Raw genomic sequence first — 72,089 nt, 5'->3', positions numbered from 1 at the left:
CGTGGATTTAACATCCATTTATCTCATTTGACTCTCTAATCATTAGTTTCCTTTCAGATCACAGACTAGACCAGAAGTAGCCTTGTGGAGGGGAAGAGTATATTGCTGTTCTTGATTCTTGGGTCAGGTGCAAAATCCCAACTTATTTTATTGGAGGATTTTAGAGAAGAGTGGTGACATGTTAACAGAGAATGACACTCCTTCCTAGTCTCAAAGTTCTATTTGTTAGTGCATCCATTCCACTGTCCTAGTACATTGTTCTGGACCTGAATCAGGACAATGAAAGACTTGGTTAAACAAATCCATCTGACAAAGATGTCAGTGTAGCAGCAACTGCAATTTCCAACTCTTAGGGGGAAATCAGGCCTTGATGAACTGGCAAAAACAATAAGGAGGCAGACAAGCTTGGGTTGCCTAGGGAAATAGCATGTGACTAATGCATCACACTGGGGGAGGGGTGGATACCAATGATACATTTTCTTATGATCAGTTCTCCATTGCAGGGCAAGCAGTTTGAAAACAAATGAAATAGTTGAATGTGAACCACTTTGGCTCTTTATGCATAAACACTTCTCAAAATGGCCCTTGCTCTCCTTAAAGGAGTTAGAAGGAAGGATTTTCATATTTTCACACCTTAATTAAATATCTGGCTGACCTCTAGCAAAGGTATCAAGCCAGGGAATATTATCTTCAGGACTCTTCCATTTTGTATGCAATCCATACCGTAATTCCAGGTTAAGGCTTATCCATAGGCGGATGCCAAAGTGGTAAACTTCAAAGGGGCAGAAAGATTCCTCTCTCTAAAGAGGAATCATCGATAACTTTTATAAATGAAGAAAATGCATTCTAACTTAGCTAGGAATAAGAAACTTCATGCAGAGGCATTAGAGGAATATCGTACAAAACATTCCCAGAAGGAATCTCACCCCAGATAAGGGCCTCTGTCCAAGTAAACTGGTTTATGTTGTTGTAGCCCACAGGGAGGTTCCATCTCTCCCACTTTTGTTTTTTCCTGTACTCTACTCCCTTCTGGTGGTGCTTCTTTTGCTCAGCTTTGGCCTCTACATCAGAATCAGGCAATCTGGAGACTGAAATTCCTTTCTACTTTTACTGCTACTTCTATTCAGATTTTCCAGAGAATTCCAGTTTCATATATTCTAATTCATTTTGAGATAGTGCCAAAGGCCCATTTGATTATTAAAAAAAAAGAACCTTTATGAGGATGACTTGTTAATTAAGGCATGGTGGTACTCCTGTGAAGAGCAATACACTAAGCCATGTACAACTTAGGGATAGTTGGTTTGCTAAATGCAGAGACGTGAAGTGTTATTAAAAGAAGCAGGAATTGGCTGAGGAAGGGGTATGTGGGTCACTCAAGACAAAACGCAGTTTTTTCTAGGGCTGGATTTGCTCTCTACCCCTCCATTTCTCTTAATTATCATCCTTTGTTTTACTAGCTCCTCACTATCCCACCCCTCCTCCTCCCCATGTAGGTGCCCAATACCTCTCCTTCTGGATTTCTACCTGAGTTTCCCTCCCTACTTTTTCAAACCTTTTAGGTTTCTGCCACCCAGATCAAAACCTCCATATTTGGACAATGAAGCCCTTGATAAATACTGGGAGCTAATTTGATTATTCTGACTAAAGAAATAATGACTTAAAAGATCCCCCTCCCAGAAAGCAGATTTGTATACTAATAGGTGCCTTCAAAGACTTTACTGAAACCTGGTATTCTACAAATGCTGAGAAGACCAGGCCACACTGCATGCCAGTGGGGGAAAATAGATATTATCAGGACCCCACCATTGTTAGTCTACTTTATAACCATAAACAAGCAATAAACTAGGTGATGAGCAGATGGAGGGTATGATGATATTTGTAAGAGCTACCATGAATATTACATTGCTATGTGTCAGATACTTTTATATACACCCTATAAGGTAAATACTACTGTAAAAGATGAAGAAAGTGAAGCATGGAGAGGTTAAGTGATGTAGCCATAAATCAAAACAAGACAAGCTGGCTCTAGAATACATCCTCTTAACCACTATGCTATACTGCTACTTGTAATGTGAATTAGAGATTATTTATCATCCTAGTAAGAATTCACAGGGTAGGCATTATAACCTCCATTTTACAGATGAGAAGACTGAGGCTTTGAAAGGTTTAGTAACTAATTCGAGGTCATGTAGCTAAGAAGTGGTAGTTTTGGTGTTCAAACCCAAGTCTGCACTTCTAAAGCCCACACTTTTACCACAATGGCACACTACCTCTATGGACAGCTGAGAGACCTGCTTTGCATTTAAGTTTTGCTTCTAAGTGACTGTGGTAATCTTGCCAAGTCAACTTACCACATTTAAAATAAGAGGGTTAGGCTGTATGACCTCTGGAGTCCTTCTAGTTTTGACAGCCTATGAGACTCTGTAGCTAATAGATCTTTGCCCTCCATATTGGAACACAGGATTGAAGATTATTAAGCTTCTACTTATTTCTCATGAACTCAGTGAAGAACATTCTGTTTAGGTACTGTTCCAGTTTGATAATTCTGCCACAATGCAAAATATCAGAAAATGGATTGGCTTTTATAAAAGGGATTTATTTGATTACAAAGCTACAGTCTTAAAGCCATAAAGTTTCCAAGGTAAGGCATCAGCAAATATAGTTTCATTGAAGGAAGGCAAATGGCATCTGGAAAACCTCTGTTAGCTGGGAACACAAATGGCTGGCTTCTGCTGATCCCAGGTTGTGTTTCAAAATGACGTTCTCCAAAATGCTGCTCTTGGGGCGTTTTGTCCTCTCTTAGCTGCAGCTCCTCTCCGAAATGTTACTCTCAGTTAGTCTCCAAAATGTCACTCACAGCTGCTCTCACAATATTGTATCAAAAAACGTGGTGTTTTAGGGGACATAATACATCCAAACCAGCACAGGTACCAATAAATGTTAAAATCACATCCTTTTTCAGATAGTTAACTAAAAGAACTAGAAGGGTTTTACTGCATATTGCAAGGCATGTATATGTATATGTATATGTACATGTACATGTATATGTATATGCATATGTGTATGTAGTTTTTGAGAGTGAGGTTATCTACCCCAGGATATTTCTTTTGTATAAGGTCCAAGGCATTTCTTCTGGTTTTAATGGCTCTTGGTGACACATCAATAGATAGAAAATTTGTAAACCTTTTTCTTTCCTTCACTACCTGACGATTCTTTGAAAGAAAGTTGAAACTGCATAAGCCATTTATACGTTCTCTGTAGTTGTTCAACCCTGTACAAAGGCATTTAGACTCTGTTAGAATGCAGTGCCTTCATTAATTCAAAATCAGTGTGTGATTTATTGGACTTTATCAGCAGACAGACTGGCAAACAAGTTACCTAAGTCTTTTCCTTGTTCCATGTTCCCAACCAGAGTCCTTGTTAACAGCAAGTGTACTAGGAATTTAACTTTACCAGACACAGAAGGACTCAGGTCAAATTGTGAAGCAAAATTATTAGAATGTTAGCCCCTGAAGGAGTTTTGGTATTATCTAGTCCATCCCTCTTGTTTTAATAAATGAGGAAAGTGAAGTCCAGAGAGGTCACATTAAGAGTTGTTGAAGAAGTTGGTCTTGAGAGTTTTTTCTCTCTGCAACCACCTCCCCACCCCAAACTATCTTCTTGTATCTACCCAGTTTTACAACACTTTCCCCACTCTAGATATGCAGTCCATGAATACTGGCCACTAAGGAAACCATCTCATATCTCTTCATCCAGTTTCTCCCAGCCCACATCAGGAAACTTAATCTTAAGTGGCACCCTGCAAACAAACACCCTGTTCTCAGGGTCTTTCCCAATTCCATCCTGCCCCCCTCCCACAACATACCCACTTTAAAAAGTATCTAAACTTCCTGGGATTTATCCCATTCCCTTAGAGTCTTTCTCCAAGCAAACCTACTAAAGCTAATCTGAGAAATTAATGAATGGTAATGATGTGAACAGGTTAATGTGCTATCTCTTCCAGGAAAGATATTTGCATTTTAACAGACTTTCTGGAGACAAAGCCTACAGACTTTGGGACTCTCTTGGGAATTTCAGACAGGGCATTTGGCGGGGAACACAGCTTCTGGTTGGAGGCTCTTTGGCCTCAAGTCACAAGACAGAGCGTATCGCTGTACCTCAGGCTGACATTGTTAGCCTTCTCTCAAGATTTGCCTGTTTGGCAAATTAGAATATAATTATAATGATGTATAAAAGGATTTGGTTGTTGTCCCTTTTTTTTTTTAGAAAAAAAAAAGCCCCTTAAAGATATTTTAAGGCAGGAACAACCTTGAAACAGTCTGGCTCTGAACTTCAAGGAGAAAGTCATCAAGTCATTTCTGTGGGGGTAAAAAGATCCTCAGTGGACCATACTCCAGGTTAGCCATTGAACCAAACAAACCATTTTTCCTTTCATGTCAAACATAAGGTAGAATTTTACTCAAAAAGTTGTTACTAGCTTTCTTCTATCTCTCCCTTTCCAGCTTTGTTCACTTTCCCAGTCTCAATTCAGTTATTTTACATGGCTCAGTTTACCTTCTCTTTTTTTCGTATAAATGATCCCTTTCTCTTTGATTAGTTCCTTTCCCTCACTCATCTGCCACATTGCATCTACTTTCTCACGGTTTCCTTTTCCTTTGGCTCTCCTTCCATTATTTCTTCTGCCAGATTTGGCACCTCAAAATGCAGAGAAGCCCCTGATGATTTGACTTTTAAAGCATCTGGGGGAAATCCCTCTTTCCAAAGGGAACATTCCAACACCTCCTGTAAGGCACAGCCACAGTCTTTGTCTCTGGGGAAAGGCAGTAGGTAGTCCCAATAAAATTAAACTGAGAGACCATGAATATGTTACTACATAAAATTGGAATATCTTTACCTTAAGAGGTATTTAATTTTTGCTTAGCTACAAGCCTACTGTGTTCAATTTTTTAAAAATGTTCTGTTCTATGAGCAGGAATTTATTTTTATTTTACCGAGTGCCCCATCTACCTCCTCACCCACACTCTCACTACCCCAGCAAGCACTGTGCTCAATATACAATTATCCTGCTTCTCCCTGAGTCTCACATACTCTAGGATGACTCTAAATCTGTATTCCATGGTCCTGAAATTTTAATGACATTAGTATCATCCAAGGAGCTTGTTAATAAGCAGATTCCCAGTCCCTGGCTACCCAGGAGGTTCTTAATTCAGCAGCTCTGAAATGGAACCCTGGAAAGTGCATTACAACAAGTATGCCAGGTGATTTTGATAAGAATGATCCAAGGATTACACTTTTTGAAATATTGCTCTGTGGATGGTAAGATCATACATAGACACGTCGTCTTCCATAAAATTTTGTTAAAGGACACATAAAAAGGAATTAAGTAATTAGGCAGAGCCCCTGAACAATTGCATGTCCTTTGATGTCACTCACTTAGGCCAATGGACAACTGGAATTTGTATTCTAAATTCTCAGGCATGGATATTCCATTGGTAGAGTTGGAAGACACCCTAGATACCTTCCAGTCAAGTAATTAATTTTATCTATAGGGAAATCATGGCCCTGAAGGGGAACATGATTTGCCTAATGTAGTAATTATCTGGGCCAGGATTAGAACTCAGATCTGCTAATTCAAATTTTATGATTTGCTGTTCCGAAGACTGAGCTTTGCATAGGTAAATCTTATTTCTGTCCTTTACATCTATATCCTTTAATTGATCTCTGTCAGTATGGAAAAATTTGTTGCTGTTGGGAGTGCTGAGTCAGGTTGTGTAATTATGGAAGCAGAGAAGCAGGAGAAAGATGAAAAGCTAGAATCACTTGAAAACCACTGCACGACTAGTGGCCATCAGGGTGCTTTGGAGTACCTGGACCTAGGCCTTATAAGATTAACCATGATTTGAAGATTAGGAAAATAAATCTTTGTATTTAAAGACATTAATTGCTTCAGTAAGCTCATAGATTATTTCCACCTTCAAATTTAGACAAAACCTCAGAATGATCAAAGAGTTTCAGCAAAGATGTATCCTGATAATATGAAACCAATGGTAACTAATGATATGAAACATTTAGAGAAAAACAATTAGCCCCTTGTATTAAAAATTAAACACTAGAATTTTTTTCAGTAATTTCAATAAACAATTTGTACTAGATTACTTCATTAAAGATAAATAGCATAGGTCAGTACTCTAAACCTGAATTTAATCAAGAAATTGTGATAGCCTGAAGCAAAATTTGGATTTTGGCAGCCTGGCCATGTATCTTCTGTAGGCTACAACAAAAGTAAAAGTAAATAATTAAACACTCTCTCAAGCTTTTAGATTTCTTCTGGAATCTCAGTTAGATTGATCATGGACTTCCTTTCCTTAAGAAGGACTTTTGTTGTTGCTGTTGTTGTTGGAGTATTTAGCTCCATATGGTCCTTGTGAAAATAAGTTAAATTATAGCAATTCATTTCAATTTAACTAGGCTTGATTAAGTACATTATAAGAAAAAGCCCAGCACTCTTCTAGTTCCTGTGTGGGAAAAACAAAAACAAAATGCTGTAATACCTACTATCTCATTTGACCCTCTCATTCTCTTACCCCAAACTCATGAGGTAGACAAAATAGGTATTATCTCTATTCTACAGATGTGGAAAGGAAGCTGCAAGACTAGAGCCCAATAGTCCATTAGTTTTTTGCGTCCCAGGAGTATTTGAGTTTTGTTAGAGGTTTTAGGGTGTCTTAAAGATGAAAAATAAACAAAAACCATTCCAAATCCTAAACAATATCTCATCTTGTGATTTCCAGCTAGTAAAATAGGTCACTATATTTGGACCCAAGACACCCCAATTCTTAGTACACTTACATCTCCCTACCCCACATCTCAGTACTGCTGTCTTCCATCTGTTCAGGACCCACTTACACCCTGATACTTTTTGTTCTCTGAAACTTGTTTGCTCCCTCTTCCTTCCTAGTCCATGTCATTCTATCCTGTGCCTGAGACCCAATCCCTTAGGGCACTTTGCTCGTTTATAATGAAACTCTCTAAGGTGTTAATAAGTGCTAATGAACTAATGTATTACCATCCTGGGGAACATATTTGCATTTTAACTGGGGCTTGTTAGACAACAGCACTCCATCCTGTTCATTTCACCCCTGGACAAAATCTTGTATCCCCATTGTCAATCAAGTTAATTTCACACTCCTGCATTTGGGTTATAAAGTCCTCCACAATCTGATCACAATCTAACCTTTCAGCTCAACTCTCCCAGAAATCTACTCTGTATGCCAAGCAAATTTAGCTATTCCCTTTGCCCCAAATATTCCCACTTCAAGTGCTCTCCATAAATGCTTTCCTTATCCCCGTCCACTGCGTCACCTTCAGCATTTGAACTGTTATCAGCTAATTTTTGAGGGACTTAGCTGTTGGAGAAGAAGAGGGGGAGGAGCTGAAACAAACCACAGGATGATGAGTGCCCACCAAATTAGAGAAATGGAAGGGTACCAGAGATAAGCTTTGCCATCTTCATTCTTTTGTCAAGGACTGTGCCTGGAAATAGATGTGTATAGTCAACAATAATAGGAGCCTTGTCCTAGATTCAGCATAGCCTGGAGAGTGAATCCATTGGTATCAAACTCAGGAATATGAATAGTATCCCTAAAGACAGGAAAATTGAGGCCTGGAAAGGGCAAGTGACTTGTCCAAGGTCATGTATCTAATAAAGTGACAGAGCCAGGACTTGTGTCATAGTCCAGTTCTCTTGAAGTTCCCAATGGAAAAACTTTTGCCCTGTGAGGATATGTCTTGTCTGTGTACGTGGAGTCTTTGCTCATGTCATCCCCTCCCACCTAGTTCTCACCTCTGCCCTCAGAGTTTACTCTATAACTGTTCCCTTATAATGCCACTGCCAGCAATTTTCTTAAAGTGGCATTGTCTTTTCTCACTTGCAAAGAGCAAGGTCTTCTCAAATTATCTTCTTGATAGGAAGTAGTGACATTTGAAAGCCCTGCAGTTTCTGGTTTAGTGTATGTAAGCCTCCAGTGAGTCTCTTCTTGCTCTCTAGTTCCTGGTGAAGTTGACAAGTTCTAGGGAATGATACACAGTAATGGAGGTAACCAATCAATAGCTGACCTTGACTGTGGGAAACAGGGCCTGAAGTTTCTCCTCTCCTTCCTGCATACTTGAGGTAGGGGGCCTGGAACACTAGGCCCCTGCTGAGATAGAACACTGTCAAGGCACACCTTGTTAAATTATGCGCGGATGTGAGAATGTGGCTGAAGGACTGTCTTCTGTTACTGTCCTTGAGATTAAGATAAGAGCCCTTTGCAAACTGATGTAAACAACCATGGGAAAATGTCTACATGCACAGTAAAGCATTACTCTACCCTAAAAGCATAATAAATAAGGGTCTCGGGAACGGGACTCACACTCTCTCCTGACAGGCGGTGTGTCCCCTGCTCCCAGTCTCTCGAAGATATTTTTGTCTCTAATCTTAATTTCTGCGTCACCCCCGGCGACACTTGACTTGGAATTCTGTGTATCTTGTCTTTTTCCTCCAATGTGCTTCCTTCCTTTGTTTTTCAGATTGTGGATTTGTTGCTCTTACAATCATATAACCATCAGTTCCTTATTTCAACTGACAGAAATCAATTAATTTGCTGATAAATAAAGATCAACTGTATGCCCCCAGGATTGAGCTAAATATTATGGGAGGTAGAGGCAAGAGAATGTAGAGCTTAAGCATTAGTTGGTGAGGCAGGACTAAAACAGTAGACACAAACACAGACAAAAATGATATAAGACCAATTACAAGTATGTGCTAAGAAGCATGGGACAGCAGTTCAGAAAAAATTTCAGAAAGCAGCAAAGGCTGAGATAGTCTGGGAAGAATTGTAAGAAGTGGGGTAGATATGTTACTTTTTAAAAAAAAATCAGTTTTATTGATATATATTCACATAACATAAAATCATCCATGGTGTACAATCAACTGTTCGTAGTTTCAATATATAGTTGTGCATTCATCACAATAATCCATTTTTGAAAATTTCATTACTCCAAAAAGAATGAAAATAAGAATAAAAAATAAAACTAAAAAAGGACACCCAAATCATTCCATCCCCCATCACACCCTATTTTTCATTTAGTTTTTGTCCACATTTTTCTACTCATCCATCCATACCCTAGACAAAGGGAGTGTGAGCCACAAGGATTTCACAATCACACAGTCACACCATGTAAGTTACATAGTTATACAATCATCTTCAAGAATCAAGGCTACTGGTTGCAGTTTGACAGTTTCAGGTATTTCCTTCTAGCTATTCCAATACAGTAAAATCTAAAAAGGGATATCTATACAGTGCCTAAGACTGCCCTCCAGAGTGATGTCTCAACTCCATGTGAGATCTCTCAGCCACTGAAAATTTATTTTGCTTCATTTCACTTTCCCCTTTTGGTCAAGAAGATTTTCTCAATCCCATGATTCTGGGTCCAGGCTCATCTCTGGGAGTCATCTCCTGTGTTGCCAGGGAGATTTATGCCCCTGGGAGTTGGGTCCCACGTAGTGGGGAGGACAGTGGGTTCACCTGCTGAGTGGGCTTAGAGAGAGAAAGAGGGCCACATCTGAGCAACAAAGACTTTCTTTGGGGGAGATTCTTAGGCACAAGTATAAGTAGGCTTAGCCTCTCCTTTGCAGTAACGACCTTCATAAGGGCAAGCCCCAAGATTGAAGCCTTGCCCTACTAAAATGTTAGTCCTCGGTATTTGTGAGAATATCAATAAAAACCCAGGTGGGGACATCCAACATTTCTGCATTTTTGCCAGTTCCACAAGGGGGCCCTATAAATATATTTTTATTCTCTACTTAAATTACTTTGGAATCTATCAGTATTTCACTCTAACCCAAACAAACTTACCAGATCTCACTTCCTATTCAAAGTTCCATGTAATTATGGTGTTTGAATAAACTGACCATACAAGTTAAATTACTTAGCATGCTACAGAAAAAAAAATATATACCCTACACCAAATAAGCATCTCTTCTCTTGGTCTCACACAGAAGATGAAGTTTGAAAACACAGTCAATATCATCCTTTACCCTTTTGCCTGATTTGCCTTAGTCGTAATCAGATCTGCTTTATTCATATCTCTAATTGAAGTCTTGACACTTTTTCAGCTTTTTTAACAGTTGCTATATGAGGTAATACTGACATTCATTACTGCCGAGTTCCAGCTCTGAGTTTCAGGTGTCACACACATACCCAAAGTTCCAGAGACCAACCAGGTTATACACAAGGAGCTCAGCATCTCAGGATTTAGAGGTAACCATTACAACTCAGGAATAGATGTGACTGATTTAAGAGCTTACAAACTGGGGGCCATTACAATAAGTGTTCCCCTGATAAGCTGTGCTTTAAGATTCAATTCTGAATTTACACATTATAGTTAGTCCATATTAGTGAAGCATTATAATATCTGTCTTTTCATTTCTGCCATACTTCACTCAAAATGCTGTCTACAAGATCAATTCACCTCACTGAGTATCTCACCACTTCACTCCTTCTCATAGTTGCTCAATATTCCTTTGTATGGATACACCACAGTTCATCATTCTGTTCATCAGTCAGTGTACCCTTTGGCCACCTCCATGCATTGCAAATCATGAATATTGCCTCCATAAATACCAGTGTGCAAATGTCCGTTCGTATTCCTGCTCTCAGCTCTTCCAAGTATATACCACAAATGAGGTTGTAGGACCTTATGGCACCCACGTACTTAGCTTCCTGTGGAACCACCACACTGTCCTCTAGATAGACTACACCATTCTACTTCCCCACCAACAGTAAATAGGTACATCCCTCTCTCCATGGTTTCTCCAATATTCATATCCCTGTTTATATTTTTCCCTGCAATTTTATAGAGATATAGTCACATGCCATGCAATCATCCACAGTCTACAATCAATTGTTCACAGTATCATCATATAGTTGTGCATTCATCACCACAATCAGCACTTGAATATATTCATTACTATGAAAAAAATTTTAAAGAATTAAAAAGTTAATTAAAAAATACCATACAATACAATATAATAATAATGTCAGACAACACCACTACCAAGAATTCCATACCCCTCCCTTATATCACCCTTTCAGACATTTAGCTTTGGTATATTGCCATTGTTACATTTAATGAAAGTATATTACAATTAACCATAGTCTCCAGTTTGCTTTGGTTATATTTTTCCCCAATACCATCCCTTTATCAACACCTCGAAAGGTTGACATTCATTTGTTCTCCCAAGTGTAAAAACATTTTTATGTTTGTACATTTACTGACAATCATTGACAACTCTAGGTTTCACCAAGTTATACAATCCCAGTCTTTATTGTTTATCTTTGCTTCTGGTGTCATACATGCCCCTAGCCCTCCCCTTTCAGCTTTACTCACAGACATGTTTGTTCAGTGTACTTGCAATATAGTGCTGCAATCACACAGTATTATGCTATCCATTTCTGGAGCTATACAATCCATCTTGTTTACCATTCTATAAATCTTCAGCATCAAATACCCAATCTCTACCCTCTTTCTATCTCCTGATAATCTGTGTTCTCAGCTTTTAACACTCAAAGTTTGCTCATTAATATTAGTTCATATTAGTGAGATCACACAATATTTGTCTTTTTCTTTCTGGCTAATTTCTCTCAACATAAACTCCTCAAGATTCATCCATGCTATTATATGCTCCGTGACTTTGTTCTGTCTTACAGCAGCTAATATTCAATTATGCGTATATTCCACAGTTTGTTTATCTCCTCATCTGTTGATGGACATTTGGGCTGTTTCCATCTCTTGGCAATCATAAATGATGCCACTGTAATCATTGGTTTACAGAGTCTCCTCCTGTCTTAACTTACAGCCCCTCTGAGTATATACCTAATAATAGAATTGCTAGATCATATGGCAAATCTATACTTAGCTTCCTGAGGAACCTCCACACTGGCTTCCAGAGTGGCTGCACGAATCTACATTCCACCAACAGTGAATAAATGTGCCTCTTTCTCCACATCCTCTCCAGCACTTGTAATTTTCTGTTTTTTGGATAATGGCTATTCTGGTAGGTGTGAGGTAATATCTCACTGTGGTTTTGATTTGCATTTGATTTGATTAGCCAGTGAAGTTGAATATCTTTTCATGTATTTTTTAGCCATTTGTATTTCCTCTTCAGAAAAGTGTCTGTCCATGTCTTTTGCCCATTTTCAATTGGGTTGTTTGTTGTTCTGTTGTAGGGTTCCTTTATATATTCTGGATATTAAACCCTTACCTGATACGTAGTTTCCAAATATTGTCTCCCATTGCATAGGCTGCCTTTCTACTTTTCTGACAAAGTCCTTTGATGTATGAAAGTCTTTAATTCTGAGAGACCCCATTTATCTATTTCTTCTTTTGTTGCTCACACATTGGGCATAAGGTCTAGGAAACAACCTCGTTTCACAAGAACCTTAAGATATTGCCCTACATTTTCTTCTAAGAGTCTTATGGTCTTAGTGCTAATGTTTAGGTCTTTGATCCATTTCAAGTTAATTTTTGTATAATGTGTGAGACAGGAGTCCTCTTTCATTATTTTAGATATGGATATCCAGTTCTCCAAACACCATTTATTGAAGAGGCTGTTCTGTCCCAGTTGCTTTGGCTTGACTGCCTTATCAAAGATCAATTGTCCGTAGATGTGAGGGTCTGTTTTTGAACATTCATTTCAATTCCATTGGTTGGCTTATCTATCTTTATGCCACTACCGTGCTGTTTTGACCACTGTAGCTTTGTAGTGTGCTTCAAAGTCAGGTAATGTGAGAACTCCCACTTTGTTCCTCTTTCTCAAGATACTTTTGGCTATTCAGGGCTCCTTGCCCTTCCAAATAAATTTGGTTATTTGTTTTTCTATTTCTGCAAGTTAAGTTGTTGGGATTTAAATTGGTATTGCATTGAATCTGTAAATCAATTTAGGTAGAATTGACATCTTAACTATATTTACTCTTCAATACATGAAAGTGATATTTTCTCCCATTTTTGGGGTCCTGTTTGATATCTTTTAGCAGTTTCTTGTAATTTTCTGTTTATAGGTTTTTTGTGGCCTTGGTTAAGTTTATTCCAAACTATTTGATTCTTTTGGTTGCTATTGTAAATGGAATTTTTTTCTTAATTTCCTCCTCCTGTTGTTCATTATTTGCATGTAGGAATACTGCTGATTTTTGCATGTTGATCTTGTAGCCTGCCACACTACCTTATTCATTGATTAACTAGTAGCTTTGCTGTAGATTTTTCTGGATTTTCTACATATAGGATCATGTCATCTGGAAACAAATTTGGATGCCTTTTATTTCTTTTTCTTGCCTAATTGCTCTAGCTAGAACTTCCAGCACAATGTTGAATAACAATGGTGACAGTGGGCATCCCTGTCTTGTTCCTGATATTAGTGGGAAAGCTTTCAGTCTTTCTCCATTGAGTATGATGTTGGGCCCTGGGTTTTTCATATATTGCTTTTGTCATATTGAGAAAGTTCCCTTCTATTACTATTCTGTTAATTTGTTCCTTTGGCATTTCTATATTTTCATGTTTCCTAGTATGGCTCCTTACTTTTAGCTTTCCAGGTGTCTGATTTTCTTGATTATTCTGGAGCTCATTTTTTAACTCTTTTACCTAGGGTTTTCTTGTTGGTTGGCTTTGTTCTCTATCTGTTCTTTGGCATTCAGTTCAACTTATTCTAAACCTCTAACATAGCTTCTGTTTAGTTGATTAGAATTTTTCACCTCTTCTTTTACTGGTTCTTGCCCTGCCTCTATGTACATTTTATTGTGAGAGGTTCTGCCCAGATACGGTCGACCCCAGTCAGATTTTCCCAGTCCAGACAGCCCAGTTCTCAGGAGGAGGGTATGAAGTTTCCCTGAGAATGAGACCCTGAAGGTTGTCAGACCCCCTTGTGAAGCCTCTAGACTTTGTGCTTTTCCTATCCTGCCCAGAAGGTGATGTTTGTCAGCCCACAGCTCCCTGCCAGTGTAAAGATGTGCCACAGGTGCCTTTAATTGTCTGCAGCTGCTCTCCCTGCTCAAGCTTGTTTCTGTTTTCCAGCCCTTGTGTCTGAATTCTTTGAAGGAGGGCTGCCATTTGAGCTGGACCATGCCCCCCTTTTCTTGGAGAAGTTATGCCCTTTAGGGAATTGTCTCCCCCACTAGATTCATTGTTTTGTCTCTCAGACTCATCTTCGCTCCACCACTGCCTGGGTCCAAAGGCCAGTTGCAAATATCGGAGCCTTTTTTTGTGAATAGTTAGAATAGTTATTTCAAAAGAAAAAAAAAAAAAAGAAATCCCTTTTCAAGGTTTTTCCTCAGCCCCCAAGTTTTGTCAGTCCCAGTATAGGCTGTTTAAAGATATGCCCTTTAGGCTATTATCTCTTTCACCTGAATAGTTACTCTGAGACAACTTTAATTCTTCCTTGCATGGGGCAGTGCTGAAGCGGGAGCTCTGATGGGCTGTTGAGAAGCAAAAAGATAAAGTCTTAGAGAGCAAGAAAAGAAGGAAAAAAAAAAGCCCTTTTCAGAACCCAGCTCCCCACGGTTATAGGTGGGAGTTAGTACCCATTTCTTTGTGCCCATTTTTCTTGGAGCTCAGCCCTTTTCCAATATTCTGAACACCTTCAACTACAAAAGTCTCTGTTCTTTATTTTTTTTATTTTTTGCTGATGTTGTTAGCCCTGCCTCATCTCTGCCAGACTGAGTGCTCTTGGTTTCTTTGGTGCCTGTGCTCAGTTTATCTGTGCTTGGAACTTTTAATCAGCAGTTTGAGTTTGTTAATTAATTCTGAAATTGGAGTTGGGTTGAGCCCTCCTCCTTGCTCCCAGCACAGATTGTTTCTTTTTCCTTTGGAGAAACAGCTCCAAGACAGTCTTCCATGCGTGTAAGGGAGGTGTGCCAGATGCCTGGCCGGGGAAACTTACAGTTTTTGCTGCAATCTCAGTCATTCCACCTATTCCAAACTGGTATACAATGCATGACTGGTCACAGAAGACCCTGAAAAGACTGCTTGATAGAGTTCCTGGCTATTTACCAGGTGCCCTAGAGAAGTAACTAAATTCCACACCTCAATACTCTGCCATCTTGCCCTGCCCCCCAAAACTGTCCTTTAAATACTGGTTGTCATGTAAATGTAGAGAAAAGGGTGGGAATATCATTTGTGAGAGAAATAATATGGCTGAGCTTATTCATTTAAGAAATATTTAAGTATCTCCTATGTTCTAGGCACTCTGCTAGTCACTGGTGGCATGTGGAAGTAAGAATGTCAATGCTACATGTTAGGTGTTTTGATTGGGAAGAGAAGAGAACTTGATTGAAGGTGCTTTAATGTCCAGCTGTGCACAAGTGGGCTGAAGCCTAAGATCATGACAGCCCCAAGCTAGGGGAACAGTGGGGCTTATAAAGGATGGTTGATGGGAAATTCTTTGTCCAGGGACAGGGAGGCTTGCAAGTCTACTTTGGCTACTTTGGGGAAGGGGAGTAGCTGGCAAGTTTCCATTGGCTGGTTTGAGAGCAGGAGCTTGGGGAACGGGGACTGGGAGTGGGAACTTGGGAGTTTAAAATTTTAAAAGTTATTGCAAACTTACAGAATTCCTGAGGGCAGTGGCAGTGGCTCATCAAGAACATGCAGAATTGCTAAGGGCAGGGAGTGGGATACTGCATAACAATATATTAGTAAATGAGTAAGTAGACTGAAGTGATTAGAAAAGAGGGTAAGTGTTGGTATCAAAGGTTGGGAAGGTAGGACTGTGTCAGATTTTGAAGGGTATCAAATTCAGGTTGTGGAATTTTGACAAACGGAAGTTTTTTTCTATAGGTGTATAACATGATTTAAGGGAGATTAACAGTGTTCCCATTTAGTATATTGTAGGTACTCAATGTTTATTACATAAATTAATTAATGAATATGAATCTGGCGGGGTATAAACAAAATTGGAGATGGCATGAATTTAGGGAAGCAACTTAAGTAGCTACTTGTAATTTAATTGTGAGGTGGAAGGAGGGAATAAATTTTGGGGAGGTTACTCTGTCACTAGAGCTTTACATAAAATAATCTCATTTAATCTAGAAAACAGTCCTATGGCATAGGTATTGTCATCACCATTTTACAGAGGAAAAAAATCTAGGCTCAAGGAGATTAATAATTTGCCCAAGATCACACAGTAATTTGTTGAGCTAAATTCAAAACTAGGTATGTCTGAGGCTTTAGTAAAGGCTTTAATAAGGCTGACAGCTGTAAAAATATAGAGGAGGGGTATATTGGAAATAAAAAAAACAGAATTGATAAGCCTTTGGAAAGAGAAATTAGATGTAGGGACTAATAAAGAGAAATAATTCAAATATAGCTTACTCCTAGGTTTCTGACTTGAGTAACTCAGTAGACTATAGTGTCAGTAATTGATATTGGAAAACGTAGGAGAAGAAACTGGTTTAGGGAAGTGAATTAATTCAGTTCAGGATATGTTGAATATTAGATTCCAGAAGAACACCTAAGTGGAAAGGTCTAGTACTTGACAGTAGGGGAAACATCCAGCATTTTTTGGTCACTACTGTATGCCAGGTGTTTTATGTTATTTACATTCATTTAAATAAGATTAGAGATAAAGATTTAAGATTTGTCAGCCTGTAGGTGATGATTCTGAGAATAGAAAGGAAGGAACGGATAAAGGAGACCTTACAAAAGAAGAATCTAGAAGATTTAGTAAGTGCCTGGATTTGGAGAACTATGCCAAATTCCCAGGCTTTGTTGCCTGGAAGAACAATGCTGTCATTGATATTGACGAAGAAAAATAATGCTTTATATTTGTACTTATCCTTATAGACATCAAAGCATTTTTCTCACTTTCGGATCTGGCTTGGCCCAGAAGATAATGTATCTGGTTTGATATTTGATGGATCTGAAGTATTGAAATGTTTGAGTAGAAATGTTAAGGATTCATCTGAGATACAAATTTGGAGGTAGAGTGACTGGATAGGACTCGAGATATAGATTTGGGAGTCATCCATATAGATGTGATAGTTGAAGCTATGTTGGTGGAGAAGATCTTAAAGGAAGAGAATGTAGAGGGAGAAAAACTTCCAGAATAACTCTTGGCCTCACCAGTGTACTATGCATTTTTGGTATGTCAATAAAAGGCATGGATTTCTCTTCTGGAGTAGTTCTCCCTGGTAGTAATTCATTACGTATGACAGTGAAAGTAATATACCAAGGTTCTTCCTCCTTAAAAGTCAAGCCTCACTGAATTGTGCCTAGTATATTAAAAGGCTTTTTGCTACATTATTATTGGTTATTATTTTCTCAGGGCCTTGTCTTTTCCACTCTTGGAAATGAAATCCATTTTTCCTGCCAGTAAACTTATTAGAGCCCTAAACTGAACAGCCACATGTTTCTCTCAGATCTTCATTCTCCTGATGGAAATTCTAGGCTCTTCTTTCCCTCTGATTTAGTAACTCAAAATCTTACTGATTCTACACCTTCTTCCTTCTTTACAAAATCACTTAGAAAAGCAATGGCATGACAGCCTTTTCCATATGATATGAGAGAAAGAATTGATGCATGATTTTTGGTTCCTATTTGCTATCAAATATATCAATATTCCTTTGATATTTGATATGACTCTTAACCTGTTAGAACTAGAAGCGATGTTAGAGATAAATCCAAACTCCTCATTTTTACAGATGAAGAAATTAATGCTCAGTAGAGTGTTGTGAAGTGGTAGCATTCCATATTTTTTAAAGTGTGATCTCTGGTGTCAGATAGACCTGAGTTTGAATCCTGGTTCTGGCACTCACTAGCTGCTTATACTTCATTTCTGAAACCCTGCATATAGCTTTGAGGCTAAGTGCTATTTTGGGAAATTTTCTCAACCTCTCTGAACTTCAGTTATTACCAAATCTGTAAGGCATTAGTTGCAATAGTTTCTATCTTTCATGGGTGTTGCAAGGATTACATGAGATAAGGCATGTAAAGTACTTCCTACAATGCCTAGTGCATAGTAAATATATAATGCATCTTTATTATTGTTGTTGTTATATTGGAAAGGGAGTGTAACTTGTCCAAAGACACACCAGAATTAAATGGTGGATCTGGGACTAGACTATGTGTGTCAACTAGTTCAGTGCTGTTTTCTCAAAACCAGGCCACTTCTCCCTCAAGAGCTTCTTCAAGAAATCTTCAAGTCCTCCCCCAACACAACTGAATTATAGCATTTAATTCTGGCATTGTTATTTAGAACACTTTAAGTTTCTTACCATATATCAGATAAACTATTGAAGAAGATATGGCCTTCAAATCTCCATAATTCACTATTGGAATAAAGAAAAACACATTAATAAACTAAAAATACACTAGGTGAGAAGAGGGAAAAATTTTCTCAACATTGGATTTAATTTTGTTCCTGTTCAGTCTTTCCTTTCAACTTGGTATTTACAGGATTAAAAATTAACTATGGGCCAAGTGCATCCTAAAAGAACCAAGTTTAAAACGATTTTAGAAAAAGTGATTGGCAATAGCCCTGTGAGGAAAACACATTTCAAGGAGTCAAGGAAAGGGCAAGAAATGGTTTAGGGTATAGGGAGAGAGAAGAAACACAGTAAAACAGCCAGTGGTGGAGGAATAAGAGCAAGAAAGAGGCAGAAAACTTGGGGGAATAAAAGTTGGGCTCAGCAAAGAGAAAGACCCCAAGAGTTGGCACTAAGAGGCAGGAGGAGAGCTCTAAATGGCTACTCTTTCAGAGAAAGGACCAGAGAGAAAAAAAAAAAAAGTAGAGCCCTCTCCTTGGCTTTCAGGAAAGAGCAGAATACACCTGAAGGCTACTTAAATTCTGAAGGCTGTGATCTATGCCTGTACAGCCACACTCCACAAGTAAGTTAAAATTAAGCAGATACGAATAGCTGTTGCCTTCAGAATACTACTACTTGACCCTGCACATCTGTGATCCTCTTGACAACCTCCAGACCTCTAAACCTCTGGACCTGCTTGCCTCCAAAATCAGCCTACGCCTTAACTTAGACCTGCTTATTTGCCCGGAATCTTCATATTTTATTTCATGTGGCAGGGTATATTAAAAATTAGAATATTTCAGATTGGGAATGGAGCATAAAATGAATAAAGGGAGTTTAGAGAAGTAATTGAAGACTTTGGAAATCTATGGATTTATCCATTACTTTTTAGCAGTTTTATTGAGATATAATCACATAATATACAATCATTCGAAGTGTACAGTTGTTCACAGTATCGTCATATAGTTGTGCTTTCATCACCACAAAGTTTGAAGATTTTCATTGCTCCAAAAAATAAAATAAAAATTAAAGTAAAAAAGAACATCCCAAACATTCCATTCCCCTTCTCCCCCTGTTGTTCATTTGCTTTATTTTAATACAGTTTAACTGAGACACATTCGCACATCCCACAGTCATCCACAGCGTTCAATCGATTATTCACAGCACCATCATACAGCTGTGCATTCATCACCAATTTTTGGACTTTTTCCTTACTCCAAAATAAAAATAAAAGCAAAAATGAACGCCTAAATCATTCCATCCCCTCCATCCCATCCTATTCTTCATCTAATTTTTGTCCCCATTTTCCACTCATCTTTCCATACAATGGATAAAGGGAGTGCAAGCCACAAGGTTTTCACAGTTGCACAGTCACACTATGCAACCTACATGGTTATACAATCATCTTCAAGAATCAAGGTCACTGGGTTGCAGTTTGACAGCTTCAGATGTTTCCCTCTAGCCATTCCAACATGGTAAAGACTAAAAGGTGATAGCCATATAGCACATAAGAATACCTTCAAGAGTGACTTCTCGACTCCGTTTGAAATCTCTCAGCCACTGGAACCTTATTTTGTTTCATCTCTCTTCCCCCTTTTGGTCAAGAAGATTCTCTCAATCTCACAGTGCTGGGTCCAGGCTCATCTCCAGGAGTCATTTCCCACATTCCCACAGGGATTCACACCCCTGAGAGTCACGTCCCACATAGTGGGGAGGATAGTGAGCTCACCTCCTTAGTGGGCTTAGAGAGAGAGGTAGCCACATCTGAGGAACAAAGAGGCTTTCTGGAGGGGGACTCCTAGGCACAATTATAACTGGGCTTAACCTCTCCCAGGCAGCAGATAGCCTCACAGGGGAAATCCCCCAGATCAAGGGCTTGGCCCACTAAATTGGCAGTCTTCAATGTTTGCAGGAAAATCAGCAATACCCCAGGTTGGGAAGTCCAACGTTTCTGCATTTCTCCCCAGCTCCTCAGGGGGGCCCACAAATACACTTTTACTCTCTGCCCATATCACTCTGGAATGTGTCAGGATTTCACCCCAGCCTCTCCAAACTCACCAAATCCTACTTCCCATTCACTGATCCCTGCATCTATGGTGCTCAAACTGATCATACAAGTTAAATTATCAGTGTACTACAGAAAATATAGATCCTGCACCAGGTAAACATCTCCTTCCTTGGTCTCACATGTAAGTTGTAGTTTTAAAACCCAGTCAGTATCATCCTTTACCCTTGGGCCTGATTTGCCTTAGTCCTAACCAGATCCTCTTCATTCATATCTCTAATTAAAGTCTGAATTCTTTTTCAGCTCTTTCAACAGTTGCCATATGGGGTAATGCTTACATTCATAGCTGCCAAGTTCTAGCTCTGAATCTCATGTGTCACACAGATATACAAAGTTCCAAAGACTGACTAGGTTATACACAAGGAGCTCAGCATCTCAGGATTTAGAAATAGCCATTATAATTCAGGAATTGATGTGACTGCTGTAAGAGCTTACAATCTAGGGACAGTTAAAATGAGCATGTCCCTGATAAGCTGTGCTCTAAGATTCAGTTCTGAGTTTAGACATTCTACTTAGTCTATATTAGTGAGACATTATAATATTTGTACTCTTGTTTCTGGCATGCTTCACTCAAAATGCTGTACTCAGGATCCATTCATCTAGAAGCATGTATCACAGCTTCATTTCTTCTTGTAGCTGCTCAATATTCTATTATATGCATACTCCACAGTTCACCATTCTGTTCATCAGTCAAGGTACTCTTAGGCCACCTCTGTCTATTGCAAATAGTGAATACTGCTGCCATATATACTGGTGCATAAATGTGCATTTGTTTCCATGCTCTCCAATCTTCCAAGTATATACCCCATACAGAGGTTGCAGGACCTTGAAACCCCCATATATCTAGCTTCTTGTGGGACCACCATACTGTCCTTCAGATAGGCTACACCATTCTGTTTCCCCACCAACAGTGAATACATACTTCTCTCTCTCCAAATTCTCTCCAGCACTTGTGTCCCACTGTTTATTTTTTTCCCAACAATTTTATAAGGTGTGCCAGTTTGAATGTATTGTGTCCCCCAAATGCCATTATCTTTGATGTAGTCTTGTGGGGCAGATGTTTTGATGCTGATTAGATTTGCTTGGAATGTGCCCCACCCAGCTGTAGGTGATGACTCTGATGAGATATTCCCATAAAGGCATGGCTCCACCCATTCAGGGTGGGCCTTGTTCAGTGGAGCCATATAAATGAGCTGACTCAAAGAGAAGGAACTCAGTGCAGCTGGGAGTGATGTTTTGAAGAGGAGCTACAGCTAAGAGGGACACTTTGAAGAAAGCACAGGAGTTGCAGATGAGAGACAGTTTGACGACGGCCATTGAAAGCAGACTCTTGCTCCGAAGAAGCTGAGACAGGACAAATATCCCAAGTGCAACTAAGAGTGACATTTTTGAGGAACTGCAGCCTAGAGAGGAACGTCCTGAGAGGAAGCCATTTTGAAACCAGAACTTTGGAGCAGACTCCAGCCACATGTCTTCCCAGCTAACAGAGGTTTTCCAGACACCATTGGCAATCCTCCAGTGAAGGTACCCGATTGCTGATGTGTTACCTTGGACACTTTATGGCCTTAAGACTGTAACTGTGTAACAAAATAAACCCCCTTTTATAAAAGCCAATCCATCTCTGGTATTTTGCATTCAGCAGCATTAGCAAACTAGAACATAGGGATATATCAAATACCATACAATCATACACAGTGTACAATAGTTTATAGTGTCATCATATAGTTGTGCATTTTTCACAATTAGCACTTACATATGTTCATTACTGAAAAAAAGAATTGAAACAAAAGAATAATAAAAAGGATAAAGGGAAAAGGGAAAATAAAATAAAATACAGCAATAAGACTGGTCAAGAACACCACTAACAAGAATAACATACACCTCCCCTACACCCCTCCCTCCCAGACATTCAGCTTTGGTATAGTGCACTGTCACATTTAATGGGAGCATACTACAATGTTATTATTAACCCCAAACTCTGGTTGTATTGGTTATATTCTCTCCCCCAATACCCTCCCCTTTTCAACATCCCACAAGGTTACCTTTTATCTGTTGTCACCCCTGTAAAAACATTTTTAAATTTGTGTATTTTGTCACCATCACCAACCACTCTAGGTTTCACCAAGCTATACATTCCCGGTATCTATAGTCCATCCTTCCCTCTGGTATCACACATGTCCCTAGCCCTCCTTCCTCAATCTTGCTCACACACATCCTGGGTCAGTGCACCTACAATACTGTACTACCATCACATGGCACTGCACTATCCCATTTCTGGATCTACAGAATCAATCCTGTTCAACATTCTATAATCTTTCAACATGAAGTGCCTGATCTCTAAAAAATTTCTATCTTCTGATAACCTGTGTCCTCTAATTTAACTCTCAAAGTTTGCTCATTAATGGTAGTTCATATTAGTGAGACCATATAGCATCTGTCCTTTTGTTTCTGGCTAACTTCACTCAACATAATGTCCTCAAGGTTCATCCACATTATTACATGATCCATGTCTTTGTTCTGTCTTACAGCTGCATAATATTCCATCATGTGTATATACCACAGTTGGTTTATCCACTTGTCCTTTGATGGACATTTGGGCTGTTTCCATCTCTTGGCAATTGTGAACAATGCTGCAATAAACATTGGTTTACAAACGTCTGTTTGTGTCTTAAGTTTCAGTTCCTCTGAGTATATACCCAGCAATGGAATAGCTGGGTCATATGGCAAATCTATATTTAGCTTCCTGAGGAACCTCCATACTGTCTTCCAGAGTTGTTGCACCATTCTACATTCCCACCAACAATGAATAAGTGTGCCTCTTTCTCCACATCCTCTCCAGCACTTATAGTTTTCTGGTTTTCGGCTAATGGCCATTATGGTAGATGTGAGATGAGATCTCATTGTGGTTTTGATTTGCATTTCCCTGATAGCCAGTGAAATTGAACATCTTTTCATGTTTTTGAGCCATTTGTATTTCCTCTCAGAAAAATGTCTTCCATCTTTTGTCCATTTTTATTTGGGTTGTTTGTCTTTCACTTGTTGAATTGTAGGATTTCTTTATATATTCTGAATATTAAGCCCTTATCTCATATGCGGTTTCCAAATATTCTCTCCAACTGTATAGGCTGCCTTTTTACTTCTTCTGACAAAGTCTTTTGATGTACAAAAGTGTTTAATTTTGAGGAGATCCCATTTTTCTTTTTCTTCTTTGATTGCTCATGCTTTGGGTATAAGGTCTAGGAACCACCGCCTATCAATAGATCCTTAAGATATTTCCCTACATTTTCTTCTAAAATTCTTATGGTCTTAGCACTAATGTTTATATCGTTAATCCATTTTGAGCAAATTTTTGTATAAGGTGTCAGAAAGCAATCCTCTTTCATTCTTTGGATATGGATATCCAGTTCGCCAAGCACCATTTATTGAATAGGCTGCTGTGTCCCAGTTGTTGGGATTGAATGCCTTATCTAAGATCAAATGTCCATAGATGAGAGGGTCTATTTCCACACACTCAATTCAGTTACATTGGTCATATATCTAACTTTATGCCAGTACTATGCTTTTTTTTGTGCTCATGAATCATTTAATGTAAAAAAAATATGATTTAATTGAATGTAACTCAAAAATGCTATAAATTCTCTGTAACTGAAACAAGGGGGTGCTTTCTGACTCACATGTCCAGGTGCATCTGGAGGAGTGAGAATTCCCAGGTTTGGTAATGTATCAATCATTTTTTAATTGAGATTGTTCAAAAACCATACAATTATTGAAAGATCCAAAGTGTACAATCAATTGCTCACATTACCATCATAGAGCTGTGCATCGATCACCACAAATAATTTTTTTTAATTTTGAGAACATTTTCATTACTGCAGAAAAGAAATAAAGACAAAAGAAGGACTCTCAAATCTTCCCATAACCATAACAACCCCCCTTCATTACTGATTCACAGTATGGGTATAGTACATTTGTTACTGTTGATGAAAGAATGTTAAAATACTAACTGTAGTATATAGTTTGCAATAGGTAACATATTTTTCCTATATGCTACTCTATTATTAACTTCTAGTTATAGTGTCATACATTTGCTCTAGTTCAGGAGAGAGATTTCTAATATTTGTACAGTTAATCACAGACATTGCCGATCACAAGATTCACTGTTTTATACATTCCTGTCTTTTAACTTCCAACTTTCCTTCTGGTGACATATATGACTCTGAACTTACCCTTTCCACCACATTCACAGACCATTCAGCACAGTTATTCATTTTCACAGTGCACTACCTTCACTTCTATCCACTTCCAAATGTTTAAGTTCACCCTAGTTGAACATTCTGCTCAAAGTAAGCAACTGCTCGCCATTCTTTAGTCCTGTTCTGTATCCTGGTATCTTATATTTCATGACTGTAAGTTTACATATTATAACTCATTCATATCAGTGAAACCCTGGAATATTTGTCCTTATCTGTCTGTCTTATTTCACTCAATATAGTGCCTCAAGTTTTCTTCATCAGCCCATTTTTTAAGATGGTTTTGTTCACACACCATACATTCTGTCCTAAGTAAACAATCAATGGTTCCCTGTATCATCATGTAATTATGTGTTCACCAACATCCCCACTATCTATATAAGAACATCTTCATTTCTTCCACAAAGAAGGAGGAAGAGTCAAAGAAGTTAGAGAGACAAAAGAAAAAAAAAAGAAAGGGAAAAAACATGACAGCTAGGAAACAATAAAAAGAAAGATAGCATTAAACCAAAGTAGAATAAAGAATCAGACAGCATCCCCAATGCCAAGAGTCCCGTACCCATCCCCTATGTCCTCCCCCATATGCATTTAGCTTTGATATATTGCCTTTGTTACATTAAAGGAAGCATAATGCCATGTTTCTGTTAATTATAATTTCTAGTTTGCATTGATTGTATTTTTCCCCCAATTCCACCCTATTTTTAACACCTTGCAATGTTGACATTCATTTGTTCTCCCCCATGTAAAAACATAGCTGTACCTTTTATTACAATTGTTGAGCACCCTAGGATTCACTGAGTTATACAGTCCCAGTCTTTATCTTTCCTCTTGCCTTCTGGTGTCCCACATGCTCCTAACCTTCCTCATTTAACCATACTGACAGTCATCTTTTTTCAGTGTCCTTACATTGCTGTACTACTATCTCCCAAAACTGTGTTCCAAACTGCTCACTCCTGTCTTTTCCTTTCTTTCTGTAGTGCTCCCTTTGGTGTTTCCTATAAAGTGGGTACCTTGTTCACAAACTCTGTCATTGTCTGTTTGTCAGAGAATATTTTAAACTCTCCCTTATATTTTAAGGACAGTTTTGCTGGACATAGGATTCTTGGTTGGTGGTTTTTCTCTTTCAGTATCTTAAATATATCATACCACCTCCTTCATGCCTCCATGTTTCTACTGAGAAATCTGCATATAGTCTTATCAAGCTTCCTTTGTATGTGATGGATCACTTTTCTCTTGCTGCTTTCAGAATGCTCTTTGTGTTTGATGTTTGATAATCTAATTATTTAGTGTCTTGGTGTAGGTCTATTCATATCTATTATGTTTGGGGTATCCTGTGCTTCTTGGATCTGTGATTTTGTCTTTCATAAGAGATGGGAAAGTTTCATTGATTATTTCCTATATTATTTCTTTTGCCCCTTTTCCCTTCTCCTTCTGGGACATCCATGACATGTACATTCCTGTGTTTCATGTTGTCATTCAATTCCCAGAAATGTTGCTCATATTTTTTCCATTCTTTTCTTATCTGTTCTTTTGTGTGTAAGCTTTCAGGTGCCTTGTTCTCCAGCTCCTGAGTGTTTTCTTCTGTCTCTTGAGATCTGCTGTTGCATGTCTCCATTGTGTCTTTCATCTCTTTTATTGTGCCTTTCATTTCCATAGATTATGCCATTTGTTTAAAACTTTTGTTTTCTACCTTATATATGCCCAGTGTTTTCATTATATGGTTCATCTCTTTTGCCATATCTTACCTAAAGTTTTTGAATTGACTTAGTATTAGTTGTTTCAGTTCCTGTATTTCAGTTGAAGTGTAAGTTTGTTCCTTTGACTGGGCCATAACTTTGTTTTTTTTTAGTGTAGGCTGTAGTTTTCTGTTGTCTAGGCATCTGGTTTCCTTGGTTACCCCAATAAGGATTTCCTAGATCAGAATAGGCTCTGGTCTCAGAAGGAAGCAATAGTATCATGTCTCCCTGAAGGTGTGTCTTAGAAGATTGATACTCCCTTCAAGGTCTCAAGCCACTGTGTTTTTCTGCCCAGCAGATAGCACCTGTTAGCCTGTCACTCCAGACTGGTGTAAGGAGGTGAGGACCATGGCTGTTTTCCCCCAGTTCTGGGGTCTGGTTCTGAATGGAAGGTGGGTAGTATATCTTGGTGCCACCTCTTTCTTTTTAGGAAAAATTCACCCCCTGGGGAGATATCATTTGCATTCAAATGATCTGATTATTAAGTGTCTTGGAGTAGGCCTATTCATATCTCTTCTGTTTGGAGTACGCTGTACTTCTTGGATCTGTAATTTTATGTCTTTCGTAAGAGACGGGAAATTTTCATTGATTATTTCCTCTATTATTGTTTCTTCCCCCTTTCCCTTCTCTTCTCCTTCTGGGACATCAATGATACATACATTATTGTATTTTGTTTCATCCTTGAGTTCCCGGAGACGTTGTTCGTATTTTTTCATTCTTTTCTCCATCTGCTCCTTTGCGTGTAGGCTTTCAGGTGTTTTGTTCTCCAGTTCCTGAGTGTTTTCTTCTGCCTCCTGAGATCTGCTGTTGTATGTTTCCATTGTGTCTTTCATCTCTTGTGTTGTGCCTTTCATTTCCATAGATTCTACTAGTAGGTTTTTTGAACTTTTGATTTCTGCCATGTGTATGCCCAGTGTTTTCTTTACAGCCTCTATCTCTTTTGCAATATCTTCTCTAAACTTTTTTAATTGATTTAGCATTAGTTGTTTAAATTCCTGTATCTCAGTTGAAGTGTATGTTTGTTCCTTTGACTGGGTCATAACTTTGTTTTTCTTAGTGTAGGTTGTAATTTTCTGTTGTCTAGGCATGGTTTCCTTGGTTATCCAAATCAGATTTTCCCAGACCAGAGCAGGCTCAGGTCCCAGAGGGAAGAAATATTCAGTATCTGGTTTCCCTGTGGGTGTGTCTTAGAAAATTGCTCCACCCTTTGATGCCTCGGGTCACTGTGCTTTTCTGCCCAGCAGGTGACGCCTGTTAGCCTATAATTCTTGACTGGTGTGAGGAGGTGTGGCCATGTTCCCCCAGGCTCTGGGGTCTGGTTCTCAATGGAAAGGGCCCCACCCCTTTCCTCCTAGAGAAGACAGACCCCTCAGGTGGAGGTCATTAGCATTTCAGTGGTCTCGCTCTCTGCTTATGCTGTCTCCACCCTTCCCCAAGTCACAGCCCTGGAAACTGAATATGACTGGGGCTTTCTCCACTGAGCCGAAAAAGAAACAGATAGTCCCCTTCAGACCCAGTCCAAGGCGACCCTCCGGCTCTCCAAGGTCAGTTGTCACCCAAAGCCTCTGTTTTTTGGGGATGTGTACCTGTAGTGAGCAGTTCACACTCGCTACTTAAAACCCCAATTGGAGCTCAGCTGAGCTATATTCGCTTGCTGGGAGAGAGCTTCTCTCTGGCACCACGAGGCTTTGCAGCTCGGGCTATGGGGGAGGGGGTCTCACGACTTGGATCCGCAGGTTTTATTTACAGATTTTATGCTGTGTTCTCGGGCATTCCTCCCAATTCAGGTTGGTGTATGAGTGGATGGTCTTGTTTGTCCCCCTGCAGTTATTCTGGATTATTTACTAGTTGTTTTTGTTTTTTTGTAGTTGTTCCAGGGGGACTACTTAGCTTCCACTCCTCTCTATGCTGCCATCTTGCCCCGCCTCCCTCCCTGTGGGTTTTCACTGAAGTATAATGTCATAGTTCTCTCCAAATAAGGGAATTGGAAGTCGGTGAGATGTATGTTTAAAAGAACAACATGCTTGAAAGAGAAGTCACAGATGGGTAATTGTGTTCTGTAAGAGCTAAAGAAAGGAATACTTTAAAGATGGTTCAGCACTGAGACCAAAAGGTATTGGGCATCTATTTTAGTTTCCTAGCTGCTAAAAGAAATATGACAAAATGGGTTGACTTAACAGCAGGAATATATTGGATCATGGTTTGAGGGTAAAAGGTATTTTCTGGCTGGCCAGCAATCTTTGAGGTTCCTTGGCTTTTCTGTCATATGTCAATGAACATGACAGTTTCTTCTCTTTCTTTCTGGTTCCACTGACTTTCAGCTTCTGGCTGCTCCCTGGGGCTTCTCTCTCCATCTGACTTTCACTCTGCATATAAAGGAATCCAGTAATTTGCATTAAAGCCAATCTGATTCAGTTAGACCACACCTTAACTGAAGTAACATTGTGAAGACATGTTATTTATAATGGGCCCACTCCCACTAGAATGAAGATGAAAACTAAGAACATGTCCAAACTGTGGTACACAACTCAATTCACCACACCATCCAAACAGAAGGGTGTGCTAAGAGGAGACATTCCAAAGCTGGGGGGGGGGCACCAAGAGAATCATTCATAAAATTGGGGGATATTTGAAGGGAGGAGCAATGGGGATCTCATTCCCTGAATTTTTGAGAGCTCTAGTATAAGCAGAAAGTCTTATTGCCATCTAAGCTTTGATAAAGAACCTGAGGGCAAAGGCAACATCACTAATTGGAGGAAGGTAAAAATCACTCAACATGGTTTCCTGTAGGTATGAGGCAGGAGTGATAAGGATTATCCAGTTTCTCATGGGTGCAAACCAGGTTGCAGAAAAAGGGACAACAGAGCCTAGCTGGTCGAGTTAGATCTATGCACTGGCAACAGCGGGATACATGGAAAGAGACCAATTGGAATGGGGACTGGAAGTGGCACTGTCCTCTGTGAAATCTTTGACGTTAAAAAGCTGTGAAGAAGTGCTGAAACTCTTAGGTGGGGTCACACAGGCTGAGGAAAGAATACCAAAAAGGTGATGCTGGGATTGGAAGTGGAAGAGCTGTCCCTGGCACCAGGTGCTTGAGAGGTCCCGCACTGATCCTTACCTAAAGCATCTCCAGATATGGGTCAGTGGCTGTGAGGTACATAGTTTTTCCTAAAGGGCTGATAATGTCAGAAAGAAAGGAAGCTATCTGTGTGTAGACTGATGTCTGTGGAACTTTGGAAGACAATAAAATAGCATTCAGTTCTATAGGGGAGCTTCTTTGGATGAAATTATGGTGAAAAATCTTTCAGAAAGGTGAAAATGACACAGTAGCATTTCCAAAGTAGTGAAATTGGCAGTAAGAGCAAGTCTGTAGATTCCAGCCTTAGAGGACTTTCACAATCCAGTACTGTAGCCAGCCTTGATACAGATTCTAATGAAAGCTCAGGACAAAGCAACAATAATTCAGATACCTGTGCAGAATTTTGAATAAAATGTGTTGGTGTCATTGAGAAACTGAAAGTCTTTGGGGGGAAAAGTCTTGAAGGGCCACTAGACCTGATAAATTATGTAGATGTTACCCATTAAGATGGGAAGTTGCCTTTTATTCCTGTGGAGGAAGAATTTGTTATGGGAGTTTCCAAGTATGGTATAAAAGTATTGACATCAGATCAGTATGATGTTCTGCATAGGCATGCCTTATATTTAATCATCCAGATGCTGTGCTATGATGATGGTCTGGAAGCAAGAATAAGCTGATTGCTCCCAACACCACAAATGCAAGCACTGAAGAATACAGCATATGGGTTATCAGTGCAACAGACTGGAACAAGCACAAGCAATTTGTAAAATTTTATTCACTAGTTTTGACTCTGTATTATCATCTGAGAAATCTTGAATTCTGCAATCAAGTGGAAGCCAACTTCATTTGGAAGAAAATTCAGATGTTTTCTAAATAGTTATTTTTCAATCTGCAATGTTGAACTTTCATGGAAATTTGAAGTGAACCCTGGTTCTAGATTTGTTGAAGAAAGTGAAATGTATAAAATATTGATCAATTATTTTTATATTAAAATGTGATGGTCTTAACTCCCTATGAATTTATTTGCTTTCTGGGATTAAAAAAGAAAACCTCAATCATTCTAAAACAAATGAGCTTAAAAGCTAGGTGTTATAGATGTCCACTCAATGGATAATAAATGCTGAGAACATGTCTGAAAAGAAAAAGCTGTGAAGAGAGTCTGTTCAAATAGATCAGTGAAACAGAAAAGACCAAAATGATACTTATCATACAACCACTTGATTTGTGACAGACTTGACAACTGCATTGTAAGGGGAAAGAATATTCTTTGCAATAAATGGTTCTGGGTCAATTGGATATCCATATAGAAAAAAAATGAACATTGATTTCTATTTCATCTACACTCAAAAGTCAATTCCAGGTGAATTAACATAAGAGAGTGTATTTATGAACTCATGTATAGGCAAAGAAAAAATGGAGTATATATAATGATAGCTGTTTCAATAATCCTATTGGCTACTAATTCTATTAATCACGACCTTCTTTGTTTTTTTCCTCTTTGCATGCCTGGTATTCTTTGATATGGCAGACACTTTCAGCTTTACATTGTTGCGCTCTGGATTTTTTTTTTTTTTTTTTTTTGCTATTGCTTTTTTGAGCTTTGTTCTCAGACACAGTTAAATTCTTGGAAACAGCCTGATCAGTTTAAGATTTGCTTTTCAGTACTTTATGTAATTCCAGAGGCTACCAAAGTACTTTGGTCTAAGGCTAATTTGCCTCCTCTATGAGGTTATATCCTTCTGAGTACATTATCTGATGTTCTATACATTGGGAGGTTTCTTAACTCTGAATTTGGGGAATTTGAACTCTTTACAGCCCTTTTAAGCTCCAAGAAATGTTCTGCTTGCTCCTTTTTGATGTTTCTTTCCCAGTTTAAGGTAGTTTCCTCACATGGATCAGAACTCAGTGGAAAATTGGAGGGGGAAACCACAGCATGTCTTCAGAGCTCTTAATATGTTCAGCTCTCTCTTCTCCAGTACTCTGCCCTGAAAATTCTACCACCTTGGCCTCCTCAAATCCTCTACTATGACTCCTTAACATAGTGACAATGCCATGCTGTTTTGGAGAGTCTCCCTCTTTACACCATGGCCTGGAAACTCTTTTCCAGTAGTAAGTTGTGGGAAATTCTAGTAGTTACTTTGTTCATTTACCTTCTCTTAGGGATCACTGTCATGTAAGGCAATGTATCCCAAAAATACATGGCAAAAATATGAAAATATTCATGCACAAGCTGTTAATTGTGACATTATTCATTGTTAAAAAAGACTGACAATACAAGGAGACTATGGAAGCAAATATGCAACATTCACCTAATGGGAAAGTATATGGAAAGAGATAAAATGAGGAAGATCTTTATATATTCTTGTGGAAAGAACTTCAAGGTATGTTGTTAAATGAAAAAATTAAGGTGTATAATTCCGTTTTTTATGCTGCCTATTATAATAAAGTAGGTGATATATATATAGAAAGTATATATTTTTGAATTGAAACAAAGTGTAAGCAAAAAACAAATACAAGTATTTACCTATAGGGGAGAGAGGTAACAGGGTGCAGGATGGAAGTAAGACTTTTGTTAACGGACTTTGTTTCATAGATTTGACTCTGGAATGATGTGAATATTTTCCATAATTAAATAAAAAGTAAAATTAAAAGATCAATCCCTAAAAATTGAAAATAAAAATAATTGTAACCAAACAGAAAAGAATTACTTCAGCTGCCTTTTTTCAGTTTAAAAATTCTGTTAATGTTAATGATCATGAACCCAGCAGCAAGATCAAGAAACAAAACTTTATTGTAATGCCTTTAAGTTATATTTACCTAGTGATTAATGATGTTGAACATGTTTCCATTTGTTTATTGGAGATTTGAATATCCTCTGTTGTGAGTTATATATTCAAGTATTTTGCCTATTTTCATTGTTGGTTTACAGTCTTTTCCTTATGGATATCTAGGAGTTCTTTATATATTCTAGATCTTCTTGCAAATATCTTCTTGCCGCCTAGGGCTCACTTTTTCACTCAGTGAAGTATTTTGATGAAAGAAGTCCTTAATCTTAATTTAGCTCAATTTATCAAAATGTTAAATATAAGTAGCTATTATTTTTTCTTTAAGAAATCTTTGCCTATTTGATAAATAGTAAATGGATAATTGCAATAAACATGGCCTAACAAAGTCAAGGCAACCCAGGACTCAAATTTCCTCAAGGGGACCAACTGAAGTGATAGCAGAGGGTGAAGGAAATTTAGAATGTATGGTGGACTTTTAGTTTATACTCCAACATAAAAAGAACTTGAAAGTTGCAACTCCCATACTCACAAGACAAAAGCTGAAGAAACTGAAGATCAACAAGTCTTTCTAAATCAACCAGAGAATTGAGGTCACAGGGAAAATAGCCACTCTGAACATTGAAGTGACATGTGAATACAATGAATCACATCTTACTGGGATCAGAAGCCACCACTGGAGCAAGCAACTAGTAAGATCAATTAAATGGCAGCTAATGAATTGCTGAAGGCAGAGTATGGAGTAACTTGAGAGTAAAATATCCTGGTGCCTCAATCTCCCACACTTTTGTGAGTTCCACCACAAAGTTCCCAACTAGGCTCTGGCTAAGAAGACTGTAGCAAAATTTCCCCATGCTTTCATCAGGGGGAGAGGCAAATTCGCCATTTTGGAATATGTTCAGTGTTGTGTTCCACATGGCAGGGGTCTGCCCTCAGTGAAAACTGTTTTACTAGAGCCTTGTCTGACCTAAGGGAAGGGAAATTTGATGGTTTGAACTCTATCTGACCTAAGGGAAGGGAAATTTGATGGTTTGAACTCTATCTGACAAGTTGACTAAAATAACATATTTAATTGTAACATTATAGAACACTGCTCCTTCCCAAAACCTTACCACCACATCAACAGGGCTCTGATATCTTAACAGTGGGTTACAACTGAGAGTACTGAAAGAAACTCACTATTCAGGAAGGAGATTTTAGGGAAGTCCAAAACAAGGGGGACAAAAATAAGGACACTAGAGGAAATTTCACAACTACAAGTACAGGAAAGAGTAAACACAGCCTAACTCCTAGCCAGATAAATATAAAATCTCACACAGAAGCACTATTTACCTTAGTTCATCTTACCTGATACACCATATTCAGCTTTCAACAAAAAATTTTCAAATGATGCTAAAACAAAGGAAAAGAAAACACAGTCTGAAGAGACAAATAAAACATCAGATCCAGACTAAGGTATGGCAGAGACTTTGGAATGATTAGACTGGGAATCTAAAATAACTATACCAAGGGTTCTGATGGAAGTATTAGACAATATACAACTACAGATGAGTAATGTAAGCAGAGAGGTGGCAACTCTAGAAAAAGAATGAAACAGAAATGCTATAAATAAAAAACACTGTAATAGGTTTGAAGAATGCCTTTGATGGGCTTGTCAGTATACTGGACATGGCCGAGGGAAGAATCAGTGAACTTGAAGTTATGTCAACAGAAACTTCCCAATCAGAATTGCAAAGAGAAAAAGGAATGAAACAAATGGAAGAGCATCCAGATATTGTGTGGCAATTAAAACAGGTGGAATATGTATATGTAATTGAAATACCAGAATGAGAGGAAAGATAGAAAGGTGAAGAAATGTTTGAAGAAATAATGACTGGAAGTTTCCCCAAGTTAATGACAGACAGAAAACCACAGATCCAGGAAGATCATAAACACCAAGCAGGACAAATTCTAAAACATATACACCTAGGCACACCCATATTCAAACTTCAGAAAACTGAAGAGAGAGGAAAAAAAAAACTTCAGAAAACTGAAGGTGAGTAAATCTTGAAAGAAGCCAGAGAAAAACATGCTGTACCTATAGAGGAAGAAAGATAAGAAATACATTAGATTTTTTCTTCAGAAACCATACAAGAAGAAGGGAGTGTTGTGAAATATTTAAATTATTGAAAGAAAATAAATCCATCAAGACTACTGTATTCAGTGAAATTATCCTCAAAGTCAAAGGAAAACTCTGACACCAAAGCCAGATGAATGCATTATAAGAAAAATATTGCAGACCAATATCCTTTAGGAATATAGATGAAAAATTCTCAAAAAAATACTACCAAATACAGCACAATGGCATATTAAACAGATTACACACCATGACCATGTGGTATTTATCCCAGGAATGTAAAGTGGTTCAACATAGGAAAATCATTAAGTGTAATTACTTCACATTAATAGAATGAAGGAAAAAAAGTGTTCTACTAAATCACTGCAGAAAACATATTTGAAAAATCTAACACACTTTCATGACAAAAACACTTAGAAAATTAGGAATAGAAGACAATTTCCTCAACATGACAAAGGGCATGAAACACCCATAGATAACATTATACTCAATGTTGAAAGCCTGCAAGTTTTTCCACTGAGATCAGGAACAAGACAAGGTTGCTGTGTTCGTGATAGCTATTCAACATTGTACTGGAAGTTCTAGTCAGAGCAATTAGGCAAGTAAAGTAAGTAAAGGCCTCCAGATTGGAAAGGAAGAAATAAAAATCTCTATTTGTAGATGGAATGATCTTTGTTCTAGTTTGCTAATGCTGCCAGAAAGCAAAACACCAGAAATGGACTGGCTTTTATAAAAGGGGGTTTATTTGGTTATACAGTTACAGTCTTCAGGCCATAAAGTGTCCAAGATAATGCATCAACAATCAGGTACCTTCACTGGAGGATGGCCAATAGTGTCTGGAAAACCTCTGTTAGCTGGGAAGGCACATGGCTGGTATCTGCTCCAGAGTTCTGGTTTCAAAATGGCTTTCTTCCAGGACATTCCTCCCCAGGCTTCAGCTTCTCTCCAAAATGTCACTCTCAGTTGCTCTTGGGGCATTTGTCCTCTCTTAGCTTCTCTGGAGCAAAAGTTGGCTTTCAAAGCCTGTCTCCAAAATGTCTCTGTAAGCTGAAGCTCCTATCTCAGTTCCAGTGCTTTCTTCAAAGTGTCCCCCTTGGCTGTAGCAGCTTGCTCCTTCTGTCTGATCTTATATAGTACTCCAGTGATTTAATTCAGACCCACCCTGAATGGGCGGGCCAACACTTCCATGGAAAGTTTCCAATCAGAGTCATCATCACCCACTGTTGGGTGGGGTGCATCTCCATGGAAACACTCAAAGAATTACAATCTAATTAACACTGATAGGTCTGACCACACAAGATTACATCAAAGATATTGGCATTTGGGGGGACATAATACATTCAAACTGGCACAATCTTTCATATAGAAAATTCCAAAAGAAAACTATTTGAGGTAATAAATGAATTCAGCAGAGTTGTAAGGTACAAGATTAGTGAATAAAAATCAGTTGTGTTTCTATACACCAGCAGTGAACAATCAAAATGGAAATTAAAAGAACAGTTCCATTTAAAATAGCATCTAATAGAATAAAATATAATTGAATAAATTTAACTGAAAAGGTAAATAAGACTTGTTCACTGAAAACTACAAAACACTGCAGGAATAAATTAAAGAACACCACAATAAAACGGCTAGACTTCCCATGTTCATTGATTGGAAGAATTATGTTAAAATATCAATATTATCCAAAGCAATCTACACATTCAACACAATCCCTATAAAAAATCTAGAAGCTGTTTATATAGAAATGAAAAAAACTCATCCTGAAATTCATATGGAATCACAATGGGTCCCAAAGAGCCAAAACAGTCTTGAAAAATAATAATGAAGTTGGAGGCCTCACACACGCTGGTTTCAAAACTTACTCCAAAGCCACAGATATAAAAACAGGGTGATAAAGACATAAAGATAAACATATAACCAAAGGAATAGAAGTAGAGTCCAGAAATGAATACACAAATCTATGATCAAATGACTGATTTTTTGTTTACTATTTTAGTTTTTTTCTTTACTGCAAGAACAATGAATACTCATTCCTAAACAGTGAATACTCACTTATACAAGAGGATTTTACAAAGAGAATGAAAACTATAAGGAAATCCATAGTTACATATATCATAAATAACCACTGTTAAATTAGTATGCATCATTTTTCAGTTATATATGTGCTATTTACAAAACTCAGTGATATTCAAATATACTGTTTTATAACCCACCGTAATGTATTCTCCTCCCCCCCTCCAAAAATAACTCTATCATGGTGACCTAAATAATGTAATAGATTCTCTTCAGAAAGAGTTTTAAGCAAAGCTGGAGATCAGGGCAAATTAAAAGTATGACAGAAAAATAGGATCAAAGATGGCTGTTTAGGGAGAGGTTGGGCTCACTTCTCCCCAAGGAAAACAACTAGGAGTCAGGCAGAAATTGTCTTTAACAACAGATATTGGCTTCTGGAGATCAAGTGGTGTCCTCCACAACACCCAGGAAAATGCAGGTTGAATTGACAGAGAAACTATGGTAAAAGAACATGAGTAACCACCCTCAGTCCCAGTTCCTGGAACTCACCCCTCGCTCTCAGGACAGAAAGTGTCCAGTTATCCAGTATCTGGTAGGCAGGTAGCTCCAGACTGAAAGGGGCAGCAGAGATCCACTCTCCAAAGAAGAAAGTGGGACACTATCTATTACCCATGTTAGCTTTGGGCTGGTGAACTGGGTCTGCTGGGAAAACTGGTGGGTTAAACATGCCCCACAAGGCATATATATGCCACTGTCTATAGTTGGCAGGGAGCTTAGAAGAGTCTGCATTCTAAGAACTGATGGGAATAGGTTTCCAAAGAGTGCCATATGTTGGCAGACAAGGAAAGAGCACTTCTGGGAAGACATCCAAAATTCTTTTGGGAGAAAAGGGCCTTATACTTGGCAGGACAGGAAAGCACACCCCTGAGGAGTGGAATTAAAGGATTTTTGGCATAATTACCTGACCTTCTACCCAAGGCCCTGTGGAATAGATGTGTGTACCATTTGTGGGACCCTGCCCAGTCCTGGTCAGGTACTATAGATGAAACAAGTATAAAAGAAGAGCATTAACACAAAGCCAATCAAAAACAAAAGTTTTGAAAAGAGAGAGAATTCAACCTTCAGAGTAAACTCACCAAAATAATCTGATGCCCAGACACCAGTGAAAAAAATGAGCCATATTAAGAAACAGAGGTGACATCATCAACATGATGATATAAATAGCTATTGAAAATCTCTCTTGAGAAAATCAATGAAAAAAAGGGGAAATTCTGAATTGTTCAGAAATCTGGAGGAAGATGTAAACTGGAGAATGACCCTACCATGCCAAATTGAAGACAGAGCTAAACATTGGGTATGAAAATCCCATCCTCTCCTCTTCCCCTCATGTGGTCTCTCACAGAAGCTGAGATCCCTCACACTGGGGATATAGAATATAAATTCTCACAGCAGTGAGACAGACCTCAGCATTTGTATACCCAGGGGACAGTGGAGGACATTTCAAAGCCCAGATCAGTGAGGTACAAAAAGTCTGAAAAAATGTGGACAGAGACTGTTTTTCCAGCCCTGGGTCCAAAAGCGCTTCCCCCACCCCAGAGAGAAACAGCAGCAGGCATCTGGATACTTACCTGAGGGACTACTGAATACTGATACAGCCAGCAGAGGTCTCTGCCACAAATAAAGTGGGTGACAGAGCCCCAAATTGAGCAAAATTTTGGCCAGCAAGTTGAGGGCACAGGAAATCCAGTTTCAGCCTGCCTGGTCAAAGGCAGCCTGGATGCCAAAGCAAACTGCTTCTGAGGATGATTAAGTTACTGAAGAGTGCACTGTGATGGTCATATTGGAAAGTGCAAGGGAATTGAAGGCTCAGAACAGGCTCAAGTCTCAGGAGGAAACTGTATTCAGTACAGGTTTCCCTGAGGGTTAGTCCTAGAAGATTGACATACTTTCCTATGAGGCCTCTAGATTCTGTGCTTTTCCTAACCTGCACAGCAGGTGGTGCCTGTCAGCTCCAAGCTCCCCACTGCTGTAAAGAGGTGTGATCCCTTTCATTCTCAGCAGGCTCAGTCCTGGACAGAGAATGAGGGTGTCAGAAGCCAAGCTTAAGTTGTTTCTGGTTTGATTGTTTGCTTTCCCCCAGGCCCTGGGGTCTGAGTTCTGAAGGGAGGGCAGCCACTTGAGCTGGGCCCCACCCCCTCCTCTTAAGGAAGATGAACCCCCTAGGGAGTTATCTTCTACACTTGAATTACTCCTTTGTCTCTCTATGTCAGCTCCACCCATACCTGTGTCAGCACTGGAGAATTGAAAATGCCTGAGACTTTTTCCACTAAGCCACTCAGATTGAGAGAGAAAAAATGAGGAAGAGAGAAAGCCCCTTTTTAGAGCCAGTCCCTGGCACCCCAGTTTTGCCTGTCAGCCAGAGATAGTACCCAGTCCCTCATGCTCCTTTTTCTTGGAACACAGCCATCTTCCAGTATTCTAAGCTCAGCCGTCTCCAAAAGACTCTGTATTTTTTTTTCCATCAACCCCACCTTCTCTCCAATGGGAGTGACCTCAGGGTACTTTGCTGCTTTTAGAGGTTTACCTGGGCTTGTAGCATATATTCAACAGTCCACATTTGCTAACTGAAACCACAGTTGGAGCTTGGCCAAGCTATACTCCCTCACTCCCAGCAGGGACTGCTTCTTCCAAAGCAAAGTTTTGCAGCTTAGCCTGCCATGCTGGGAGCAGGGGGATGGGCACCAGTTCCACAGTTTTACTTGCACCTTTTCTGCTGTGATCTCAGGCATTCTACCCATTCCAGGCAGGTGTATGATGTGTGAACAGTCACAAATGTCCCCCAATAGCTGTTCCAGACTATTTACTAATTGTTCCTGGTTATTTACTAGTTGCTCTAGAGGACTAACTAAATTGCACACCTCTCTATGCTGCCATCTTGACTGCACCCCTGTCTGTGCACTTTTATATGACTCTAGTGATTTAATTATGACACACACTGAATGGGTGGGGTAACACCTCCGTGGAAATAATATAATCAAAGGCATTACCTACTGTTGGGTGAGTCACATCTCCACGGAAACAATCAAGAGGTCACACTCTAATCAGAAAGATTAATAAATCTGCACCCAGAAGACTGGATTAAAACATGGCTTTTAGGGCGACGTATATCCAAACAGGAAAATTCCACATGTTGGATCCCAAGAAGACATGTTCTTTCGGTATACAAAATACATTCATTCCATCACAATATCAAAAAACTTAAATCATTTCCATAACAATAGGTAAGTACAAGAATGTATCAAAATCAGTTATAAGCATGGTCTGTCCTAATGCAAAATTCCCCTCTGGCTGTGGACCTATAAAACCTAGAACAAGCTATCTGCTTCTACTATACAAAGGAGGGACAGTCATAGGATAAATGTTCCCATTGCCATAGGAAGAAACTGAAAGGAAAACAGGGATCATGGGATAAAATCAGTTCTGAAAACCTGCAGGGCAAACTCCATTAGATTTCAAAGTCAGAGAGCCATTTATCAAATGATGTTTTTTGACTTGAGGCTTAAGAGAGCAGAAGTCCAGTCCTTCCAAGTGCCTTCATGGCAGCCCTTTTCTCTTCAAACGCTGGGGTGAGTGCTTCAACATATTCACACAATGGGGAGACCACCTTCTTCTCAGCCACACCCTCCTCAAACATTGGGGTGCCACCTGAACTCTGCCTCTCTGGGTAAAAGGCTCTCCCCTCTTTGAACAGTGGGGTGTTGGCCTGGCTCTTCCCAATCCTGGGGGGATGTGCTCCACCTTCTCTGGGGCATGAGGCAGTAGCACTCTTCCTAAGCATCCTGAGCATAGAGGTGGGAGGCCCACCCTTTGCCTCTGGAGCAAATTCACCCTTTCCACATGCATGGGTTGCTCTGCTCTCCTTGCCCAAGATTTCCTGACTCAGACTTCTACTTCCATGGTTCTGTCTCTGAAGAAATTTTTTCTTTAATTTTTTTCCTTTTCTGTCCCCACCAGTCCAGACTAGCAGTGGTTCCATCTATACAGATCTCACACACACACACAAAATGTTGTCTTGGCATGCAGCATACAGGGGTCAAAACCATCAGACAATAGGACTTTCCACAAATACTTTCTGGATAACTCTAACTCCAATCCTGGCTTGTACTGAAATGGCAGTCGGGTTCCATGTTTCATTAAATCCCCATGTGGGGCTGCAGTCTTTGGAGTTTCACTTTCTGGAAGTCCAGAGTTTTCCAGATCATCAATTTCTGGTTTCTTTGAACCTAAGAGTTCATTTATCAACTTATCTCTTTCCTCTTGCATTTTACTATAATCTGCAATGAGAAACCAGACTACATCTTCCATATGTAATTTGGAGATCTCTTCAGATAAGTATCCCAGCTCATCACTTTCAAATGCTGCCTTCCATCTGACACCAGAACTCAAATCTTCTAAATTCTCTGCCACTTTAAAACAGGGATTGCCATTCTTCAAGTTTACAATGACACATTCAACATTTATGTTCAAGGCCTCAGCTGAATTATCTTTAGAGTCCTTATTTCTACCCCCAGTATCTTCAAAGCCATCTAGGCCTTTTCTATCAAATTCCTCACAATTCTTCCAAAATCTTCCCTGTATCCATTTAAAAAGCCAATTCAACATGTTTGGTACTTGCAAATTCAGCAGTACCCAACTTCTCTGATACCAAAATCTGTTCTGGTTTGCTATTGCTGCCATTATGCAAAATACCAAAAACGGATTGGCTTCTTTAAAAGGCATTTATTAGGTTACAAATTTACAGTCTGAAGGCTATGAAAATGTCCAAATTAAGGCACTAACAAGAGGTTACCTTCACTGAAGAATGGCCAATGGCATCCAGAAAGCTTCTGTTAGCTGGGAAGGCACATGGCTGGCATCTGTGATATTTTGGTCCTGGGTTGCATTTCAAAATGGCATTTTCCAAAATGTCTCTGGGCCTGTCTCTCTCTTACCTTCTCCAGAGAAAACTCTGGGCTAGCATCTCTTAGTTAAACAGCTCCAAATGTCCTTCTGATCACATCTACAAGCATCTCTAAATATCAGCAAATGTCAGCCCCAAGCATCTCTCTAAAAATCTCTCTCAGCTGCAGCACTGAGCTCCTTCTGTCTGTGAGCTCTTATAGGACTCCAGTGATTTAATTAAGTTCCACACTGAATGGGTGGGGTAACACCTCCATGGAAATAATCTAATCAAAGGTATTACCTACAGTTGGGGGAGTCACATCTCCATGGAAACATGCAATCAAGAGGTCACACCCTAATAAGAAGAATTAATAAATCTTTTTCCACAAGATTGGATTAAAACATGGCTTTTAGGGGGACATAATATGTCTAAACCAGCACAGTGTCCCTGAGGTTCCTTGGTCTATTTTTACTTTTGGTAATTCTTTTTTCTTTCTGCTCCTCAACCTGACTCATTTCAATCACCTTGTCATAGAATTCACTGATTCTTTATTCTGCCAGCTCCAATCTGCTGTTGAAACTGTTCTGGGAATTTTTCATTTATGTTATTGTGATTGTCAATTCCATAGTTCACATTGGTTCCTTTGTAAAATTTCTATCTCTTTACTAATATTCTAATATTGTTCATTCACTGTTTTCCTGATATCCATTAGTTCTTTGTATTTTTATTCATCTCCTTGAGTATTTTTAAGATGATTTATTAAAACTCTTTGGTATGTCCACAGACTGGGCTTCTTCTTTTTTCTCCTGGGACTTGTATCCTCTTCCTTTGGATGGCCTATGACTGTTTCTTTGTCTTGTACTTTTGTTGCACGCTCAACATTTTAATATTTTAAAATGTTAGCTCTGCAATTTATTCCCTGGGATGTGTGTTTTCTTGATTTTGTAACCAGCTGTTGATGTGAAAGAGATTTACTTGAATATCCACCCTCCTTTCAGGGAGGTCTACCCAAGGCAATACAGAGTGCAGGTCTGCCCTCTCTTTTGTGGGCCTGTGTTTTCCTGGGATTATTCTTGTTAGTTGTTTTGCAGCTTCCCTGACAGGAATTTGAATGCTACCTTTTTCTTAGGAGACAGACCTTTTCCCTCCCTGGGTGTTTAAAGCAGGTACGCCTTTGCTCCAGGCTGTCTACCACAATAGAATTTTCCACTTCTTTCGCTGTTTTAAGCTGATTTTGCCCAGATGGCAAAAATTAGACATCATTCTGGAGAAGAGTTTCCCAAGTCAGTATTTCCCAGCAGCAACAAGGGCCCAGACCCATGAAGTGGACAGACAGGCTCCAACTGCCCCTGGGAGGGGATCAAGAAGGGCACCAGGAGTTTCTTCCATGGCTCTGCAAAGCTGTATTTTCTTAATCTGCACAGCAAGTGGAAACCTTCAACTGTCCCTTGCAACTCTGAGGAGGCATAGTGTATTTAATTCTCTGCAGCCATCTTTGTCCAGCCCTAGCTGGAACAGAGACATTAATGAAGACTATGAAGTCATTAATGGAAAGCTGTGATCAGCAATTGCCTTGCCTACTTCCGATCTTGGGATTAAATAAAAAGAGGATTTTTATTTCCCTTTCCATTACCCACAACTAGGCAGGGGCCTGCTTTGAGAGTGGGATATGAGCACAGTTAACCATCACCCAGAAAGAGCAAATTATTAGTCTTTACTGTAATTTATCAGCTTTTTCCTGCTGCTCTTCCTTGGGTGTTGTACAGTGTTCTAATGGATTCTGGAGTTTTGAAATAGTTGTTTCAGTCTATTCCTGCCTGTTTAGTAGCTGTTCTTATGGAAGAACTGAAACCTGGAGTTTCCTACTCCACCATCTTCACACAATATATTTTTCTGAGTTTTGGGGAGTACTATTGTTTATGTTTTGTATGAACTTTAGAATGATCTTGTCCAGTTATTATAAAGAAATCTGCTGGAAAAAAGTTAGGGAAAGTTTATATCTTTTACTATTTTAGTAGCATATTATCCCTATAAATGTTGAACCTGTAGCACATCTGTATCTTGCTTTATAATCTCAGCTCTTCAGGAAATCTCAAATGTGTTCATTTTCTCTAAATCAACTTATGAAAATTTGAGTGTCAAACCTCTCTTCTAGCTGTAAAGTTAGTCTCAGTCACAGGGCTGGATATAAGGTGAGGCAAGTGAGGCACTTAGAATGCAAAATTTTAAGAAAGCACCCTCAGTGTTTCTGTGTAAGTGTTAATCATGAACTTTCCTGAATCTGAGTGAATGCTTCCTTAATTTTGTATGATAGAAGCCTCTTTTTCTTCACCCTGTGTCAGCCCTGCTCCTTCATTATCAGGGCTCCCTTCTCTCTAGCCTCTAACAAAACTCTGAGAGGTTTGCATGGTTCCTAGAAAATGCACAATGGTGATATTCAAACTATTTAACAATTAGTGTGTAAAACAATGGATAGTAGCTGTGGAAACAGAGTATCTAAGATCATCTGCTGTGCCTGGTTTTAAACTTTTCATTGCTGGAGTGTGACATGGTGAGATATGAAAAAGGCAAAAATTTCTCCCTTTGGGATCCACCATAGCATTTATGCTGAGGTGATGTTCTAACTTGGCTGCTCTCAATCTCTGACCAAGCAGTGGAACTGGAACTGGGCAATTCTAGTTCAATGAGGGACAGCTTTCAAAAACACTCTTGATACAGGGAAGAAGATGGTGGCATAGAGAGGAGTGGAAGCTAGTTTGTATAATAAATAACCAGGAACAACTAGAAAACAATCTGGAATAACTGCAGGGGGACAAACATGACTGTCCACTCATACACCAACCTGAATTGGGAGGAATGCCCAGGATTACAGCATAAAATCTGTAAGTAGAAATTGCAGATCCAAATCAGGAGCCCCCTCTCCCCACAGCCCAAACTGGAAAGCCTCACATTGCTGGAGAGCACCACACTCTGAGAAAGCAAATATAGCTCAGCTGAGCTCCAACTGGGGCTTTAATTAAAAAATGTGGACTGCTCAATAAAATATATGAATCCCCAGCAAGCAGACAGAGGCTTTTTGTGATGACTGACCTCAGAGAGCTGGAGGGTGGCCACGACTGGCCCTGAAGGGGGCTTTCTGTCCCTTTTTCAGCTCAGTGGAGAAAGCCTCAGCCATTTTCAGTTCCCAGCACTCTGACCCAGACAAGAGTGGAGATAGCACAGGCAGAGAGACTATTCAAATGTAAATGACCTCTCCCTAGGGGTTGTATTTTCCCTAAGAGGAAGAAGGTGGAGCCAAGCTCTACTACCCACCTTTCATTCAGAAACAGAACCCAGAGCCTGGGAGAAAAAAGCCATGGGCCACACATCCCTACACCAGTCTGGATCTACAAGCTGACAGGTGCCCACCTGCTGGGTGGAAAAGCACAGTGACTTGAGGCCTCACAGGGTGTACCAATCTTCTAAGATGCACCCTCTGGGAGACATGATACTATTGCCTCCTTCTGAGACCTGAGCTCATTCTGGTCTGGGAAAAACTTATTGGGGTAACCAAGGAAATCAGATGCCTACGCAACAGAAAACTACAACCTACACTAAGAAAAACAAAGTTATGGCCCAGTCAAAGGAACAAACTTTAACTTCAACTGAGATACAGGAATTCAAACAACTAATACTAAATCAATTTAAAAAGTTTAGGGAAGATGTGGCAAAAGAGATGAAGCATATATGAAAACACTGGGTGTACATAAGATAGAAATTGAAAGCTCAAAAAAAAACAACTGGCAGAATCTATGCAAATGAAAGGCACAACACAAGATATGAAAGACACAATGGAAACATATGACAGTGGATCTCAAGAAGCAGAAGGAAACACACAGGAATTAGAGAACAAGGCACCTGAAAGACTACACACAAAAGATAAGATAGAGAAAAGAATGAAAAAAAATATGAGCAATGTCTCCAGGAACTTAAGGAAAAAATGAAATGCAGGAGTGTACATGCCATTGGTGTCCCAGAAGGAGAAGAGAAGGGAAAAGGGGCAGAAGCAATAATAGAGGAAATAATCAATGAAAATTTCACATCTCTTATGATAGACGTACAATTATGGATCTAAGAAGCACAGCGTACCACAAACAGAATAGAACTAAATAGGCGTGTGCTGAGACACTTAATAATCAGCTTATCAAACATTAAATATAAAGATAGAATCCCGAAAGCAGCAAGAGGAAAGTGATCCATCACATACAAGGGAAGCTTGATACAACTATGTGTGCATTTCTGAATAGAAACCATGGAGGCAAGAAGGAAGTGGGATGATATATTTAAGATACTTAAAGAGAAAAACCATCAACCAAGGATGCTATATCTGGCAAAACTGTCCTTCAAATATGAGGGAGAGCTTAAAATATTCTCTGACAAACAGACAATGACAGAGTTTGTGAACAAGATACCTGCTCTACAGGAAACACTAAAGGAAGCACTGTAAACAGAAAGGAAAAATGGGTGAGAAGTTTGGAAAACAATTTTGGAGGATGGTAGCACAGCAATGTAAGTACACTGAACAAAGATGACTGTGAGTATGGTTGAAAGAGGAAGGTTAGGACCACTTTGGACACCATAATGAAAGACAAAAGATAAAGACTGGGACTACATAACTCAGTGAAACCTAGGGTGCACAATGATTGTAATAAAAGGTACAAATATGTTTTTACATAAGGTAGAACAAATAAATGTCAGCACTGCAAGGTGTTAAAAATAGAATGGGATTAGGAGGAAATTACTATCAATGCAAACTAGAGACTATAATTAACAGAAACATTGTATTATGCTTCCTTTACTACAGCAAAAGCAATATACTGAAGCTAACTGCTTATGGGGGGGTACATAGGGGAAGGTAATGGGACCCTGGCATTAGTGATGATGTCTAACTCTTTATTCTACTTTAGGTTAATGTTATCTTTCCATTTGTTGCATTTTTTTCTCTCTCTCTCTTTCTCTTTTTCTTTTGTCTCTGCCTTCTTTTAATCTCCTCCTCCTTTGTGGAAGAAATGGAAATGTCCTTATATAGATAAGGGTGATGGTGCTGAATACATAAATACATGACTATACAAGGAACCAATTATTGTTTACTTAGGACAGAATGTATGGTGTGTGAACAAAAACATCTTAAAAATGGGTTGTTGAAGAAATCTTGAGAACACTATATTGAGTGAAATTAGACAGACACATAAGGACAAATATTGCAGGGTCTCACTGATACGAACTAGTTATAACATATAAACTCATAGACATGAAATGTAAGTTACCAGGATATAGAACAAGGCTAAAGAATGGGTAGCAGTTGCATATTATGAGCAGAATGTTCAACTAGGGTGAACTTAAACATTTGGAAATGGACAGAGGTGATGGTAGCTGCGGGACACTGATTACGTGCTTCAACTTGGCGGGCCTGGGCCAGGGGACCGGATCCGCCCCTGGGGAGGGTGGTGGGCACGGGCGACAGCGCCCTCCACAGCCCCCCAGGCCTGGGAAAGTGAGGCCGGAGGCAGGCCCCATTTCCTCACCCAAAATACCACCGTTAGGGGAGGCTTGCCGGAGGGAACCGCCTTTTCCCCACCCCCTTATCTTGCCCGGACACTCCCCGTTGCCAGTGCAACTCCCATCACCACCAGTGTGCATACATTGTTGCCAGACACCGTTGCCAGAGCAACTCCCGCCCCTTTTCAAACAACCTCCGTGCCCTCTTAGAACCAATCCTAACCTCCGCACCCTCTCAGAAACCAATCCTAGCCTTTATCCCCTCAGCATTGGCTTGTAACAACCCCCGCCCTCTATGCCAGCCTTTATAACCTGTGCTCACCCCTAATAAACTCTCTTGGCTTCTTCACCCTAAAAGAACTGTGTCCTGCCTGTTCCTTCTCACCGCCCTCCACACCTTGCACGCCTCCGCCGGGGACCGGGCCCAGTCCCCCGCCTCGCCCTCGCCTCCGGGAAAGAGCCCCCGCCGCCGGTACCCTCCGAGCAACGCCGAGAGCCGAGGGTTCAGCAACCGGCCGCCCCCCCCCCAGACAAATCAACTGCGACCGCAGTAGCACATTGCAGGAATAACTACCAGTGCTGAATGCTATGTGAAGGTGGTGGACAGGGTAAGCTCAGAGTCATGTATGTCACCAGAAGGAAAGTTGGAGGTTAAAAGATGGGAATGTATAAAACAGTGATTCTTTTGGTGGACAATGTCCATGATTAACTGTACAAATATTACAAATCCCTTTCATGAACTAGAACAAATGTATGACACTATAACTAGAAGTCAATAATAGAGGAGCATATAGGAAAAAATATACTTATTGCAAACTATATACAACAGTTAGTATTTTAGCATTCTTTCATCAACAATATCAAATGTAACTATACCAAAACTATGAATCAATAAAGGGGGGGGGTGGTTAGTGGTATGGAAGGATTTGAGTTTCCTTTTTTTGTGTATCTATTTATTTTCTGGAGTAATGAAAATGTTCTAAAAATTGAAAACAAATTAATTGTGGTGATAGATGATGCACAGCTGTGTGATGGTACCATGGACAATTTATTGTACACTTTGGATCTTTGGATAGTTGTATGATATGTGAACCATCTCAATAAAAAAAATTAAAAATTGACAAGAGATGTCTTCCCCCCTACATGGGACCGGACTCCCAGGGGTATAAATCTCCCTGGGAATGTGGCACATGGCTCCTGGGGATGAGCCTGGACCCAGCATCATGGAATTGAGAAAACCTTCTTGATCAAAAGGGGGAAAAGAAATGAAGAAAAATAAAGTTTCAGTAGCTGAGAGACTTCAAATGGAGTTGAGAGGTCATTCTTGAGGTTATTCCTACATGTTATATGGATATCCCCTTTTAGTTTTTAGTGTATTGGAATAGCTAAAAGGAAATACCTGAAACTGTTGAATTGCAACCCAGCAGCCTTGATTTCTGAAGATGATTGTATAAATATATAGCTTACACTGTCTGACCATATGATTGTGAAAACTTGTGGCTACCATTCCTTTTATCTGGTGTATGGAGAGATGAGTAAAAAAATGGGGACAAAAATTAAATGAATAATAGGGGGTCTGGGGGAATGGGATGTTTGGGGTGGTTCTTTTTTTTTCTCATTAAACTTTGTTTTAATGGGTCTCAAAATTCTGTGACAGATTTTTGGGCATTGTTTCTATTTAAAAAGTACTGATTTTAAAAACTAGTAACTTAAAACTGCCACACAAAAACAATGGTCCACAAAATATTCCTTTCCTTCTGAAAGTTTTACAATGCATTATTATTAACCAGTCTTTTACTATTAAGCTTAAATGGGCAACTGATACAAAAAGTTCTGAGACCATTCTTCCACCACTGATTAAGACTGGGACGGCAGGTGTTATAGGTAATATTTATTTAGTCTTCTGAGCTTTCTGGGCAGACTTGGTGACCTTGCCAGCTCCAGCAGCCTTCTTGTCCACTGCCTTGATGACACCCACAGCAACTGTCTGTCTCATATCCTGAACAGCAAAACAACCCAGAGGAGGATAATCAGAGAAGCTCTCAACACACATGGGCTTGACAGGAACCATATCAATGATGGCAGCATCACCAGATTTCAGAAATTTGGGGTCATCTTCTTGCTTCTTACCAAAACAACAATCAATCTTCTCCTTCAGCTCAGCAAACTTGCAAGCAATGTGAGCTGTGTGGCAATCCAGCACAGGTGCATAGCCAGCACTGATTTGGCCTGGATGGTTCAGGATAATCACCTGAGTATTGAAGCCAGCTGCTTCCATTGGTGGATCATTTTTGCTGTCACCGGCCACATTGCCATCACAAATATCTTTTACAGACACATTCTTGACATTGAAGCCCACATTGTCCACAGGAAGAGCTTCACTCAAAGCTTCATGGTGCATCTCAACAGATTTACTTCAGTTACATTACCTGGAGAGAAGGTGACCACCATGCCCAGTTTGAGAACACCAGTCTCCACCTGGCCCACAGGGACAGTAGCAATACCACCAATTTTGTAGACATCCTGAAGAGGCAGACACAAGGGTTTGTCAGTTGGACGAGTGGGTGGCAGGATGCAACCCAGAGCTTCAAGCAGTGTTGTTCCACTGGCATTGCCATCCTTACAGGTGACTTTTCATCTCTTGAACCAAGGCATGTTAGCACTTGGCTCCAGCATGTTGTCACCATTCCAAGCAGAAATTGGCACAAATGTTGCTGTGTCAGGGTTGTAGCCAATTTTCTTAATGTAGGTGCTGACTTCCTTAATGATTTCCTCATATCTCTTCTGGCTGTAGGGTGGATCAGTGGAATCTATTTTGATAACACCAAAAATTAGTTGTTTCACACCCAGTGTGTAAGCCAGAAGGGCATGCTCACAGATCTGCCCATTCTTGGAGATCCCAGCTTCAAATTCACCAACACCAGCAGCAACAATCAGGACAGCACAGTCAGCCTGAGTTGTGCCTGTAATCATGTTTTTAATAAAGTCTCTGTGTCCTGGGGCATCAATGATGGTCAAATAGTAATTGCTGGTCTCAAATTTCCGCAGGGAGATATCAATTGTAGTACCATGCTCTCATTCAGCTTTCAGTTTATCCAAGATGCAGGCATACTTGAAGGACCCCTTTCCCATCTCAGCAGCCTCCTTCTCAAATTTTTTGATGGTTCTTTTATTTGTTACACCACATTTGTATATCAGGTGGCCAGTAGTGGTGGAGTTGCCTGAATCTACAAGACCAAAAATGACAGTGTTGATATGAGTCTTTTCCTTTCCCATTTTGGCTTAAGAATCAGTGATGGTTTTCATGATGCCTGTGTTCTGGTGGCAAACCCATTGTGAAAAAGCTGGGGTGGTTCTTTTTTACTTCTATTTTTATTCTTATTTTTATTTTTTTGAAGTATTGAAAATGTTAAAAAATTGTGGCAATGAATGCACAAGTATATGATGGTACTGTGAACAACTGATTGTACACTGTGAATGATTTCATGATATGTTAATATATCTCAATAAAACTGAATTTTTAAAAAAAGAGTCTTTGCTCTGGGACACTCCATCTTCCTGGATGAGACTTTCCCTGAGTTGCACTGCAGATTGAGGCTTTTCCTACTTAATGCTCCTTCTTTCCTTTTCTTTGCAAAGTGCCAGACACAAATCATTGTCTGAAAGCTCTCCTTGCCTAGACTTGCTCCCTCTCTCTTTTATATTTCATAGACATTTCTCATAACAAATATTCTGCACTTCTAATTCTGTCACGGTAAGTGCTTCCTAGAGAGCCTCAATTAGCAGAATTTTTTTGTCACAAATGGCATGAGGAAACAGGAACTATGGTGCTGTTTTGGTACTGGTTCAGTCCCTTCCCAGATGCAAGGAGAACGTCTATCCTGTGTGGGTACATGATAGTGAACCATATGCTAAAACTTTCACTTGTGATGATCTGGGAGAACTTCCCATTAGAAGGCAACATCCTTGTCAGTGTAATGATTTAGACATTTGAAAGATATGGATGTGGGGGGACATTGTAAATAAGGACAATGGTGTTGGCTGATTATTACTAAGTTGTTTTAACACTCTGAAGATAGATAATGGAAAACTGAGTGTGGTTAACAAAAATTTAAAGGCTAGGTGTGAGAGCAAGAGAGCTTTTTTGAAGCTTACGAAGAGGTCATTATCTCCTCTAGTGGAAGAGCAGACACAACTGAGGTTCAAACTCAGCTTAATTGACAGAGCTCCAGAGATATTTAAAATGCTCAGCCAAGAAAAACCCTTGAGATAAGGTCTGGATCCTGGTAGAGAGTATATACAACCCTAGAAGATGAGATGCAGACATCTGCAGACTCCACAGAACTTGGAGAGGTTGCAGAATTGGTCCACTCCTCTTTAGTAAGAACTAGCATTTCTCCAATACATGAAGACACTGGAGGGCCTCTCTCCTGCAGGGAAATAGGTGCTCTCTCAAAAGACTCCTACTGAGCTGGGGGAGGATGCAGAGGTGTTCAACTTCCTCACCTGGATTCTTGCTGATGTTCTCACAAACACTGGGGACTGATGACTTGACATGCTGAGCTCTCTATCTTGGGGATTGCCCCAATGAAGCTTGTTGCTGAAAAATAGAGACTAAACCTGTTTATAATTGTGCCTATGAGTCTCCCCCTGAGTTACTCTTTGTTGCTCAGATGTGGCCCTCTCTCTCTAACTAAGCTAACTGCCCTCCCCGCTGTGGGGGACCTGAATCCCAGGGGTGTAAATCTCCCTGGCAACACAGGATATGACTCCTGTGGATGAATCTGGACCCAGCATCATAGGATTGAGAACATCTTTTTGACCAAAAGGGGGATGCAAAATGAAACGAAATAAAGCTTCAGTGACTGAGAGATTTCAAATGGAGTTGAGAGGTCACTCTGGTGGACATTTTTATGCACTATACAGAAAACACTTTTTAGGTTTTAATGTATTGGGATAGCTAGAAGTAAACACCTGAAACTACCAAACTTCAACCCAGTAGCCTTGACTCTTGAAGACAATTGCATAACAATGTAGCTTACAATGGTTCATAGTGTGATTGTGAAAACCTGTGTATCACTTTCCCTTTATCCAGTGTATGGATGGACGAGTAGAAAAATGGGGACAAAAACTAAAAGAAAAATAGGGTGAGATGGGGGGGGGTGATTTGGGTGTTCTTTTTTACTTTTAGTTTTTATTCTTATTATGATTCTTTCTGGTATAAGGAAAATGTCAAAAATTGATTGGAGTGATGAATGCACAACTATAAGATGGTACTGTGAACAGTTGATTGTACACCATGGATGATTGTATGGTGTGTGAATATATCTCAATAAAACTGAATTTTAAAAAATCAAACTGTGTTGAATTTTCAGACAGAAAGTTGGGCATACTACACTCAACAGGTTTTCCTTTGAAAGCAGGATAATAATCAATCCCCTTGCAGAGGTATGGGAAGTAAGTCTTAGAGACACAAGGTAAATTCTCCAAGTTTACGTATCTTAAATAAGTGGTAGAATAGGAATTTTAACCCATGTTTGCCTGTTTCCAAACCTCATGGTCTCCCCTTACCCATGCCATACTGCCTCCAATTTACATAGTAAGCTTTCAGAGCTCAAAGACTGTATAATTAGAACTGGCTTGACAATGTAGTTATTTTAGGTTATTTGTTTTCCTTATTCCTTTGTTTTGTTAGGGTCTGTAAACTTCCTTGGCATATGGTAGGGACATGTTGGAAGCAATGAAAATAATTTAGGTTGTCTGTTTTTCTTATTCCTTTGTTTTGTTTTGTTTGAATTTTTAAATTTTTTGATAAAGTAAAAAAAGCTATTGTGTTTTAAAAAATTAGCTTCCATGTAGTTATTTTAGGTTATCCAGTTTTTCTTATGCCTTTGATTATGGTTTGTTAATTTTCTTGGGGTATGGTAGGAACATTTTGGAAGCAAAGTATTTATTTTAGGCTATTTGTTTTTTCTTAATCCTTTGTTTCATTTGAAATGTTTTTTTAATTTTTCAATAAATATATAAAAAACAAACAGAAAGAAAAAAGACTCCTCCCACATTCTTTCTTGGTTGCCAATTGGATGACTAGGTTAAATACCAGCATAATTCATCTGGGAACATTCTAGTTTTGATAAGGGGAAAAAAAAGAGACTACATGTCAAAGGAAATGCAAGAATTAAACAGCATGTATCAGCATGACCCATGGGAGCACCATTGGGTCTGGATTTTGAAAATAATTGATAAAGAAGGCCAGAACATAAGTCTGGGTAAGGAAGAATTAGTTGAGTTAGGAGTACTTTTTTGGAACATAAGATAGCATACTGACAAGGACTTCAGAGAAAAGGGCAAAATTGCTGTTAGGGTAGTTCTTAAAAGCCTGGAGAAAATGATGCCTTATACTGAGGAAAGTTGAAATTCTTGAGTTTCTATGACAGATAGTATAGGCAGAAATGAACATGCTGAGAGAAGTGGGCATGCTAGAATAGATGTATTATGTGACACCAGGAGACACAGCAGAGGATAATATTACATGTGAGTATCCGGGGTCAGGTTCACTAGGGCTATCAGGAACACAGTGTTGTGAATCACCAAGAAGTGTTTAATTATGGCTTTCTCTGCAGGTCAGGGGTGGAGGGACTATCACAAAATTGGGCTTGATAATATTCAGGGAATAGTGGGTCCCCAAAGTAATAGAGACCAGGTGCCAGAATTCAGGAACTCCCAAATACTGTAATGATCAACAAGATTGGAAGGGCAGCCAAGGAGGTTTAACCTATAGGGAGTTGTGAAGCTGGTTATTAAAACATGTTTTCACTAGCAGCAAAATAGATAGGCAGCTGGTAAGGGTGCTACTTAACATCTACAATCAGAAGAAGGCAAGAATGGAGGAGCAGAAGAATGAGGACCGCTGCTACCATAAAAAGTAACAATCCTTTGCACAACAGTACCTGGGCCTGAGCCAATATTCAATTTCAGAACCCACTGACTGAAGATACGGCCAAGTCACTATGAAGAAGGACACTACAACACTACATAAAGTATATAATGTCAACATACCTCCAGTCCTTTTCCAATGGGACTATAGCCATTTACTTTTGTGACTGTAGAATGGGGAAAGAAGGATACCCAGATATTTTGAGCACTTTGGGATACAGGATCTGAGTTAACACTGATATCTAGAGAACCAAAGCATTATCATAGTCTCCCATGGGGATGTGAGGGATAGGTAATAAACAGAATCTTAACTATCGTTCAGCTTACAGTGGGTCTAATGGTCTGAAAACATATTCAACAGTTGAAGTAACCTCCTCTAGGGACCATGAACTGTGGGATAGAAGTTATTATAGTGGAGACATACAAGTGTAACTTCTGAAATTTCCCCTCCCACCTTTAAGTGAGGAATCAAAACCAATAAAGCATCCCTGGGATCCAATGGGAGAGATTTGTATTATTCTTAAAAATCTAAAGGATGCAGGAGTGGTGGTCCCTTTCAGATCTCTGTTTAATTTTATAGTTTGACTCCTGATGTAACTAAATAGATTCTGAAGAATGTGTGTAGATTATTTTAAGGTAAAACGATAATCCTGATTGCAGTTGCTGTGCTGGACATAATATCCCTGTTAGATCAGATTAATATGACCACTGGTATACTGATTTAGGCACTACATTCTTTTCTTTTCCAGTCATAAAAGTGGAACAGAAACAGTGACAGACAACTGGGACAGGCAACAACATTCATTTCTAGTGTGGCCTCAGGGCTATGTTAACTCTCCCACTCTCTCTTATGATAAGAGTCTGAAAAGATATGTAACTCCAGGACATCCCATAAAACACCACACTGATCCACTACATCATTGATCTGACTGATCAGACCTGATAATCAAAAGGTGACTAGTATGCTGGAAAGCCTTAGTAAGACAGATACACTCCAGAGGGTGGACAATAAACCTTAAAATCCTTTGGGGAATTGCTATTTCAGTAAAGATTTTAGGAATCCAGTGTTCAAGGACATGATGAGACCTTGCCCCTCCAAAGAAAAGAAAAATTGTTGCATCTAAGATCAATCTAAGCAAGAGCAGAGGGTTCAAATAAGCTGCATGAACAGGTATCTCAGAACTCCACGTCATTCACCATATTTTCACCAGCATCCATTCCTCAGCTAACACCTAAGGCCATCTAAAAAGGAGGAAAAGCCTGAGCTTGGTTTAAAAATAAGCCATCTCAGTATGTGGATTAAAGCTGAAAATTGTTGGTCTCTACATTCAAGGTGACCTTGAAAGAGATCCACAGGCATGAAATCCTGCACAGTGTAGCATCTGACCCAGGGAACTCACTTTGCAGTACAGGAGGTGTGGTAGTGGACCCATAATCATGGGACCCACTGGTCATATTACATAATGTACTATCCAGAAGCAGCTGGTCTCATAGATAGAGTGATTAACCTACTGACAACACTATTATGTGTTAGCTTGGATACAATACTCTGCAAGGGTGGAGTGTCATTCTTTAAGTTACAGTGTATGCATTAAATCAGAGACTTCTATATGACATTGTCTCCTCAACAGGAGGAACACATGTGTCCAGAAACCAAGGGGTAGAATCAAGAGTTGCCCAACTTACAATCACTCCCAATGACTCAGTGGGGTCCTTTGTCCTTCTTATGCCAGCAGCTCTGGTTTCTGAAGTTATAGGTCCTGGTCCTAAAAGGAGGACATACTTTTGCCAAGGGACACAACAATAATCCTATTGAAGTAAAGGCTGCTGCCAGCATACTTTGAACATCCAATGCTTAGGGACAAGCCATGAGAAGGAAAGGCTTGTAATTTGACCTGATCAGCAGGAGGAGGTAGAGATACTTTTATACAATGTGAGAAGGAGTGAATATATGTGGAAGCCATGTGACCCACTGGGGTGTCTCTTGGGACTTCATTGCCAAATTTCAGCTGTGAATGAAGATTTGCAACAACCAAGGCCTGAGGAGGGGATGATTGCTAGGAGTTCAGACACCTCAGTAATGTGGTTTGTGGTCATACCAAACAGATAAGACACCAAGACCTGCAGAGTTGATAGCTGCAGGTGAAGGGAATTTAGAATGCATAGTGTAGAAAGCAGATCAATTGTTGCTCTAAAATCAACTGCAGTAATGTGGTTGTAGTTTGCCCATTAATCTTTCTCTTTTAACTTTCACCTCAGAAGGAGAAGCCCATGGGAACTGTGAAGGAGTTACTCTTTGAACATGGATAGAGAAGTGAATCTGTGCAGTTACACTCATGGGCATGTGCTTTGACAGAGATCCTGCTATGAGTTGTAGTTAGCTGAAATTGTCTATCTCCCTCTCATTCAAGATCAATGATGGTGTTCAAACTGCAGCTACACTTCCCCCAGACTGCTCCAGCCAATGACTGAGCACCTGGGAAGGTACTATGGTCAGGGTATTCCTGCCCAGAGTGGGCTCCCTAAAGGGCAATCTTTGTTCTGGACTCCACTTTGGCTTGGCTGAAACTTTCTCTGAACCACAATGCATTCTGAGGCTGTTCCTACCCAGCCCTCTTTTATTGATGCTGTCCTTTCACAGGTGTCAGACTTGCATGGCAATCTGAAAACTCTCCCCACCTACTTCTGTTCCCTCTCTCCTTTATCCTTCACTGGTGTTTTTCTGAATAATTCTTTTACACTTCTAATTCCATCTTGGCTTTTGATTCCTGGAGTATCCTGGTGTTCCAGTGGATAAGGCCAGTACAGCATTTAAGGTGAGGGGTGGGCAATGTAGTTTCCATTTACCAACTATTTTGGAAGCACTCTGGTATTTTAACAACCAGTGCAGCTCTATTAGTGTGCACTGGCTGGGTATCAGCATTGCATCTAAACCTCATCCCTGTGATTCACCTACTCATTTCTCCAACCACTCACCCTTTTTATAGATAATCACCTTTATTATTTCATTTTGTATCCTTCCAGAGTTTCTTTATGCAAGTACAGGCAAATGCATACACACACACACACACACACATATCCCTCTTTTGCATTTAGATGGAAGTTTTTTTTTTTTAATTTAGATGACACATAATTTACACAGAAACAATGCTGTTACCTTCCCTGGTATGAATGTGGGAGAGGATTGGGCTTGTCTCCTTAGGGAGAAGTGGGTAACTTTTAGGAAGGCAAGGAACTTCCTGTACCAATGCAGCTCACAGTATTTGGAATGACTATTAGGAAACAAAAGAACCATGTACAATCAAGGTCTTTGACCGCATTTGTAGAACTTTGGGGTTCACTCCAACTGACTGCTCTCACCTTCATCATTCCAGTTTTTAAATCCTGAGTCAAACACCAAAAAAACAAAACAAAAAAATACAAACAATAACAACAAAACAACCCAATAAAGCCATGCAATCTCATCTCATTTTCTGCACAAGTTAGGTTTTGTTAAGAAAGTTTTAATGCAACTAACAGTCTGCCTAGAAGCATTTGTGGTGGATGATGGAGGGACCAGACTCTTTGAACTCTTGCTTGCTGATCCACATCTGCTGGCTGGTGGACAATGAGGCCAGGATTCATCTGCCAGTCAACACTGAGTACTTGCTCTCAGAGGGGTCAATGATCTTGATCTTCATGTGCTGGGCACCAGTGCTGTGATCCTCTGTATCCTGTCAGTGATGCCCAGATACATGGTAGTCCCACCAGATAGCAGCATTTTGGCACAGAGGTCCTTGCAGATGTCCACATCACACTTCATGATGGAGTTGAGTGGATGCCACAGGTTTCGATGTCCAGGAATGAGAGCTGGTAGAGGACCTTGTGGCAGCCTCAGGACAGCAGAATTCCTTGTTCCCACATTGCCAGTGGTGATACCTGCCCATCAGGCAGCTCATAGTTCTTCTCCAGGGAGGAGAATGCAGTGGCAGTGGCCATCTCCTTATCAAAATCCAGGGCAATGTAGCAGACCTTCTCCTTGATATAGCACATGATCTGTCTGCCACTCAGCCATGGTGGTAAAATTGTAGCTGTGCTTGGTGAGAACTTTCATGAGGCAGTGCATCAGGTCCCAGCCAACCAGGTCCAGAAACAGAATGGCCTGGAGCAGGGCATAGCTCTTGTAGATGCACACAGTGTGGGTGACCCCATCACCAGAGTCCAGTGATGCTTGTGCTGCAGCCAGAGGCATGCAGGGACAGCACAGCCTGGATGGCCATGCACCTGGAGGGTGGTGTTGAAGATCTTGAACATGATCTGTGTCCTCTTCTCATCGTTGGCCTTGGGGTTCAGTGGGGCATGGTCATCAATATGGGTTTCTCCTCTGGGGCCACGTGCAGCTCATTGTAGAAGGTATGGTGCCAGAGATTCTCCATGTCATCCCAGTTGGTGATGATGCTGTACTTGATGGGGTTCTTGAGGGTCAGGATGCCCCTCTCACTCTGGGCCTTGTCAACCACTTAGAAGTCCTTCTGGCCCATGCCCACCATCACATCCTGGTGCCAGGGGGCACCCCACAATGGACAGGAAAATAGTTGGGGGTGCATCATTGCCTGTGAAGCCAGCCTTGCACATGCTGAAGCCATTGACCACAAGCGCAGTGATGTTATCATTCATGGTGAACTTTAGGGTGGTGGGTGTATACCAGTTGTGATGGCTGTGGAGCAGTGAGAAGCCTGTGCTTGCTGGGTGGTTGGGGTCTGGCTGGTCCCTCTTCTTCTAAAGACATAATAGCTAGTACAATATATATTCTGCACCTTACTTTTGTTCTTCATATTTTTTGTTAAATATTTCTTGGTGAGCTTTGCACATCATATCTAGTTTCCTTGTTCTTTTTTACATTCACATACTATTCAATTGTGTAGAAGTGCCATTATATGTTCAACCAATCACCTATTGGTGGATAATTGAGTTTCTAAATTTTTCCTGTTTGCAATGTTGCTATGAATAACCTTTTCTGTAAGTCATTTAGGGCATGTGTAAGTTTATTCAATAGGTTAGAAAAAGAACACCTCTAATAATTATATCAAATCTAGTCATTTAGTCATTTCTGAGAGTAAACTGAAATCAAGACTATAACCAAAAGTTAGAAAGCAGGCTGGAGAAGGTGAAGGAAGTCTTCATACCTCTATCTATCTATCTATCTATCTATCTATCTATCTATCCATCATTTACCTCTCCCTATCTTTATATTGTTCATTATTCCCTTCCACGTCCCTGCTCTGAGAAAAAGATTTGAAAAACATATTCATATAAATATGTAAAATGATTGATAAATGTGTGTTATTTTCTCAGAGTCATTTGCAGTTTATCAATAAATTAAATCTTAATCTAAGGGGAAATTGTCTAATGCTAAATGATTAAGTTTAGAACTCTGTATGTGTGTTGGGTGTGGGATTACTGTCAAAATATAGCAACCTCCTTCTTTAATAAGTGTGAGAGAGCTGGTTCATTCCTTACATTTTCTGCTCACTTTTTCTGACTATAAGTAGAATGCAAAAAGAGTTTCTAAATTGAGATCATGGGGGGAAATGCTTCACTGTTTTGATATGAATAATTCAGGCATTTTATAAATAAATCACACACCCCTATAAATTATACACAGAAAAAAGCAACTCCTGATACTCATGGAACACTTGTTTTTATTTATTACAGTTCCACAGAAGTAGAAATGTTCATTTGAGAGTAGCTAGTGTTTACTGTGGGATGGCCATTCTGTGAAACCAAGCTCTCAGTTGTCCTTTAAAGCAGCTTATGAATCCACTCTGCTTCAGGCTGAGAAATAAAGTAGAAAAGTGAAAATGAAAAGTAAAACTTTAGTTTTCTGTTATTCCTAGAGAGCCTCTGGTATGTTAAGGACTGCACCAAATCCCAGAATGTCACAGATAGAAGGGAACATGGATATCATTTTGATGATTTCTTCCTAAAAATGCAGATCCCTGGACTCCACCCCAGACCTCAAAGTCTCTGAAGATGGAGCTCAGCAAACTGCATGTTCAATTAGTTCCCCAAGTGATACTAATAGCCAAAAAGATGTGAAAAGTACTAAATGTTAGTCCAACCAGCAGCATTTGTGTAGGAACTAAGGCTAGGTTAAATTTCTAGCCTGATGTCTCACAGCTTTTCAAATAGCTTTAATGGACTAGGACTTTTAAGTTGAAAGTAAAATGTAAAAACTTATAAATAAATGAAAAATAACTATAGCCATTCTAAATTCCACCATACTAATACAAATATTTTCACATTTGCATATTACTTTCTACTTTTAGTATAAAAAACATGCAGATTTTTGCCTAGTTACCATCCCATATCATTTTTCCCCTCCTTTCCCTTAGCATTATATTAAGAAATTTTCCTTCTAACTCTCTAGACTATATAATTATCTTTTTAATAAATGTATACTGTTCTGTTTCATATTTTACTAAATTATTTCCCTAATTTTATGCATTTAGTTTAATCTCAAAGTTTTTGCTCTTATAGACAATAGTGTAATTGTCATCTTTCTGCATAGTTTGTTTTCCTTCTTCCAAATTGTTTTTTTTATTACAATATATTTCTAGGAATGTAATTACTATGTCAAAGGGTATTGGTTCATTTATGACTTTTCCTCCATATTTCCATATAGGTCCAGAGGAAGGTTAAGACAGTTTATGTTGGTGTCTACAGTCAGCAGTTAATGTACCACTACAAGTGACACCTCAAAAACTGTAGGTATGTACATGTGAGTATGTGTATTTGCAGAATTATTAGTTGTGAAATGATCTCACAGGGCTGCTTTGATTACTAACTACTAACTAGCCATTGTTAATATATACTTCATGATTTTGTTTCTTAAATATATTTTCTCCTGCATAAATTATCAGTTCATATTTCTTGATAATTTATTATAAAGCTCTTGGTTTTATTCCCATAAATTTGTCTCATCACTAGCACTCTTGAGTCACAATTCAGCACTATTTCAAATATATCACATTTGCTTCCCAAACAATTGGGTTAAAGTGTTGGCTGGATGAGGGAATGGTAGTTGGTAGGATGTTTTTCCATACTTGTAAAAGTTTTGGGAATGTCTAGTAAAAAGGACATTCTCTAAGGGAGGCAGATCTAAGTAGTTAGAGTTTGCTGTCAAGAACCAGAGGTCAACAAGAAGACACCAAACCTCACTAGGTATATGAGGAGGATGACGGTAAAGGTGTAGATTAATTGCATGCTTAGGGTAAAATAAAGTGATGGCATAGCAACACAGCCATACAACAGGCAATAAAATTCTTTTGAAAGTAAACAATTTTTAAAAAGCATCAAAGAAGTCATCATGGTACAAATCAGTAGTTTCTTCAACTTCCACCCACTTATGTTATAGTTCAGCATTAAAAAAAATCATATTGAGAATAGTCATCACAATATTTTGCTATTTCTTTTATGTGCCTTAACACAGAGTTGTCATTTCTGTGTCCCTTCCATAATTCACTTTGTCCAGGCTTCTTTTCCTCTAACCTTTAACTTCTGGAGCAATTTCACAGCTGTCTCTACTATTAACTTGTTGGGTGCTCTTGAAATGAAACTTTCCCAGTCTCAGCTTTCAAAATCCTACTCATTTTTCATGACCCATCTCAAGTACCACTTTCTTCACCCTTGTTGAATGAAGGAATAAATTAATTCATGAACTAGGCAGACTAAGAATTGAAACTATCCAGCTTCATCTGGGTTCTTACAACTCTTTCATTCATTTCTTGCTAATTCCCTAACAGATGCCAAGTTAATTTATTCAACAAATATTTGGGATATGTTTAGTAAATAAAACAAATAGTGTTGTCCTCATAGAGCTACTTTATAGCAGAAAAATACACATAATACATGATAAATGTAATACATATGTAATAATGGGGAAAAGATTCTATTAAAATAAAAAGTAGGTGTGATAAGGAGTATCAGAGTTCAGGGGATGGGAACTGTTGCAATTATAAACACAGGAGCCAAAGAAGTCTCATTGAGAAGGTGATGTTTGAGCAAAGACTTGAAGAAGTGAGGTAGTTAGACATATAGAAATCTTGGAATAGAGCATTCCAGGTAGAGGGAATGACAAGTACAAAGCCCTAAGTAATATTCCTGGGATATTCAAGGAACAGTGAGGAGTCCAGTATGACTGGATCAGATTGATGAAGAAGAAGAGAAGAGATCAGAGGGGAAGGTTGTCAAATTATTTAATACCTTGTTGGTAATTATAAGCATCTTGACATTTATTTTGAGGTGCAATTTTGAGCAGTATTTTTTTTGCTAATTATATTGCTTCTCTCAGATTTAGTTTAATTCTGTTAATTCTAAATATATTTAAACAACTTTTTGTTTAAATTAATGTACAATAAACTGCATCCATTTAAATTGTCCAATTCAATGAGTTTTGATAGATACAACACACTTGCCAAACCACTGTCATAATGAAGATATAGAAAATTTCAATCACCCCCAAAAAGTTCCCTGTGCCCCTTGGAGTGTTTTAAGCAGAGTAGTGACATAATCTGAGACACATTTTCAAAGGGACACTCTGGTGGTAGTGCTGAGATATAGAAGGGTAAGTTTAGAAGCAGGAAGAACTATTAGGAGACTACTACAATAATACAGAAGAGAGATGATGGTGGCTGAAACCAGGGTGGTAGCAGTGTGGTTGATAAGAAGTGGTCAAATTCTAAATATATTTTGCAGTTGAAGTCAAGAGGATCCAACAAGCGATGTGAAAGAAAAAGAAGAATCAAAGATGACTCCAATATATCCTAATCTTGTTTTTTATCTTAATGGGAATGTGTCTAGACTTTATTATTTAGTATTACACCTTCTGGAAGTTTTCTATAGATAATCATTATCAAGACAAGAATTCTCTATTCCTTGCTTGATGACTGCTTTCATCTTAAAAGTTGAAAGGTATAAAATACGTTTTCAATAGGCCTTTATTTTAGTTTGGAGGAATAAAGTAGAGATCAAAGAAAGATAATGTATACTGCTTATGTGATATATGAGTGTTCCTATTCTTAGGGAATACTAGTTGCAAGAAAGCAAACAAATAAAGAAAAAATTACAGGCATCTTTATTTCCAGGGGGAATAGTTTAAGCTATTTGGAAGAAATAAGCAAGTATCTATGTATCTCCAGTGTTTAGTACAGTGCCTGATATAGAAAATTTCTCATGAAATATTTGTTGACAGGTGGGACAAAAAATGAAGATGCATGATTCTACAGAAAACCACATATTATTCCAAATATAAGGCTTCAATTTACAAAACAACAAAACCAGGCCTTGCTGTAGGATGTTCTCAGTTAATCAGTCAAACAAATATTTATTGATCCTCTTATACATGCTGAGAAGTATCCTGGGTGCTATGGTAAACAGAAAGGATTTGATCCCATTCCTTGATGGTTTTTAAATTTAGTTGGAAGACATATTAACATCCACCAAAGAGATAACAATACAAGTGTTATAGTGTTTTGAGGGGCAGTTGAGCTGTCAGGAAGATAACTTCAAAAGAAGGAGCAACCAATTGCAGAAAAAGAATAATGATATAAATGAATGCATAAAGGCAGTAACAATGACAACAAAGCTTTACATTTGTATAGGGCATTAGCATTTACAAAACCATTTCATACAGTCTTTCTTATTTGAACCTGAGGACAATTTGTTAACATACGTTGGTTAGGTAATATTATCCTCATTTTTGATAACATAACCCAAATCACAAAACACTGTGAATTAATGGTAGAGTTAGGTCTGAAGTCCATTTTTCCTGACCCCTTGCAACTTAGAAACTTGTGGAAAATAGAGGATGACAGATGAGAGTGTGGATGGGCAAATAGAATAAGGACAGAGATTTGGAAATACCTACAGATAAGTGAAAACTGAAGCCATAATAATGGATGAATGCTCCCAAGGAGAGTATATAGCGAAGAATGGAAGACCAAGAGCTGAGTCATAGAAAAATTTCAAGTTTGATGTGAGAGGAAGAAGCTGTGTCAGAAATGAAGAAAGAGAAATAGCAATAGGAAAGGGAGAAAGAGAACCATAGTAGCAGAAATTCAGGGAGGCTAAGGGAGCAGGCAAGTTTCCATTAAAGGCAAGAGGTCACAAGGTAATGCAGATGGAGACAAGGCCATAGGATTTGGTGAAAGATTGTCATACAAGGTCATTTAAAAAACACTTTTAAAAGAAGAACTAGGGAAGAGGGACGGGAAAGGAGAACTTAAGAGAAGAACTATATTAGAACTATATTAGGAAGAGAGAAGGGGAAGGGATATTGCAACTGAGCTAAATCCTCATCTATTATAGCAGAAAAGCAATACAAAATGTCTATAGTTGAGAAGCAGCCATATGGAGATATTATTTACTGATATGGAAGTAACCAGCAAAAGAAATAAAAGGAGAAAAGATTAAAGAATCTATCTTCCAGGCTAGAGTACTTTTCTTCTCTCAAGAAACAAGGCAAAATGTGAGGTTAAATTGCATTTGATGGTTGTAGAATTTTGAAAATTATTTTCCATTAATTTCATTTGAGTGATTCTGCTTGACTCCATTTTAAGCAAGGATAAAGTCATTTGATCTACACACACATTCAGACACATGCATAAAGATGGAGGACAGAAGACTTAATATGCACCTATATCTTTCTCTCTGGGCCTTTAAATTAGACTGGTACTTTACTATCTCTTATCAAATACAATGAGATGGCTTCATTATTTGTAAATGTTTAAGCTAAAATAATTAAAGCAACTGCAGCTGTTTTTTAAAATAGATCAAATCAGGAAATGGCAAGCTGTGTCAGAAAAATATGAAACCCCTCACCACATTATGACTACACATTGCAGAGTACCTCTGGAATCTTTTGAAAAATATAGAAATCAGAGTGGTACTCAAGAAGAATTTTATCCTTTCCTGAGACTGATTCCATGAGGCAATAATTTCCATACTTTGTCATCATTATGTTTTGTGTCCAGTGTTTCAGCCTCTGCTACTGCACTGGGGACTGGAAGATGTAGCATAAGCAGATTGTATGCATGACCTTATCTATTCCATTCCAATTATGGGCAGACATACAGCTTATCTCTCTCAGGAAACACTAGAAAATACTAAAGTCTTGCTACTCTGTTGGTCATGTCAGTTTCAATTTATACCTCAGCTAATTCAAATCTTCGTTTTAGGTCAAGATGGCGGCATAGAGAGGAGTGGAAGCTAAGTAGTCCCCCTGGAACAACTACAAAAAACCAGAAACAACCAGTAAATAATCCAGAATAACTGTGGGGGGACAAACGAGACCATCCACTCATCATACACCAACCTGAATTGGGAGGAATGCCCAAGAAAACAGAATAAAATCTGTAAGTAAAACCTGGGGAACCAGGTCGGGAGAGCCCCTCCCCCATAGCCCGAGTTGCGGAGCCACGTGGTGCCACAGAGAAGCTCTCTCCCAGCAAGCGAATATAGCTCAGCTGAGCTCCAATTGGGGTTTTAAGTAGCGAGTGTGAACTGCTCACTACAGGTACGCATCCCCCAAAAAACAGAAAGAGGCTTTGGGTGACCACTGACCTGGGAGAGCCGGAGGGTTGCCTTGGACTGGGTCTGAAGGGGACTATCTGTTTCTCTTTTGGCTCAGTGGAGAAAGCCCCAGTCATTTTCAGTTTCCAGGGCTGTGACTCGGGGAAGGGTGGAGACAGCACAAGCAGAGAGCGAGACCATTGAAATGCTAATGACCTCCACCTGGGGGGTCTGTCTTCTCTAGGAGGAAAGGGGTGGGGCCCTTTCCATTCATAACCAGACCCCAGAGCCTGGGGGAACACGGCCATACCTCCTCACACCAGTCAAGAATTATAGGCTAACAGGCATCACCTGCTGGGCAGAAAAGCACAGTGACCCGAGGCATCAAAGGGTGGAGCAATTTTCTAAGACACACCCGCAGGGAAACCAGATACTGAATATTTCTTCCCTCTGGGACCTGAGCCTGTTCTGGTCTGGGAAAACCTGATTCAGATAACCAAGGAAACCATGCCTAGACAACAGAAAATTACAACCTACACTAAGAAAAACAAAGTTACGGCCCAGTCAAAGGAACAAACGTACACTTCAACTGAGATACAGGAATTTAAACAACTAATGCTAAATCAATTCAAAAAGTTTACAGAAGATATTGCAAAAGAGATAGAGGCTGTAAAGGAAGCACTGGATATGTATACAGCAGGAATCAAAAGTTCAAAAAACCTACTAATAGAATCTATGGAAATGAAAGGCACAACACAAGAGATGAAAGACACAATGGAAACATACAACAGCAGATCTCAAGAGGCAGAAGAAAACACTCAGGAACTGGAGAACAAAACACCTGAAAGCCTACATGCAAAGGAGCAGATGGAGAAAAGAATGAAAAAATATGAGCAACGTCTCCGGGAACTCAAGGATGAAACAAAGTACAATAATGTACATATCATTGGTGTCCCAGAAGGAGAAGAGAAGGGAAAGGGGGCAGAAGCAATAACAGAGGAAATAATCAATGAAAATTTCCCATCTCTTATGAAAGACATAAAATTACAGATCCAAGAAGCGCAGCATACTCCAAACAGAAGAGATCTGAATAGGCCTACGCCAAGACACTTAATAATCAGATTATCAAATGTCAAAGACAAAGAGAGAATCCTGAAAGCAGCAAGAGAAAAGTGATCCGTTATATACAAAGGAAGCTTAATAAGACTATCTGCAGATCTCTCAGCAAAAACCATGAAGGCAAGAAGGAAGTGGTGTGATATATTTAAGATACTGAAAGAGAAAAACCACCAACCAAGAATCCTGTATCCAGCAAAGCTGTCCTTCAAATATGAGGGAGAGCTCAAAATATTTTCTGACAAACAGACAATGAGAGACTTTGTGAACAAGACACCCGCCCTACAGGAAATACTAACGGGAGCACTACAGGGTGACAGAAGACAGGAGTGTGTGGTTTGGAACACAATTTTGGGAGATGGTAGCACAACAATGTAAGTACACTGAACAAAGGTAACTATGAATACGGTTGAGAGAGGAAGGTGGGGAGCATGTGAGACACCACAAGAAAGGAGGAAAGATAAAGACTGGGACTGTGTAACTTGGTGAAATCTAGAGTATTCAACAATTGTGATAAAATGTACAAATATGTTCTTTTACGAGGGAGAACAAGCAAATGTCAACCTTGCAAGGTGTTAAAAATGGGGAGGCATTGGAAAAGGGATGCAATCAGCATAAACTAGAGACTGTAACTAATAGAATCATTGTATTATGCTTCCTTTAATGTAACAAAGGTGATATACCAAGGTAAATGCAGATAAGAGGGGGGGATAGGGGAGGCATGTTAGACACTTGACATTGGTGGTATTGTCTGATTCTTTATTCTACTTTGATTTAAGGTTATTTTTCCTTTTGCTGCTTCCTAGCTGTCATTTTTTTTGTTTCCTCTTTCTTTTGCCTCTCTACCTTCTTTGACTCTCCCTCCTGCCTTGTGGAAGAAATGTAGATGCTCTTGCTTAGTATGAGCAGAATGTTCAGTTAGGATGAACTTAAATGTTTGGAAATGAACAGGGGTGTTGCAGGGTAGCAAGATGTGAGAATAACTAACAGCGCCGAATGGTGTGTGAATGAGGTGGAAAGTGGAAGCTCAGAGTCATATATGTCACCAGAAGGAAAGTTGGAGGTCAAGAGACGGGAATGTCTAAAACTGAATCCTATGGTGGGCAATGTCCATGATCAACTGTACAAATACTAGAAATCGCTTCATGAACCAGAACAAATGTATGACAATACAATTAGAAGTTAATAATAGAGGGGCATATAGGGAAGAACTATATACCTATTGCAAACTATATACTACAGTTAGTAGTATTTCAACATTTTTTCATAAACAGTAACAAACGTACTATATCAATACTAGGAGTCAACAATTGGTTGGTTAGGGATAGGGGAGGTTTAGTTTCCTTTTCTTTTTTTCTTTTTTCATCTTTCACTTTATTTCTTGTCTGGAGTAATGAAAAGTTTCTAAAAATTGAACAAAAATTAAGTGCGATGGATGCACAGCTCTATGAGGGTACCCAGGGGCAAGTGATTGTACACTTTGGATCTTTAGATAATTGTATGGTATCTGAACAATCTCAATAAAAATGAAAAAAAAAACAGTGCAATAAAAAATATTTTGATTTTTTTTGATGGGTTGAGCCCTCTACCATAAGTTTTACCCTTGGGAAGACGGTTGCTGCAAAGGAGAGGCTAGGCCTCCCTATGGTTGTGCCTAAGAGCCTCCTCCCGAATGCCTCTTTGTTGCTCAGATGTGGCCCTCTCTCTCTGGCTAAGCCAACTTGAAAGGTGAAATCACTGCCCTCCCCCTTAAGTGGGATCTGACACCCAGGGGAGTGAATCTCCCTGGCAACGTGGAATATGACTCCCGGGGAGGAATGTAGACCTGGCATCGTGGGACGGAGAACATCTTCTTGACCAAAAGGGGGATGTGAAAGGAAATGAAATAAGCTTCAGTGGCAGAGAGATTCCAAAAGGAGCCGAGAGGTCACTCTGGTGGGCACTCTTACGCACACTTTAGACAACCCTTTTTAGGGTCTAAAGAATTGGGGTAGCTGGTGGTGGATACCTGAAACTATCAAACTACAACCCAGAACCCATGAATCTCGAAGACAGTTGTATAAAAATGTAGCTTATGAGGGGTGACAATGGGATTGGGAAAGCCATAAGGACCACACTCCACTTTGTCTAGTTATTGATGGATGAGTAGAAAAATAGGGGAAGAAAACAAACAGACAAAGGTACCCAGTGTTCTTTTTTACTTCAATTGCTCTTTTTCACTCTAATTATTATTCTTGTTATTTTTGTGTGTGTGCTAATGAAGGTGTCAGGGATTGATTTAGGTGATGAATGTACCACTATGTAATGGTACTGTAAACAATCGAAAGTACGATTTGTTTGGTATGACTGCGTGGTATGTGAATATATCTCAATAAAATGAAGGAAAAAAAAACTTAAGGAGAAAAGAAAAACAAAAAAATAAAAAAAAAATTAAAAAAATAAAAAAAAAAATCTTCGTTTTAAAGATGAGGGAAAAGGCCAAGAAAAGGAAAGGTGTTTACTTGCCTTGGTTTATCAGAAAGAAACATGTGTTCCAGAAAAAAAACATTGAACGAGGCCCCAGAGTTCTTATGCATTTAACTTCAATTTGTGTTTTAGGTTCATTTCACAAAGAATAAATACTTTAAACAGCTCTCCAGTTTTAAATAAATAACATCTACTTTCCTTGAATAGGAATAATGAATTGGGTGTCAACTTTTTTGGGTTTTCTGTTTAGTTTACTTGCCTTCTTTTGACTCCTAGTCAACTACAGAAATTGACAAGATAATCTGTTTATTCAAATGCCTAGCATAAAGTGTGATGCCATGTAACCACTGGTGCTCAGTAAATGACAAAACCTGTTGGAAAAATTGTGTGAATGAACTGATTATATCAAGGAGAGGGCAACAATTTAACATGTTGATTGGTTTACTTATTGACTTAGACATTACTGAATTGGCTTCTTTTTCATTGTGTGGATATAGCCTGGATTAAACAAAAGTCTACATGCACCATTATTTGAGGAATATTAATAGGAGTGGGGCACCAGGAATATTCATTATACAATGCCAGATACTATACTGAGGACTTTGCATGCTTAATTTACCTATAAGGATGGTCTTATTAATTTTCCAATTTACACTTGAGGAAAATGATGTTCCAAATTGCCCAGAGATATCATGGTAGTAAGTGGTAGAGCAAGGATTCAAATCAAATCTGTCTGACTCTAAGGCTGTAGGTAGTAGTCACCAGATTATACAAGCTGCATGGCACTTCCTATTTGTCAAATAATTTATTAAATTCTCTTGTGAAAGAGCTTAAATAATCTCTTTGTTAAACCATTTCAGTAACTGGTATCTTGGTTATGAAAATACTCAGAGTTTGGGAATTGATGTGTTTCTTATTTACCAAGATGACTTTTTGTTTATTTTAGCCACTGTTGAAAACCACCCTATGGAGACAATAATCTTCATCAATACAGAAATCCAAGAATAAATACAAGAAAATATATATGTATTTGATTATATACAAATTTAAAACTTTTGCAAAGGAAATAAACTATGACAAAAAATAAAATATATGAGATGGAAAGAGGATGGCAGCATAGAGAGGAGTGGAAGTTAGTTAGTCCCCCTGGAACAACTAATAAACATCCAGGAACAACTAGAAAATAATCTGGAATAACTGTGGGGGGCAAACATGATCATCCACTCATACATCAACCTGAATTGGAAGGAATGCCTGAGATTGCAGCATAATATCTGTAAGTAAAGACTGTGGATCCAAGCTGAAAGCTACCTTCCCCCATGGCCTGAACTGCAAAGCCTTGTGGTGCTAGGGAGAAGCACTCTCCAAAACTGCAAAGCCTCACTGTGCTAGAGCAGCATTCTCCCAAACTGCAAAGCCTTGCTGGGCTAGAGAGCAGCACTCTCAGAGCTAGAGAATATAGCTCCGCTGAGCTCCAAATGGGGTTTTAATTAGCACACATTGTGTGCTCCATTCAAGCTACAAATCCCTACAGATCCAGATAGAGTCTTTTGGTGGTGACTGATCTTGGAGAGTGGAAGGATCTCTCTGGGAGGGAGGGGAAGCCCAGAGGACCAGGTGCTGTCTCTGGCCAATGGGGGAAATTGAGGGGGGCTGCAGACTGACCCTGAAGGGGGACTTTCTGTCCCTTTTTCAGCTCAGTGGAGAAAGCCTGAGCCATTTTCAATTCCCAGCACTCAGATCCAGACAGGGGTGGAGATAGCAGAATCAGAGACTATTCAAGTGCAAATGACCTCTCCCTAGGGGGTATATCTTCCCTAAAAGGAAAGAGGTGGTGCCAAGCTCTACCACCCACCATCCATTCAGAACCAGACTGCATAGTCTGGGGGAAAACAGCCATGTACCACACCTCCTTACAACAGTCTGGAGCTACAGGCTGATGGAGCTACAGGCTGACAGAGCCACCTGCTGGGCAGAAAAGCACAATGACTCAAGGTCTCACAGGGTGCATCAATCTTCTAAGACACCCTCAGGGAGATCTGAAACTACTGCCTCCTTCCCAGATGTGAGCCCATTCTGGCCTAGGAAAACCTGATTGGGTAATGAAGGAGGCCAGATGCCTAGACAATAGAAAACTACAGCCTACACTAGGAGGGGTGAAGTTATGGCCCAGTCAAAGGAACAAACTTACACTTCGACTGAGATACAGGAATTTAAACAACTACTACTGGATCAATTCAAAAAGTTTAGGGAAGATATGGCAAAAGAGATGAAGTGTATAATGAAAACACTGGGTGTACATAAGGTAGAAATTGAAAGTTCGAAAAAACATCTGAGAATCTATAGAAATGAAAGGAACAACACATGAGATGAAAGGAACAACACATGAGGACACAATGGAGACATACAACAGCAGATCTCAAGAGGCAGAGGAAAATACTCAGGAACTGGAGAACAAGGCACTTGAATGCCTACACATAAAAGAACAGATAGAGAAAAGAATGGAAAAATATAAGCAACATCTCTGGGAGTTTAAGGACAAAATTAAATGCAGGAATGTACATGTTATTGGTGTCCAGAAGGAGAAGAAAAGGGAAAAGGGGCAGAAGCAATAATAGAGGAAATAATCAATGAAAATTTCCCATCTCTTATGAAAGACATAAAATTACAGATCCAAGAAGCACAGTGTAGCCCAAACAGAATATATCTGACTAGAACTACAAGACACTCAATAATCAGATTATCAAATGTCAAAGATAAAAAGAATCCTGAAGGCAGCAAGAGAAAAGCTATCCACCACATATAAAGGAAGCTTGATAAGACTATATGTGGATTTCTCAACAAAACCTCGGAGGCAAGAAGGAAGTGGGGTGATATATTTAAGATACGTAAAGAGAAAAACATCAACTAAGAATCCTATATCTGGCAAAATTGTCCTTCAAATATGAGAGAAAGCTTAAAATATTCTCTGACAAACAGACAATGACAGAGTTTGTGAATAAAATACCTGCTCTACAGGAAGCACTAAAGGGACCCCTACAGACAGAAAGGAAAAGACAGGAGTAAGAGGTTTGGAACACAATTTTGGGAGACAGTAGCACAGCAATATAAGTACACTGAACAAAGCTGACTGTGAGTATGGTTGAAAGATAAAGTTAGTAGCATGT

The 72,089-nt window shown here is 39.3% G+C and overlaps 3 pseudogenes; 1 reads left to right on the top strand and 2 right to left on the bottom strand.

Moving 5' to 3' along the window:
* The first annotated feature begins 16,680 nt into the window (after positions 1-16,680).
* Positions 16,681-30,275, top strand: LOC119524134 (annotated as a pseudogene).
* An 18,470-nt stretch (positions 30,276-48,745) lies between these two features.
* On the bottom strand, positions 48,746-50,130 carry LOC119524316 (annotated as a pseudogene).
* A 7,184-nt stretch (positions 50,131-57,314) lies between these two features.
* Positions 57,315-58,446, bottom strand: LOC119524189 (annotated as a pseudogene).
* Between the last annotated feature and the right edge of the window lie 13,643 nt (positions 58,447-72,089).

The sequence above is a fragment of the Choloepus didactylus genome, chromosome Y (genome assembly GCF_015220235.1).
Source record: "Choloepus didactylus isolate mChoDid1 chromosome Y, mChoDid1.pri, whole genome shotgun sequence".
In the NCBI taxonomy this organism is placed as follows: domain Eukaryota; kingdom Metazoa; phylum Chordata; class Mammalia; order Pilosa; family Megalonychidae; genus Choloepus; species Choloepus didactylus.
The sequence above is the reverse complement of the archived record's forward strand: the minus strand, read 5'-3'. Positions and strand labels throughout refer to the sequence as shown.